At 35.9% G+C, this 72,089-nt stretch overlaps 1 protein-coding gene across 1 annotated transcript; it reads left to right on the forward strand.

Moving 5' to 3' along the window:
* The first annotated feature begins 26,800 nt into the window (after positions 1–26,800).
* Positions 26,801–50,486, forward strand: TMX3 (thioredoxin related transmembrane protein 3). Its single transcript, XM_026671978.2, has 16 exons — positions 26,801–26,894; positions 28,905–28,962; positions 32,668–32,707; positions 33,297–33,420; positions 33,716–33,761; positions 34,085–34,165; positions 35,147–35,246; positions 36,015–36,092; positions 39,063–39,129; positions 39,993–40,091; positions 41,602–41,659; positions 43,564–43,617; positions 45,237–45,293; positions 45,979–46,108; positions 46,685–46,753; positions 47,979–50,486. Exons 1-16 carry the CDS (start codon positions 26,849–26,851, stop codon positions 48,240–48,242), a joined length of 1,371 nt encoding a protein of 456 aa, XP_026527763.1. The 5' UTR covers positions 26,801–26,848; the 3' UTR covers positions 48,243–50,486.
* The last annotated feature ends 21,603 nt before the right edge of the window (positions 50,487–72,089 follow it).

Raw genomic sequence — 72,089 nt, forward strand, 5'->3', positions numbered from 1 at the left:
ACTGAAAGATCTGAATGAGATTTCAGCTCTTAATTTTTGTCAATGATGTTCTTATTTTATTGGGAGCTTCCTTCCCCCTCCAATTTATTCATTCCCATATATACTTCAAAGGGGGAATCAGCAGATGCTTGATTTACATTTCAAAGGATTATGCTATCCTTTTGTCTAATGAAAGACCTTAAATATATTTGAAAATGGATAGTATAACTAAAGTTTATTGCTCCCTCTTTCTAAATAATGTGAAAATTAAACCATGTATTAGATTTAACTAAGATTTTTCAACAGTCTTCTTCCAGCAATATGGTCGGTTGACAGCCTTTATAGAGATTGATCTGCTATTGCAATTGCTTTCTTTTATTAAACAACTGATGAGTGTACTGTTTTCCTTTCTCTTTGGACAGCATAGTGCCACAGGCAAAAAAAAAAAAAAAAAGTAACAGGTTGAATCAGCAGAAATCTGATTTGTAGCCAAGCAAAGCTTTTAAACCAAGAACTAAAAAATAGGCAAAATAATGAAAGTAGCAGAAGAGTCTACAAAATAGACAATAGTTATGGGAAAGAGGAAGGCTACATAGTGTTCATTCATTGGACATAAAACGATAGTGCTCTTAAGTCTGACACCACCCTTCTAAAAGGGTCAGGACTAGAGAATAGCCAAAACCAAAGTAATTAATTAAATATTACAGATGGATAGGTAGATATAGATAATCTGATCTCTAAAATTAATGGGTATGTTATCTGAAAACCAGTTGATGGTTGTTTTTTTTCATTAGCAGGAAACACTTAAAGAAATTGGAAGCAAGGCCAGGTGAATCCATCAAACACTTGCCTTAAATTGCATTAAAAAACAAAACAAAACTGTAATTTGCCAGCCTTAATACTGAGATAAATCAAGGCCTACTGATGGGAGCACAATATTTTATGCTATTCTATTTTTCTGCTAAAAAGTGTTGAATTTTACTTTAATATATCTACCTGTCTGGGCCCTAAGTACCTTATTTTGTTCAAATATAACTATCAACTTGAAAAGGCTTATTTGTAAGTCTTTTCCATGTTACACAAGGGGGGAAAAGAACAGTCAAATGATTCAGAAAAAGCACATCCTATTGACACTCAGTTTATTTTTTTAAATCAAGGAGCTAAGCCAGATCAATTTGTGCTGAAAATTAAACAGATAGGAGAAATTAATGCCTGATTTAATCTTTTCAATGGCTTTCTTTCTACAAATGCATTAGTGTAGGATTATCAAATCTGGGTTGAAAAAAAATTCAGGCCAGAAAAATAGAACACTCTTAACTTTTTGCTGCCATCTAATGTTCATCTGGATTTTTTCTGGCTCATACAGTATCTGATAGTCCTAAAATAGCTATCTCTTTCAAAGCTCAAATAATTCTATATTCTTTTTGCTTTGATTGGAAATGTAAATAAAATCATTTCAGGGTCCACTTCCAATGAACAAATCTAAATGTTCTTTATTCTATATAATCAAGCAGGTGTAGATATATGTTTACATTTATAGCAGGTGTGAACACTTATCTGAACACTGTACACAGAATTTCAATGCATGATTGTAGGGTTATGTGTTTACCTTCTATTTGTGATGTGAAGCAGAAAATTACTTTTAAGTGTTCAGCCTACCAAGGATTTGAGTCTTCAAACAGTGAGCCTTTTGCACCCCCTACTGATTCTTTTTCATGTCATGTTTTCTTAAAACCAATGAACTTTACAATACCTGCAGTTGTGCTTGATTTAACATCCTATAGAAAATTATCTGATCTAGTCATATTAGTTGAGGCTTCTACTAAGGCAGGGCATAAAACTATATTAATTTTAGAGAAATAATGATACAAGTTTTGTAGATAGTGAAATATGTGGTATTAGCAAGAGAAAGAAACAAGGAAGTGTGAAAAGCCAAACCACAAGGATCATCTATTGGTCACAAAGTCATATTGGCCAAGATACCTTGTCTCGCTTGTAACAAAACCACAAGCTAGGGAGTTTAGTAAGATGGGTTTGGGACATCCAGCCATCCTAGCCTAGCAACAGGGGAGTGGGAAAGCTGTGTTTCAAGTAACCAATGAATGACTGACAAGTTATATTTCTGTGATTTGCCCCTTCTGAAGAAGTATATAGGCATGTACTGTTCTATAAGAAATTTGTTCAGAAGTGACTCTTACTAAAATACTCTGAACCTGTTTGCGCAAATAAAACCAACTTATTTTTCGATTCCCAGGTCTGAGACTTGTAATTTCCTGCAATGCTACAGTTCAGAGACTAACTTAATATTTAATTAAAAAGCAACATTTAAATATAGTGTTAAATGGTAGCATTCAAATTGCTTTATGAAAATACCCAAATATATACAGGGAGACATTGTACTTTTCTCTCCTAAGAAAAACTCCATTTGCTGTTTACCATTGACATAGCAGGTCTAGAGATAGTGATGACATCAGGAACTGTAGCAATAATTCAAAATATTAAGACCATAGCACATAATTAGATACCTTACTCCAGACATCTTTAGAACCCTCCCATTGTTTAGAAACTGTCCAAATTGGGCTAATGTATTCAAATTTTCAGTTATTAATCTAATGTGAGCATGAACAGTTTGCATATTTCTAGTGAAATTCTAAGCAGCTTCTAGTGTGCTTGGTTAATGAACACTCTATGTTATCTGTATCATTGTTTGGGCGCGTATAATAATCAGTTTCAGATAGGAATTAAATAGTAAACAAAATGCCACAGACGATAAATAAATATCTCACTTATTTTTAAGTACCATTTTGGCCAACACTGAAGAATGTTTGAACACATCTTGTTTTCTATTCTCTTGCCATAGATGAAGCTTCATTCATTAATAATACAGTCCATTTTGTATTGTATATCTGCATATGAGACATAATTGATGATGCTGTGATGGGTACATGAAATATGCTTTTGTCTACATTGAATTGCTATAATCTGAGCCTTAATAATTAGCATGGTTTTATCATAGTGCATGATAATGTCATATCCAGCTCACAGAAGGTTGACATTAATTTCCCTCAGGTAAATCAGGTATATCCTTCCTTAGCAGCATTTACACACTGTCCCTTTGAACAGCAGAGGTAATTTCAACTGTAGGAAAACTGTAAATCGCGTTAACAATAGAACATGGTATAGCTACCAGTTCCATTAATTATCTGTAGAAAGTAGAATGTGAAATTAAGTGGCTATTGTGATATGTTCTATTTGAATTGAGGCCTCCTGTTGTAATATTTTTGTCTACGAAGAAGCAGAATTTTAATGGAGGATAAAGGAAAGTTGATCAGACATCTGAATGATCACAATTGGGCATACCCCCACCCCCCCCCAACCCCCCCCAAACCCCCCCCCCCCAACCCCCAAAAAGCAAGCCAAAAAAAAACCAACCCCCCCCAAAAACCCCAAAAAAAACCAAAACAGCAAAACACCACACACAAACCCCCCCCCAAAAACACCCCCCAACAAACAAAAAAAACGTAAGTTCACATTCATGGCTGACATCATGGAACACTGACGTCATCAACAAGCAGTTTCATAAAGAAAAGCCAAAAACTTCTTAGCATTTTATATATCCAAGTAAGGATGCGATCTTTGAGGCAACCAAAATTTGATACAGGAAATCTGGCATACCATTCGCTGTTAAAGACACAATAGACAGGGTCAACAGTACAGAATGTAACAAAATGCCAGTGTTTATTTAATGGAAGCTGAAGTCCTAGAACCTAAACTTATATACCTTTAAGTTGCTATATTCTATAAAAAATCCTTACATCTAAAAAATATCCAAGTTACCCAGGAGCTTGCTCTTCCTGAGACCATCATCTGTGAACTATCCTTAAATATCACAATTCGATTCTTACTATGTTACAGAGCACCTGATTATGACATCGAACATGTAAACAAGCTAAATACATTACTAACATGGGCTGCATCCTGCCCATACCCTTTTATCTTTCTTGGTGATTTCAATCTACCTCATATTGATTGGACCCTAAATGATTGTACAACTGAAATCATACACACAACCTTCTACAATGCTATTACAAATCTGGGACTGGAACAACTAGTAACCAACAACACTAAACAACTGCCTCGATCTCATCTTCTGCAATAGTTTGAATTTAATTTACGGAATACAAACTAAAGAACCCTTTTCCAGTAGTGACCACAATATGATTGACTTTTGTCTCAACATACGTCCACACAAAAATCACCACAATGATGTAATCCCCAATTGTAACTTCAAAAAAGGCAACTATGATCTTATAGACAACGATCTCTCATCCCTGGATTGGCAATCTCTATTCACTGGATGCAATACTGTTGAAGACCATTACAACATATTTTTACTTGAAGTCAAAAGAGTCATCAAACTATATGTACCAACAACAACTCCCAAAACAAAACAAAAAAGCAGATTACCCATATCAATAAGGAAACTTCAATCCAAAAAGAGATCACTCTGGAGGAAAAACAAAACTGGTCACGTTGCCAATTTCAAAAACCGATACAAAAATTTATGCCACCAGATAAAGACCGAATGCATCAATTATCACATTAAACAAGAGGAAAACCTTCTAAGCACCAATTCCACCCGTGCTTTTTACAATTTTGTAAACAACAAACTAAAAGACTCAAGGTCCATCCCTCCCTTGTTGGGACCTGATGGTAAAGACTGCAACGACGACACCATTAAAGCCAACATCTTTAACACATTCTTCGGCTCAGTATTTGTAAACAGCAATGGATCATGCCCAGTATTTCCTAGCCGTACCACAGATAACAATAATGATCTAATACATATTGATTTCACAGAAGACAATGTTGAAAAATCACTACGCAATCTAAAACCATTTCTATCTATTGGACCGGATGGAATATGTGCCTACTTCTTAAGAAAGCTATCCACTGCAATAGCCAAACCTCTAAGCATAATCTTTGAAAAATCTTTCAGGACCAGCTCCTTGCCTAACCTATGGTCACAAGCCACAGTCATCCCCATCTTCAAAAAGGGAGACCCAAGCCTAGTTGAAAATTACAGGATGATCTCCTTATGCTGCGTCACCTGTAAAGTAATGGAATCAATTATTAACCAATCCATCATCCTCCACTTAGAGACAAATAACCTACTCTCCAATAAACAATTTGGTTTCAGAAAAAAACTATCCTGTAATCTACAACTCTTACACTGCAAAAACATATGGACAACACAACTCGACCAGGGCAAAGCAATAGACGCAATCTACATAGACTTTTGTAAAGCCTTTGATTCAGTGGTACACGATAAACTACTCCTAAAAATAAAATCCTATGGTATCTCTGGACAACTGAATAACTGGATAGAAGCATTCCTGTCAAACAGACAACAAATGGTCAAAATCGGGATCGTCCTATCAAATCCAGTATCTGTCAATAGTGGTGTCCCCCAAGGCAGTGTTCTAGGACCAACTCTCTTCATACTCTACATAAACGACCTCTGTGATCATATTAAGAGCAATTGCGTTCTCTTCGCTGATGACGTAAAGCTGTTCAATACCACAGACAATACTGCTACCCTACAAAAAGATCTTGACTATGTATCAGAATGGTCAAACAAATGGCAACTTCAAATCTCAACAAATAAATGCTCTGTCTTACATATTGGCAAAAAAAATCAGAAAATAAAATACAAGCTGAATAATCAAGAACTTGTTGATGACCCAAGCTCTGTAAAGGACCTTGGAATACTCACCTCTAATGATCTAAGTGCTAGAGCCCACTGCAACTACATAGCCAAAAAGGCATTAAGAGTTGTTAACCTAATCCTATGTAGCTTTTTCTCTGGTAATATCACACTACTAACCAGAGCATACAAAACATTTGCTAGACCAATACTCGAATACAGTTCATCAGTCTGGAATCCACATTACGTATCTGATATTAGCACAATTGAGAAAGTCCAGAAATATTTCACAAGAAGAGTTCTCCACTCCTCTACTCATTGTAGAATACCTTATGCCACCAGACTTGAAATTCTAGAACTAGAAAACCTTGAATTACGCCGTCTTCGGTCTGACTTAAGCATGGTATATAAAATCATACATTGCAATGTCCTACCTGTCAGTGAATACTTCAGCTTCAACCATAACAACACAAGAGCACACAATAGATACAAACTCAAAGTAAACCGCACCAAACTTGATTGCAGGAAATACGACTTCAGCAATAGAGTGGTCAATGTCTGGAATACTCTACCTGACTCTGTAGTTTCTTCCCCAAACCCCAAAAACTTTAACCTTAGACTGTCTACTATTGACCTCACCCCTTTCCTAAGAGGTCTGTAGGGGGCGTGCATAAGCGCACCAACGTGCCTACCGTCCCTGTCCTATTGTTTCTCTTATTCTTTTATTTTTCATATATGTACCCATTTCATGTATTCACAACTATGTATACTCTTATACTTATTATCTTGTAAACAATTGGCAAATCAAATAAATAAATAAATATACTTGATGTGGAAACCCGAGATTAGGACTTGAAGCTGAAAAATGGCAAAGACCAAAACTGTTTGCAGCAGTTTGAAACTGCTGGGATTTTGCAGAAGAATTCCTGGGGATTAGGGAATTGAAGAATTAGCACAGATAATGTCACTCTTTGGCACTGTTGAAGCATACATGCATTATTTCTGTACAATGTCTATCATGCAATTCTTTGCATACATGTAAGCAGTGATATGCAGACTAGAGAAATACTTCTAGAAATAACAAGGCAGATAAATTAAAGGCATGAGATTAAAAAAAAAAAGAACACAGCTTGTACAACATTTAAATACTGCTTCATACATGGCTTTTTGTTTTTTGTTTTTATTTTCATCTTTCTCTTTTTCAGTCTCATCAGCTCCACCCAACCACAACTTCCTTGATCATCTCTAGTTTTACGATACAGATTTTTTAGTAGTCCATTTCCTCTGCCATCAACTTACTTTTATGTTTTTTCCGATATATCCAAATCTCATATTTATATAAAGATTTTATTTTACTTCTTTTGAAAAACATTTATTCTTCACCACAAACCATTCACAGCCCATAACATTTCCGTATTTTGAATCTTTTCCACCCTTGTTTACTTCTTAGTATAATATTCAACCAAGGCACACAAATTCATCTACTTAATCTGTTTTCTTTTTTGATTATATATAACTCTGCTTCATTTTCTCCATCCATCACAACTACTTGGGTTTTGATATACCAATTTTTAGATCCATACTCCTCATTACAAGTGAACATTCAATGCAAATCCTTCAGGTTCTCACTTCTCAGCCAACAATAGAACAACATCGGAATATAAAAGTGCATGTACATTCATGTCTCAAACAACACACTTTAACATCAACAGCATTTTATATTTATTTAGCAAACTGAGATGAGATCATATGCTATGCATACTCTGCTCCATGCTTTATGTTAAAATATTCACCAAGCATTCCATGTTCTTATTCATGTGTAGTTTTTATTCTGTTCCTATTGCATTACAAATGCAATATTCATCTCCATATGCAGAAACATCCATACACATTTTCTAAATCTGTAAACATCCTGTAATATAAATTTCTTTTTTTTTAAAAAAAAACAAGTTTTATTAAAAGTTTCAACAACAAACAAATCATTACATATTAAATCTTTCCCTGTCTTTCTACAATAATTTCCCCAATATTCTCATAAAACACAAACAAACACAAACAAACATAAAAAAATCTTTTAGTAAAGTACCTTGGCCCAAGTTACCTCTCTTTGCATGGGCTAAAATAATAGCGCATATCACTCTTCACAATTCTATCTTATTTAATCCATCTTAATAAATCATTAAATTTGTATCTTTTGCCCATTCATTATCCCTCTATCTCTTCTTATAATAAAAAGAATTTCTCCTGAAATCACTAATCAGAGTATGATGCCTTTCTATCCTCCCCTAAGTTAGTAAAATTAACATTCAACATAACAAATACCCAATTTGGTTCTGCTTGGTACATTCTATCCACCAAAAATGTTTAAATACATTATATCCTCCTTTCCTTCGATATTTTATTACATTTTAAAAATCAATCATTATTAAAAACTTCAACATTTTAATTTCTTATTAAATCTTAAACCATTCTAATTTACTATTTCAAATATAAATGTTACAATACCATCTTCTGTACCTTAGCAGAATCTTTCTTACAGAAATTTATATTTCATCCTTTGTCTCTAAAAAAATCCCTCTTCTCCCATCCAATTTTAAAGCTTTGAGGCTTTTCTCCGCCTTTCCCCTTTCTTTCTTCCCCACCAAATCTTCCTACCCCCTTCTTCTTCTAACCTCTGCCTTGCTGGGATCCCTTCTCTGTTGTGTTCCCTTTTTCTCTTGTTTGCTATCATTATATTTACTTTGCATCATATTTTTCTCTTTCTCAAATGTTTTTTAGATCTTAAGTCCTTCATTTTCCTTGCTCTCTTCCTTCCTTCTTCCTTAGATAAGTTTTGGGATTCAATGAAGATGGCGTCTTCGTCTCTTCCTTGTTGTTCTTCTTCCGTTTCCATCTGTTCCATTGTCTGTTGGTAATTGACCAGCGCCATTTCTAGAAATAGAAAAGCTTTTTCCATGCCATCTTTGCAGGCTGCTTTTATTTGCTCATATTCATCCCTCAGGTCTTCAAAAGGAAAGCCATTATAAATAAATCTTTTCTTTTCTTTATTCCTCTTTCTTCTTACACCAACCAAATATTCCGAGAAAGGCAAAACAATCCCAAGATCCACAATCCTCAATAAATCCAAGCAAGCCAAAATTCCCCCTTCCTCTTCCAGGGGTGGTATCAAACAAATAAAAAAAAAGTCCAAATCTATATTTTAAAGCCTTATTAAAATTATATTTCTGTCCTCAGATCTTCAAGGCATCTCCTCCAACAAGATCCAAATTTATATATTTTCTTTATCCTCTCCCTTCCGGCTTAATTCCGTCGGGAGGGAGAGTAAACTTTCCTTTCAGCACCTCAAAATAGCTGCTTTTTTTTTCTCTTGTGGAAAAAATCATCAAAAAACCATCTTTTCCAGGAATTAAATTAGATAAATCTCAAAGCCCTGGGTCGACCAAGAAGAACTTTCACTTTCAATAACTTTCTCTTCTTCCTCCTGCGCATACTTGCCCGGCTGTCGACTTCTTTGTGGCGGCCATTGCGGACCGCCGCTGCACGTCCTGGTAAAGGGGTTCTGCCGGCCAGGGAGGGGTCTGCAACACCCCCAGACCCTTCCTCCGGATCCCCCTTACCTTCAGCTACCCCTGCAAGGCAGCCTTGCTCCGCACCCGTCCGGGTCGGAGCCCCAAAACGGCTAGCGCGGCAGGGATCGCGCAGCTTCAGCGAATCCCTACCGCTCGCGAAGCCGACAAACCGGAAACTCCCTGTAATATAAATTTCTTGTAATACAAATTTCTTATTAATTTCTTGTTAAGGGAATGATCTTGGTACATAGGTGGAAAACTATGTAGAAAGAATACGAGCATGGCAATTGATACCCCCTACCTCAGTAACCAGGTGAATAATAAAAAATCATCTATCTACCTGACATAAAGATACACTATACTTCCCAACTTTGGTTTGTTGTGATTTTGGCAAAAATAATAAGAATAAAATAAAATAAATCTTCATGATTTGAAACACAATTTGCTTCTGATAATTTACTAGTTCTTTCATCCAGATTTTAGAAAGCCAGAAACAGGCAAAAGCTGCTGGAAACTAGCAAAAAATATCATAAATGATGTCACAATGACCACAGGACAACACAGCCACTCTTAAATGTGAACCAGTTGCCAAGTTGTTTCATTAGTGAGATAGAAACAAATAAACAAACCAACCTGAAATACAATCATGTCATTGTGGGCAGTGAGCAGAGGTGGTATTCAGCAGGTTCTGACTAGTTCTGGAGAACCGGTAGCAGAAATTTTGAGTAGTTCTGAGAACCGGCAAATACCACCTCTGACTGGAGATTTTAACCAAGCCACACCCACAGAACTGGTAGTAAAAAAATAAAATTGAATCCCACCACTGGCAGTGAGACATATTACAATAGTCAGAAGTGCTTTACAGATCTTAAAGCAATCTTTCTGAAACTGTTGAAACTCCAGACAGTCATTAAACTTAGGTGCAAACTGATAGATTTTCTGATTTCTCTCTTTTGTTGTTTCTTTTTCCAGGGACAAGTAAACCCTGCAGTGTTTTCAAAATTTAAAACAGATTTTAAACAGATAATAATATCTTGGGAGCAACAAACAATTTTGGTGAACAGGAAAGGAATGGCATTTTCAAAAGCAGTTGGGAGACGAATGCCAAATTTCCTGATGAGCCATTCAATGTCTTCTTCCAGACTGTTTCTGAAGTTGAAACAGACTGGAATACAATGTATTTATTAAATAAACTTCAATAGCAATATACTATTGAAAAGATTTACAGAGCATGGAAGTTCCATCTATATAGTCTAAAGTAGAATGATGGAAGCGGGTATACACCTATGCCTGAACAATTGGAATTATTCTGTTGTTTTTTAATGAACAAGATAATTAGATTTTTTCATGCAAGTTAGAAAAAGTTAACATTTCTGTTTGGAAATTTTGTGTGTGTGTGCGTGGGTGGGCGCACACATGTATATGGGTACATATACATAATAATCACATAATTATTTTGTTCTGAAGTTAAATAATTTTTAAATCTAAGTTTATTCAATTTAATCAATGAAACCTTTAAAGTTCTGATCAAATGCTGTGCTTAAGTACATTTTTAAAATTACATACCAAAAGCAGAAGCATTACTGCAATTACATTTATCCACTTGGTATCAATATTTAATAAAATACTAATATGAGTAGTAAGATGCTATCAATAACATGATTTTAAATATTGCCGACAGCAGTGTAAAAAGAATTTCTGGAGGCAGTTTAAAAAGATGTGCCTTAGTACTTCCAGATGATTGCCAATCCTCTGCTTGCAGACTTAATATGGACTTTTAAGAGGACAAGAAAAATATACCTCAGGAAATTGGAAACAGAGTCTGCTTTCCATCCTGTGCAATATACGATGTACTTTGATTCCAAAATGAACTACTGAGAGCCACCTCAAAGTATTTCTTCAGAAAGTATTGATTGAATAAATTCTTGAATTTTGCATCTTCTTTTGTTACTTTCACAATATTTTTTGTGCATTTTATTAAGATGGAAATGAAATATTAATATATGTATTGCTTTTATCTTGCTGAGAATGGATTGAATTACTTTTGAATGAGTTTTGATTTTCCATGAAATTTGAAGCATATGGAATCCTTATTTGAATTCAGAATTGAGAATTTCCAAGTCAGTTCCTATGCCTTGTTTATTTTCTAAACAATTTTCAGAAGCATAAACTTTCTAAAACAAAAATGCAGTTATACAGCATTTGCAGGAAGCCATTCACATAGATACAATTGGTAGTGTGGGATGAAAAATTCAAACAATTACTTAAATATATGGAAGTCACATAATTTAGTGATAAGAAAATAAACTTTAGATTAAAACATATAACGTATAATTATAAAACATAATTCAATATTTTTCCATACTATAAAATGTGGAATAAAGAATCCAATTATCCAGAGCAAGAATAATCAGTGGATTTAGCTTTTTCAAAATGATATATATAATTAAAATCTTAAAATATGATTAATTTAGTAAAATCTGTTTTGTTTGTTTGTTTCTTGCATTCCTCAGCAAGTTTTAAAGACAATTGGTTATTTATCTTTCTAGGTTGGAAAGTCAATAAATTTGAAGATGTGTTAAGAAATAAGATTTGGTCATTCTCTCTGGCTTTCCATACTGATTAAAAACATTTAATATAGTTAATAAGCGATGTAGTCAGCAATCTAGTAAGGCAGTTGAGGTTTAGAGATGTTAATATGATATTAAACTATATTCCTAAAATTTGGAATTTATTTCTTTTAAAAAACCCTTTAGATCTACCAGGTTGGGATTGTTCCAGAAAATAATATGTTTCTGAAAGATATTTGTATATCTGAAACAAAAAATGAAGACTTTATGAAATGTATATACTCAATTTTCAATAGACTTTGTATCTTTTGATACAGTGTAAAGACCAGACAAATTATTCCATGAGACTCAGTTTTAACTTGTTTTATTATTTTTAATCCTATGTGATTGTTGCATTCTATCTATTATTTTTAATCCTATGTGATTGTTGCATTTTCCTTTTAGTCTCTGTAACATAGATTACAGAATACAGAGTAAATAAATGTTACACCATAAATTTGACAATGGTTCCTGATCAGCATTGATAATGATGCTGATTTGAAAACACACAGAGAGTTAATGGGAAGAGAAAGGTGAATAATGATAATGAAACAGGTATAATATTATCACACAAATGCTTTGGTGTATTTATTTGAGTCAGACATTAGGATGCTACTACATAAATCTGGTGTGGGCTAACATCACTGCACACATTGCAGACTTTGCTGCACACACTGCCATGTAGCCATGAATTATGAACAGGAATAAGCAGAGAAGTCAGTACCAGAATGCTTCTTTCTATAGTGGATAATGCCATTTTTTTGCTGAGAGCTTTAAGAAATGGGTTGGAGGTCTAATCGATTTACAATGTACTGCACCTTTAGGGAAACTGTGCCTTCTATTGTGAGAGAAAAAGGAAGGCCTGGGAAATTCACTTAATGAGGTCAGCAGTGAAATTTTTCTTTCACCTGTCCTGTAGGCAGTTTCCTAATGATGAAAGAAAGCTGTAAAAAGTTAAAAAATATGACGGGACTTTTTTGTTGTTGAATCCCTCAGAAGAGAGGAAAATCTACCCTTAGAGCTCCCTTACTGGCGGGAGAGTTGACTGCAAGTTTGTTTAAACCAGTGCTGAAAAGGATCCTGCTTGTAAAAACCCTGAAGAATCATCTTTTGAATTTAGGACCAGCACTGTGTTTTAGCGGAGGCTATATACTTAAGAACAACCTGCAGAGAACTTCTGAAAAATGTTGCAGTAAGTCAATTGACTGGTATAGACAGATTGCCTAATAGCCTATATCCAGCCCAGAAAAAGAAAATAACACTATTGGCAAGACACATAAAAAGCAAACTTGACTACAGAGAGAGACAAATCTGGAGACAATTTATTTAATATAAATCATACTTGGCTTCAAAAGCAGTTATTTACATTCTTAAATCTGCTCAGAGGGTAAGCTAATACAATTCCATCTACCAGCACATACGTAGTTTCTTGCATATTGTTCTTATTCTTACTATGGATTACTTATATATGTCGGATCCAGTCTACTTTTATATGGATTGCCAAATATAAAAAATGGGATTTGGCAAATTCTGTAACATAGAAATGCCCATAAATCACCACTTGCTTATTCCTATCAACCTATTATTTACATTATTTTACAGGTAGAAATTTGGGGAAAGAATTTACTACCAGATAAAAGGATGTTTTTATGAAAGAACTTTACACTGAGAGACTCACTTCTTCATGTTCATAAAGGCATTCCTTCAATGTTGGGAATAGGTAGATATTGCACGGTGCCAAATCTGGACCAAATGAGGGTTGTAATCAAACAATGGATTCCAACTTCATTATTATGTCTTGGGCGTTCATAAGTTAAGCTGCAGTTCACAATAAAAGGCACCTAATGGGGAGAAAACTTCATCAACTACTTGGCTTCTCCCCTCTCCGTCTATGAACTCATTCGCTATATATAAATGACAAAGAAACAAAAACAATAAAGAATAACACCACAGCAAATATTACACCAAAATTAGAAGTATTAAATACTTAAGAACTCGAAAATGGTTTCCTAAATAGCTCTAAAACAAAATGGTCTCAATTGAAGATGGCAAGACATAAATAGATATCACTATAAAAAGGGCTCATTGGGCAAAAAAAGGCATTTCTAATGAATTTTGTTTCCATCAGCTCTAAAATAGACTGTTTTACATAGGCATCTACAGCAGGTGGTGGCATCACTATGCAACTCTTATGGATATACATCCCAATCACTGAGGCAATTCTATAAGTCATGGGTTTGCATTGTGACATGACTCATACTTCATCACTTCTTCATACCTTGTGAATACCTCTTTAGTGGAGTCTGAGACATGAAAAGCTATACAAAACCGATTAAAAAGATTCATCGCGTTTATGCTTTATGTGTGGATGACTAACTAGAAAGCCTATAGCTAAACTATTTCAAAGTAGTACATAACATTCCATAGTTCTAGTAAGTATTCTTTGCAATGGGTTTGCTTAGAAAACATTTTAAAAGTAAGAAAAAATATGCTTAGATCTGAAATACCTTCTTAGATTCAAAATATTTAGATTTTTTAAGCTTGCACTTTGAACATGTACTTATTTCAGTTGCCATATTAATTTACTCTGCAAATTATTTATATTTAAGCCTTGCAATACAATACTAAAACCTATTGGAAACAAATCACCTAAAATAATAGGCTAATGGTGTCAGCTGCAATAACAGAAGGCCATGTGTGCCATAAAAATTATGGATAGGATTATCTTTGCTTTTGCAAATTCATTTTTTAAGCATCAACTCTCTGTTATCATTTTATGGCAATATTGTGTCCTGCCAAATGTTAGGGATTATTTAACATTTGGCAGGACATAGTATTGCATCAAATTATCAGATGCATTACAATGATGTAATAAACTGAGATTTTCTTTTAGGAAATTTGAAAGAAAAAAAATGATAGGGTTGTGTGGCAATCCTGGCAGAATAGTTTATTGCCTTATGGAAAGAGGTTTCTCACATGGATCTCATCAGTGTGCTCATCATAATTGATGGAATCAAGAGTTGTTGGCACAAAACAGAGGTTTGTTTTTTTTCTTAGCTTAGACATTTTTATTTATTTGGAGTTAACAAATCAGCTTTGCTCCCCAGGTTTCAACTTTACACTGAGCCACCCGCTTACTCCCTAAATCTAGGATTGACGTTTTTAGAAAGATATCAAGATATTACAACTGCACAGAGACAAGATGTGATGGCACTGTTCAAGAATGATGTTACAAATGTTTATCTACCTTATATTGTAATAACCTACTTAGCTTAGTCAGAGTTTCTTTAATACAATGTTATGCTTAAGCATCTTCCAGAAATGTGTAGTCCAAATTTTGGATACTGTATTTGGTGAATGATATTTGGTTGACTTAAATATTAGCCAACAGTGTGTGGCAGCAGCCAAAAAAAGGCAATGTAATTCTAGGCTGCATTAATAGAGGATAGAATGAAGTTCACAAGAAGTATTAGTACCACTTTACAAACCCTTAGTACGAGAGGTGGTATTCAGCAGGTTCTGATCAGTTCTGGAGAACTGGTAGCAGAAATTTTGAATAGTTCGGAGAACTGGAAAATACCACCTCTGACTGGAGATTTTACAGTATCCTTCCCCTGCACGTCCACCAAGCCATGCCCATAGAACCGGTAGTAAAAAAATTTGAATCCCACCACTGCTTAGTACGACCACACTTGGAATACTACATCTAGTTTTAGATGTACCACACTATAAAAAAGATGATGAGACTCTGGAAAGAGTGCACAGACGATCAACAAAAAAGCTAGCCTAACATCCCTGAAGAATGTTTACAAGAATTGGATATGTCTGGTCTAATGAAAAAAAGGACTAGGGGAGACATGATAGCAATGTTCCAATATCCCAGGGGCTGCCACAAAGATGAGGGAGTCAAGCTATTCTCCAAAGCACCCAAGGGCAGGACAAGAAACCATGGATGGAAGAAGGAGAGAAGCAACCTAGAATTAAGAAGAAACTTCCTAACAGTGGGAACAATTAATCAGTGGAACAGATTGCCTTCTGAAGTTGTGGGTCAACAATGGAGGCTTTCAAAAGAGACTGTGTCGACAACCACTTGTCTGAAATGATCTCCAGCTTGAGGAGAAGGTTAGACTAGATGACCTCCAAGATCCCTTCCAACTCTGTTAGTCTATGTTCTATGGTTGTTATTCAACATTACATTTTTGCTTATGAAAATATTCTTTTAATGGTCACATTGACTAATTAGTCAAAATTTCTTGCTGTCCTGACTGATCAGAATCACTCATAATGAACAATTAGTTTTCTTTACACAACATGCTATCATGTGGTTTATAAAACACAATGATTTAATTTACATAAGAAAAATACCAAAAGCAAATATACTGCATTATGGCTTAGTGTGATATGAAAACCCAAATATTTGTTTACGTGCATTTGATTTTCAAAAACCAGTTTAGAGAATTAAATAATAGACTGAGCTGGAAGTGGATTCCTCTATAGCAATAGTGTAGTTGGATTAAATTACTTTCTTGGCCTTTTTGATTTGAAGATTGTGAATTGTACAGTTATACTGTCTGCTCAGAGAAGAGATTCACTGACAATAATGCAGTCATGTAATATTCTTTCAAACATTGCTTATAAATTGGTCTTGCATTTAAAGTCCCAATACTGACAGATAACCTTCAGAAATAAAAACAATTCCCAACGAATATAGAACGTGGATAAATTAAATAAGATTTTAGCAACATAATATATGATTATTTTCTAAATGGTTCCAGATGATTTCAATTCAAATCTTCAGGGAAATAACTAGCTTAAGAAGAATTCAAAATTGGAATTTATTCAGCAGATTGAACTATGACTATCACTAAACGTAAATCCTTTTACGAGAACAGTTGATCACATTCTCTAGCAAAGTACATGCCTTGAGAGAGAGAATATTTTATTTGCATTATAAAGCAGAATGCAGACTGCAGCTGTTCGGATTATTTTGCTATATAATTGCTATGTCCTTCAGTCAGTATTTGCAGTATAGCTGAATGTTCCATTCTTCTGCTGAACTAAGAATAAGACATTAGTAAACCTTTTTGACCTGATTGCCCTGAAAGCTGCATGGATATATCAGTATGGTTACTAGAAGCTGAATTTGAAGGCATTCTTTATCTTACCAAACTTATGCTTCTGAATAATATTATGCAAATGTGAAAAAGATGCATATTTTGATATGAGACATGTAATTATATCCTTCATTGAATTTGTGATGTTTAATCAATGCTTACATTTTCATTGAATTGTTTCTCTTCATGACACAGCCCTTTACTTTTTTATCAGTTCCCATGTGCTTGGTGAGAGAGTGAGAGGAAATATTAGTATACAAGAATTCATCTTCACTGAAGTATCAGCTGCCAGGAAAGCATTTTCTCCTCTGTTCTGAGAAATCATTGTTGATGGTATTGTAAAAAGTTAGCACCCACCCCTGTCCTAGAAGAATGAAATATTCTAGGAAATATTAAAAAGGCAGAATATTTCCCCTAAAAGAGAAATAAATACCTTAATGGAAACAGAAACAAAAGACCCCATCTCCCTGCCCCCCAGCAGATATTTTGGTGTCAGACAAAAGACTGGGCCAGTCTATCTACAAAACAAAAGACCTTTGCTCCCCGATGATGGGATTATCCTTCAGGACAAAGCCATTCAGCCACAATAGGAAATTGCCCTTCATTGCATCACCCAGCAAGATGCAACCAAGCCTGGGGCACAGACAACTTCAGCTATGACTGCATAGCCCCACTGGAGTCTAACTGCAACCAATAGGATTGGTTCCAATTGGATCCCTTGCCACAAGGACAGGAAGCTCAAATTCAAAGCCCAAGAAAATCTCTCTCTCATTCCACGTGGTCATCTACCCAGAATCACATGTGTTTGGTGGTTCTGCTTTATCATTAAACCATCCTCCAAGCAGCCTCCATGTTTCTTCCCACTTGGAACTGAACCGAGATGGACATTTCTTCCAACAGTATAGAATTCTTTAAATGAAGAAAGCATTTAAATGAAATGCCTACACTGTAACTCAGTGTTGCTGCTGATTCAAATATTCAATGAACTATTCCATTTTAAAGGTGGGTACAAATGCTTGGAGAACAGCTTGGACATTGCTCCTAGGTTTCTTCTAATATTAATGCCAAGTGCTCTACACCTTCCTTAAGACAATTCAACTAAATTTAAATGAGAATAGTGACAAAAGCCTGTTATTCCCCTTGCCTCAAATTTGTTTTATTGTTTTAATCTTATTTTTTGTGGATTGCAACTTGTTGTGTGATTCCCTTAGATGGCAAGAAAGCTATAAATCTTTAAGCAAATCACAAATCTACACTAGGGCTGTGCAGAGTTGGCCTCCAAAAGATTCTTTGGTGTACAGAGGAACACAAATATAGCAACTGTCTAGACTTCTAAAGCATCTTCTGGAGATCAGCTCTGAAAGATGGCATAACATCCTGGCTCACCTTCCAATTCAGGAACTGACAGAAAATATAGAACCTTTTAAAATATTATTTTCATTGTTTGGCAACTGCTTCCACTGTTCACAATATTTCAATTTGAAAACCACTGAGACTGCAAAGGAAGCCATCTCTTTAAGAAGGCAGTGGGGGTGGGGGTGGGGAATCTGCACTATATGCAATTTAAAGCAAAGCAATTTCTAAAGGCAGAATTACATGGAAGCAATAAGTTATCTTCCAAATACCATTGGGACTCATTCTGCTATTTTTTAAATTCACTATAATTCCCAAAAAGGTAGCTTTCCTTAAAGATGAAAGTGTTTATTGCAGCAATGTAGTGTCTTAAAAGTCAACCAATATGGCACAACAGCTGTGCAAATTGGAGGGACATCAATTTGCTATAGACACAACTGCAGCATATATGTTATCCAAATTCAGCTTTCATATTAGGTGCAGTCAAAACCTGGCAAAGTTTTTGAGGTGCTTTTGAAATTTATTGTAAAGTAGTAGGATAATCAATTGTCTGTGTAAATATTAGTAGTTCTTAAACTTCTATTTGGTGTTTTTCAAAATGTTTTGAATGCTGGTTCTGCTTTAGCATTAAAGTGTGTGTGTGTATGTATATATGTATATGTTTTATTATGATTTCGTGGGTATTTATATGTATGGTATTCAGCTTTGTTCAGGTATTTTCCCACATCTTTATAGTTGAGCTTTTAAAATTGTAGTGACGTTTTGGTAGAATCTCATCTGCCATCATCAGGCTTGTGTATTGGGTTCGTCTGTGTGTCAGGCTTTCACTGCCATTTCTGTTTTAAATTTGGTGCTAGCCTTGTGCTTTGTTAGAATGGTTTTTTCTTCATCCTGATTGGTTGGGAGTCTTGGTTTATGTTTATTGTTCTGCTTGGTGTTTCTAATATATTCTTTCTGTTTTGTAGCATTTTTTGTCTTGATTAGCTGGCAACATTGTGTTTCGTGTATTGGGGGTTTGGCTTCAGGTGAATGGACGGCTATCATTTATTAGGAAGCTAGGTTTCATTCATGGGTGGCTGGCTGGGGGTGTGTTTGGGCTGGAGGTATGACAAATGGTGGGCAATGACCAATCTGGAAGTGATGGGTTGTGGGAGAATATTGGAATCATATTAATTTATGTTATTTATGCAAAAGATTTGTAAGTCATATTCAGTGCAATTCTACAGAACATTTATTTATCAAATTTATAAGACTATCCAACTCCATAGTTGCTCTGGGAAATGTACAACACTACACATAATATGAAAATAATATAATAAATAGAAAAAAATATATCCTGACAGAGCAATAAGACACACAATCTAACTTATTCTAAAGTAAATTTATCAATTGCATCTTAACTGTTTGGCTTTTGAAGAGTTTTTTTTAAAAGTTGTATTCATTTTTCCCCCAAAGCAATTTTTCTGCTGCGATACAAAGTCATTAAAATACTGAAGATAGAATGTTAATCCAGTCATCAGCTTTGTTACTGTATTCCTTCCAGGAACATTCTGTACAACACATATTGAAATTCAGAGAACTTCATGAATAAAATCATTCCACAATGCTCATTTGCAATATTATTAAAGTTCAACTATCATGCAAGTCTAAGTTTCCTAAATGTGTGAAGAACAACAGACAGAAAATGCTGATATTAACATTGAAAATATAGACATATTTTTTCCCCCAGAAGTAATCATTTTGGAAATCCAATATTTCCTACCTTTGCAAATTTAAATCAAGGGGGCAATATTTTTTTTGATGCATCTCAAAAATTAGATCTGTTGATTTTGTGCCTAATAAAAGCTTCAAAATGAATTTTGAAGATTGGAATTCATCAGCTGCAATAGTTGAAAAAAAGTATGTAGGATCATATAGAATAATAAAGGCTATTCTTTTATCAAACCTAAATGTATGTTTTTTAGAACCTGCCTGAGAACATCCAGCACTTTAGACATTTTTTATGTCCAAAACTATTTATTTTGAAAAGCACTTCCTTATTCTGCAGAACACACCAGGTATACATACTCTATAAAGGTCAGGCTTTAGACTTAGAATATTAAGAATGTTTTGCTATTATTTTATGGCATATTTCTTTATATGGAACAAAACCTTTAAGCAATTTGGGGGAACATAAAAATAAGTGTTATTACCTCCTATGTTGACACGCATGAAACCAGACTTTCCCAACCAGCCTTTTAATCTTATCTAAACAACTAGTTTTGTTTTAATGCACCATGCTGCTGTGGCCAACACCTTAACCCGACTGAGGAAGGAACGTCAACAGTCTTCAGGAAGTGGAGTAGTTGCTAAAAGTTATTCCTTAGGGGGGAAGAAAAGCAGGAAATATTGTATGTTGCTTCATATGTTAAGTAATTTGATCCAGTATGCTCGTTTTTTTTTCCTTTGGGATAATCAAATTATCAATCTACTGTTAGCTGGTCATCTTTCATCCTACCAGACTATCATACGGTTAGCTGTATTTGGATATCCCACTGAATTGCAAACTAACCCACTATTTTTATGCTACCATTTTGTACAAATTCAGTGTAGCTGGTTACCTTATGATTCTGTGTCTTGTACAACCACAGAAAATTAGGCTGATTGAGTACAGTAATTTAGCTATGCATAGATAAGTATGTCATGCAAATATAACAACTGTATTGTCTGGACCTTTAAAATATTTTTCCTAAATGTGCCTATCTGAAGGAAAAGTTTACTAAACCAAAATAATTTATTTTTAAATTAATGGAAGGGTAACCACATTTTGGCTGAGCATGCCAGTCTGACATGCCAGTTTTGTCTATCAGCATTTTCCAGTCATTGTGCCAATATAGGTTCCTCAATTTGAGTACCCACCTCATGTTCAGATCAACACAACAATGGCTAAAAAGCTGCCCAGACTGAAATTTTAATTTAAGAATCTAGTTTCTTCTCTCTCTCTTTTTCCAAAGAAAATAATCTTAAAATTGTAACCTTGTATCCTACATGCTCTACTATTAATATGTGCTTTATATGGATTTTTTGTGTGTCTTATCTGAAAAAAATAATCCAGAGAAGTAAAAAAGGCCATATAAGAAATGTGTTGAAAACATTACAATTTGAGATACTTTGGTTACTACTTTTAAAGCAAAATATTTTAGCCCTTGGACTTCTCCATGACTTTATTGTAATTTTATTTGGTTTTAATTGGGTTCATGATGTTAATAAAAATCCGCACATTTTCTTTTTTTGTTGCTATAAAAGGGCTAATACAATTTAAAAAAATCCTCACATTTTAGAAAAAATAGAATGCTAAGAGAAGGCCTTGAAATGTATTATTTATTTCTACTTTTACTATTCCTGGCAGAGGCAGTAAAGTGTTTTATCATAAAATGTTTTTCCATGTGATTAATATCTGTTTTGTTAACAGCAGGATATTTCTACAAATACTTTGGATAATGTCAACATGACTGCACTAAACATATTTTAGTTTAAAGGTGCAAGACAGTGACAGCCTTGTTCCTGAGCCAAGAAAACATTATTTTGTTTTATAGCTAAAAGCTGGAAGAAATAGTGCTGAATTTTATAAAGCCAGAGGAGTTTTTGAAGATAAAAATCTAAGTTGCCTTATAGCTTCAGACTGACTCCCTGAGTTTCTGGAGAAAATAATCACAAATCACGTTCAGATCTCATATTGATGCTGTTTTTTCCACAGAGTGCATAAAAACTGGGCAAATTTCCATTCAAACAAAATTCTCTATTATGGGCAACAGTGACTTATAGCATGGTTAACACTAACTGATTTTGAAATGTGATTATCAACAATTTGGGAACTCAAACATTACCTATTCATTATTGAGTGCTAAAGAATTTCTTAACAGAGGAACATTAATAAATATAAACAACTTATATTGCTATATAATATCCCCACAAATTTATATGTTAAATGTACAGCAGTACAGATTATTGTTACAGATTTGTTCTGGAATGATGACATACAGATCTATTTCTTTGCATGCTATTCCAGTGTTTGTAGTACTGTAACCACAACCTAGACCCAAAGATATTTGCTTCAATCATGCCTCCATCTGAACTCAGGATTTATTTTCATGTCCTCCTAGTTGTGAAGAAATTTGAGCACTATTTTTAGATTCCACATACTCATGCTATTGTCTTTGCCTCATTTCCAGCCTACTGTCGACATTTGTCTTTAGCTATTTCCAGTTTGAAAGTACTATTTTTTCCCAACACAAATCTGGCCATATAAACATTCTACAATGTCTCTCCCATTGTGGGCATTGTTAATGGTGCAGTCAGAAGCTGGGATGTGCTTGGTTCCCATCTCATATGCTCAATGAGCTTTATAACCAGTTTAACTTTAGCAATGGAAGAGTTAAATCATGTGACTTTTACAGAGGCATATTCCCACATAATGTAGTGACATTTAGGCTGACAGGTGTTTCACTGCTTCTGCTAACATTTTTATATGGATATGCTTTCTATAGTTTTTATTACATAGAGGCACCATTTTACACACTCAAATGTCATTTTGCATACTAAGTACTTCCAGAAGCTGCTGTGTGTGGATATTAAATGCACAATGTATCTTTGGGAATTGCAGTGAAATTGACATTTCTTTCTAGTCCTTTGACACCAGTTCAAAAGTAGCCCTGTGGGTAAGCCAGTGGGATAGAGGTTGGGCACAAGTTGGACATGACCTGATGTGCTAATTGAGGTTCCCCATGACTGATATTGTTTCCCTTCTCTACAAACTAGCATGTCAGCTGGCCTATTTTTGGATACTGGTCATAGACTGGTATACCTGTGCTAAGAAATCACCTGAGACACTGGTTAATAACATGGAGAAACATTGCACACAGAACCAGTCACTCTGATAACTTGAAAAGTGAATATATCTTCTACCTCTAGCACCCAACCATACGTGTCCAAGCCTGCTCTTCTGCATTTTAAGATGGTTTTCCTATTAGCTATTGATGTTAGACAGAAGGAAAAACAAAACCAGGAGAATCTACTAATAGTTACCCTTAAATTATCCTGCAGTAAAAATTTAGGGACAGGACTGCTTGCAAGTGTCTTTACTGAGACACATTGGACAAGTACAAGTTAAGGAAACATAGCCTTCTGCCCAATTCAAGGATTCGAGGAACACATTAACATGATCATGAAGAAGAGCTCTCAGAAGGGAAATTAATTCCTTCCTTGGATTTCACACATAGAATGAATGCAGGAATTATTGCAAACCAGAGATTCATTTTTGCTGCAAATCTCTGCTATACCCATCATGATTACATTCCTTGAGAATACATGGAAGAGTACTATTATAAACTGAGCCAAACAATAGATTACCCTCTCTGCCAATAATTGTTTCAGGCCATTGTGTTTCTGCTTCTTTGTTTTTAAATGCAGATATGCATGCATATAGTGTGAGTGCTTTCCATCACCACAGGGATCTTTGCAGTTACTGCCTGAAGAGAGAACATGAAGGCCACTGCTTGCTGAGCCATAGATAAATCAAATATCCATAATTAACCTGAACTCTAGTTAAATTGTCTCTATGTATCTGTTTTGTCTTAGTTCAAACAATTTAAAACTGGTTGAAATCAACATACATATTTTCAAATAAGCCTATTTCGTTAGAATTAAATCCTAAGCTGGTTCTTATGCTTAAAAGCAGCCAGACCTGTATGAGCTTATTGCATTTGGTGTACATTCGTTTTCCTAACATAACTTCTTCCCTTTTAGGACCATTAAATGCAGACTCCTACGTTACCTAATGGTGGCACGATTCACATCACTTCTAATCACTTTGCATAAAACTTCTTTAGGCTTACTGATGTATGCTACTATGGGTTATGACAACTCTGCTATGTACAGAAATATATAAAAATGAAGATGTGTGCAAAAATGTTAGCCATTTCAATGAATAACTGCATAATGAATAAATAAAACATTAGTTTAATGTTGCTTTAAGAGGAAAACTGTCTGCCAAACTTCTTGCCATAATAATCTTACTGAAAACTACAACATAATGAACTAGTATATACTTTGAAGTATATCCCTGAAAATACATTAAAAAACACCATCACCATTGTCAAGACACAGTATTTGTGTTCTTTAGAATACATCTCTTGCAGATTAAGTTTGATAGCACAGTGTGTTGATAGCTATTCCATTAAACAGAGATCAGAAATTAGCAAATCCATTTAGCTAAAGTGCCACAATTGCTATTGGTACACAGATCATTTTAATTCATCATTAAACACATTTGCAACATATTTTCCCTTAAACCATAATGGTGTAATCAGTAGGCAAAAGTATGACATAGTGGGGGCAGAAGGGAAGGAGAAGAAGGGATTTAACAAACATTAAAATATAATTAATTGTATGCAAATTATAGGTAGCTCACAATTTATGACTAGTTGCTTAGTGACTATTTGAAGTTATAATACAGGCAGAAAAGGTACTTACGTCCCAGAGTCAAAGTTCTAATAGCTGCCACCCCTGTGATCAACTGAGCACACTTTGAGCACTTAGCAAGCACCCTGCCTTTATGGCCATCTGCAGCATCCTGTGGTCACATGACCACCATTAACTCAGGTTGACTCAGTCTTCCATCCTTCCGAGATTAGTAAAATGAGGACCGAGATTGTTGGGGGCAATATGCTGACTCGGTAAACTGCTTAGAGAGAACTCTAAAGTGCAATGAAGCAGTTTATAAGTCTAAGTGCCATTGCTATTTACAATGCTCTTTGCCAGAAATCTGTGTTTATTCCTGATTTTTGGCAAAAATACCCATTGCAGACAATTGTTTTGCTTAATGACTATGGATTCACTTAAGGACCATGGTGATTCACTTAATGATTGCTACAAAAACTGTTGAAAATTGGGTCAGTCACATGATGATCCACTTAATGACTGGCATGGCTTACGGTGGTAATTCCTGGTTCAATTATGGTTATAACTTGAAGACCACTGTGGTGCCTATTTGTCTGATTTCCACAAACTCTTTCTGATTCCCACAAACTGTATAGTTTGTTGAGACGCAGCGCAAAACAAGAAGCATAGTCTGTGACTGGCTGGTGCTCACCTTTGTACACATATGGGTAGTTCTTTCCCTTCTCTGTATCATGCCTCTTGGATATTCCACTTATATCCTAGATTTCTTCTGACTAGTTTCTCTGGTCCTGTCTTGTACACTAGTAGTAATTTATTGGTTGCATTTTAAGCATCCAAAATACTTCATTTGAGTCAAAGTCTGAAAAGGATATGGGTTGCTTAGCAATCTACCATAATATAAAGGACAAATATTTAAAAATCTTCACATTGGTTCTTACAGTATTATTCTGAGACCCAAACATTTGAAAGATTTTTACTCTTATTTGTCAATAGGACTAATCTTGAAGAGCATCTCAACCAGTGAAAGGATAATGACAATATATCTCATTAGCATGAACATACAGATTCATAGAAAAGGCAGACTTGGTAACATATCATAGTCTCTTCAGTCAGTAATAACTAACTGTTGAAGAGCTATCTAAGAACAAAATCATAAGATAAATTATCAGTGACAAAATATGAAATAATTACAGTAGAATATATAACCACAATGCAATTATTACCACAAGATGTCACCCTAACATAAAGAATAGAGAAATAAAAAATCTTGGTGCTAGAACAAGAGGAATAAAATACAACTTTTAAAATACATTTTAAAAGTTATTTGTTTTAGAATATTTCAAAAAGTAGGTAAGTATACCAGAAATAGTGGCAAATAGATAAAGTATAAAAGTCGAGACTCAAAACTGTTTCAGCTAGTTGTTATTCTATTTATAAAACAAAACTGACATTCTTTCTTCTACACCACTGATATTCCTAATATTATGGGGAACCAAATAAAATACTGTTAATCATCAGCTTAATAAGAATATATTGGCTAAATCGTTCACCCTCAAATGGGACTTTCGTCCCTTACTTTTTCCAACATGATTTTTTTTTTCAAGGAAGGGATAGGATAGGATAGGATTTTTTTTTTCCAGAAACAACTAGCTTTAATCCCAGCATTTCCACTCGGCCAGAAAATTTGACATTCGGAGGCGTTTGTCACTGGCTCTCTCCGTCAGCACTTGCAATGAGGGTAGAAAAGAGGGAGCTCGAACTTTTCTCATTGAACCTTTCGAGAAAACCATAATGGACGACAAGACCCTTTCTTTTCTGTGGTGCTTCTTAATATTTCCCCTAACATATAGCAGAAATCGGCGTTACCCGAAAATACCCCACCCCGCAGAAGGCAAAACTCTGAGCTACCGGGCGGGGCATCGCCTAGCAACCCGCCCCGCCCACTTTCAAACAACGAAACAATCGCGGAGGCCGCTTTGCCGCCGTCGCCGTCTACGCGCATGCTCGGAAAGGCAAGACATCCCGTTTCCCCTTCCGGCTGATGGTTCCTTTCGGGTCTGTCTACCGGCTCCTGTCAGCATGGGGGCGGCGAGGAAAAAGCGGTTGGGCTTGTGGTGGGCAACAGGTACAATTGCCGCGGATGAACGTATTAAGGCGAGGGGGGACGGTATCCCAGGCGGTGAGGAGTTGGCCGGAGCGAAGGAAGGGAGGAGGGCTGGGGGAGGGAGGAATGGGGATGGGGCGCCAGGAGACGCGCGAGCCGGGGGAGGTTTCGGAGAGGAATGGGGGTGGGAAGAAAGAAAGCGGCCGCTCCCGCCGCTGCTTCCCGTTCACCTCCCTTGGAAAGGAGGAGAGGGGCGAGGAAATAGCCCCGAGCATCGATTGATGCTGCAGGAAGTGGGTTGAAAGTTGGAGGTTGGGGGAGAGAGAAACGAGTACAACTCTGAATAATACCGATCTGCCGCGGAAGTAGGTAGCCTCAAATGGAAGGCAGAACGGGGCTCGGGGGCGGGGGCGGGCTGTTTGGCCCCGTCCTGGGTATAGGATAACCCTCCCCCAAATTAAAATCATATGTCCGACGGGATCCGGCCGGGCATGGTTGTAAACAACTGACAAACAAGAGCCGGACATCTCGAATTGGATTTATATCATGTTCATTGTATAAAGCAGGGGTTTCCAACCTTGGTAGTTAAACCTGGAGGACTTCAACTCCCAGAATTCCCCAGCCAGACAGCTGGGGAATTCTGGGAGTTGAAGTCCTCCAGGCTTAACGTTACCAAGGTTGGAGACCCCTGGTATAAAGTATCTAAACATTATAAACTTGATAATGCCATCTGATGTAGGGGGGGTATGTGCTTAATTTTGTATTTAGGTATTTATTTTTGCCACGTTGATGTAGTGTATATTGGAGGTGGTGACCCTTTTTGAGGGCTGTGTGCAACGAATTTTAGTTTTAACGTATTGCACGTTCAAAGTGACAGTAAAGTTATTCTAAATCTGAGTCTTGGTAAGGCCACACTTGGAATTCTGCATCCAGTTTTTGGTCGCCAGGGTGTAAAAAAAAAAAAGATGTTGAATTAAGGGATTACAGGGGAGTTTTAATGAAGCCTGGAATGCTTACAACCGATGAGGAAGTTGAGACTCTGGAAAGAGTGCAGAGAAACTAGCAAAGATAATTAGAGGACTGGAGGCTAAAACATATAAAGAACAGTTGCTGGAATTTGGTATGTCTAGTTTGATGAAAAGAAGGACTAGGGGTGACATTATAGCAGTGTTCCAATGTCTCAGGGGTTTCCCCAAAGAAGAGGGAGTCAAGCTATTCTCCAAAGCACCTGAGGGCAGGACAAGAAGCAATGGATGGAAACTAATCAAGGAGAGAAGCAACCTAGAACTAAGAAGAAATTTCCTGACAGAACAATTAAACAGTGGATCAACTTCTCTCCAGAAGTTGTAAATGCTCCAACCCTGGAAGTTTTTAAGAAGAGATTGGATAACCATTTGTCTGAAATGGTATAAGGGGGTTGGATTAGAAGACCTCCAGGGTCCCTTCCAACTCTATTATTTATTCTGTTCTATTCTATTGTGAACCAATTCTCTCCCCCTATTCTAATAAAAGAAAAGATACCCCCCCTCAAAAAAAAAACTTTTATCTTCTTTTTTTTTCCCAACAAACTTTCTCCTAAAAACCTAAATTAAAAGAAGGCTGTTTTGAAATGTAGAGGTAGTCCTTGACTTGTGACCATAACTGAGCCCAACATTTCTATTGTTAAGTGACTTTTGCCCTGTTTCATGATCACATGACCTTGGGGCACAGCAACAGTCATAAGTATGAAGCATTTGTCAAGCATCTGAATTTTGATCATATGATTAGGAGGCTACAAAGGTCGCAAGTGTGAAAAATGATCATAGTGACTTTTATCAGTGCCATTGCAACTTTGAATGGTCACTAAATGAACTGTTATAAGTTGAAGACTGCCTTATTAGAAGTAAGGGAATTGGAGGGAAAAAAAGTTCCTGTAACATTTTGGAGTAGAGGTGGTTTGGGTAGAGAATGAAAAGACATATGTAGGCTTTAGTGTATATGAGATAAGATGCATTATATTCTACTTTTTTTTCTGCCAACTTTTTCTTCCAGCATTTGCTACCTTTATACTTGCCATAGATGCATCATTTGTGGAAGACTTAGATGAATCGTAAGTATGTAGCATTTACATAAATTACAAATTTAGAGATTTATGTTTTACTGAACCTTTATGGAATGGCAAATATCCTTTAAGCATCCATTTGCTTGTATATTAGTGCATTGTAGATCACAACTATAGAAGAGAGACTACACCGTTTGCTTAAAAATGCCCCTTTTTGCTTAAGGGTTTGCTTTAAAATGTCTTTTTCCACAGTGCATAAATTAAAATTGATCATATTACCTAACTACTCTTAACTACAAAAATCTTAAAACTCTGAAGAGCCCTTATATATGATGATACCAATAACCTTTGTCATATATAAGTATTCACATTCTTTCCTGTTTCATTACAAGTTGTGACTCTTTTGAAACAAATACAGTGGAATTAGTGCAATTAATTATTTGCTTCAAAAGAAAAAACAACCCTTTCTTTTGGTCTATAAACAAATATCAATAGTTTTAAATCAGAAATTTAAGATTTTGCAGGAATCACAGTTTTAGTAAGAAATCTAAAAATTCCAACACATGAGACTTGACATGTTATTTTTAGTAGCAGTTCCATAAACAACAAGATCTCAAAAATAATGTAATCACTGTATATGTGAAATAAAAATGTAATGTATTCACATGTAGTAAATAATAACACATAATAGCAACATGTGATAGTGAACTGGATTATTTTAGGATGGTGTAGATTCTCTTTTGCTGGAGCTATTGAAATAGAACTGCATTGTCATCTGTTTGGAATGCTTTAGTATTGGATTCATGTATTGGGTAGGGAATTTGAGTAAATAATCTATAAGTTCCCATTGAATCATGACATTCTATATTTCTATTATTGACCCAGGATCTGGCACTGAGTTTGTTTCGTTCTCTTGGTGAATGGCCTATTTCTAAAACTAGATGTGGGAAGTGCTACCATTTTATTTTTAAGATTATCTTTTTCTGTTTTACATTCACAGTAGTGAGGGAGAAACCAAGTTCTATGATATGCTTAACTCTTTAGGAATAATATGATTTGTAAGCAATCTCTCCATGTTATTTTTTTTTTTTTTTAAACAAGTTTTATTAATTTTTAAAACACACAAATTATCATTATTCATTACATGTTTAAACCTTTTTCCATTGTAAATTTAACAAGTCAGATAAATTATGATTCTGTTTTAAACCATTTCCATATAATATACCAAAACCTCTTATTCAATTTCTCTTTACTTCTCTTTACTCTTATTCAATATCATTATTATTATTTCATCTGATTCTTTCTGACTTAGTTACCATTATTCTCATTCTATATTTCTACAAGTTTTTACCAATTCTCCCCCCAAAAAGACATATACACACAACACACAAAACATAAAAAAAAAAATCTTTTGGAAAGTAACTTGGGCCCAGGTATCTCTCTCTTCATGGACTTCAATTATATTCATGCTCATCTTACATATCATTACTTATTTTATTTACCATTCTAAACCTTCTATATTAACTTCTCCACATATTTCACACTTCTTAATTCTACCTTAATTAATCATCTTAGTTTAAATCATTATACTTGTATCTTTTGTCCATTTTTATCATCCCTTTGTCTCATCCCTTATGAAAAAAAAGAAAATCAGTTTCTCCTGAAATCATTAATCAGAGTATGATGCCTTTCTATCTCCCCTAAGTTAATCAAATTAATCTTTAAAATAATATCTAATACCCAATCAGATTTTGCTTGTACATTCTATCTAACTAATACATCCAACACAATTAAGTGCATAATTAGACAATAAATCCAAATATTAAAAAGAAATACTATAATAAAAATTTTATAATAACATCATCAATACCATAATTTTATTAAACTCTTTAATTAAAACAATATTCTAAACCTCTCCTATTATTAAGTTTTAAAGCCAATCATTTTTAAACATTTTAACATTTTAATCTCTTATCAACTCTTAAACCATTGCAATACTACCATCTCATCTTATGTACCTTGCAAAATCTTTTTTTTTTTAAAAAAATTATACTTTATCCATTATCCATAAAAATTTTTTTCCATTTAATTTCAAAACATTGTAGCTTTTCTCCACCTTTTCCCTTTCTTTCTTTTTCCCAACAAACCTTTCTACCCCCTCTTTCTAGCCTCTGCCTTACCGGCTTCCCTTCTCTGTCGTATTTCTTTTCCCCTTTGTTTACAATCATCATATTGGTTTTGCACTTTATTTTTCCCTTTCTTAAATGTTTTTTTGGATCTTAAGTCCTTAAATCCTTTAGTTTTCTTCTTTTCTCTTCTTCTTTGTTTCTCTCTTCCTTTTTTCTGGATCAAATTCTGAGATTCATTAAAGATGGCTCCTTCCTTTCTTTCTTGTTCCTCTGCTGTCTTCATCTGTTGTAATTTTTGTTGATAATTAGTAAGCGCCATTTCTAAGAAAAGGAAAGCTTCTTCCACACCATCTTTACCATTTTTTTTTGCTTGTTCATATTCTTTTCTTAGTTCCTCAACAGAAAGAGCCATTATAAATCTTTTCTTTTTTTTCTTCTTCTTTCTTCTTACAACAACCAGAATATTCAAAAGAAAATAAAAAAGATAAAACAGTCCCAAAGTTATCAATCAGTCCAAACCAAGGCAGAGTTCTCACTTTCTCCTTCTGGGGTAATATCAATCAAAGAGAAAGAAAGTCCAAATCTGTTTAAAATCTTATTACAATATATTCTAGTCTTCAAATCCTTAAGGCATCTGCTCCAACAAATCTTAGCATACAAATATTTTCTTCTTAATCCTCTCTCTTCCCACTCATCGCTTAAAACCAATTTCCACCTAAAAATAGGTTTCTTAATATCCAGTTATTTATTCCGTAGGGAAAAGAGGGAAAGCTATCCTTTCAGCACCTTCAAGCAGCCGCTTTTTTCCTCTTTCTGGCAGGTATTATTCAGAGAATCATACTTTTCAGGAATTTTATTAAATATGTCTTAGAGTCCTAGGAGCCAAGAAAACTTTCTCCTCTCAATCACTTTCTCCACTTCCTCCTGCGCATTCTTACCCGGCTGCCAGCTTCTTTGTGGCGGCCATTACGGACCGCCGCTGCACCGTCCTGGGAAAAGGGAGTTCTGCCGGCCAGGAGGGAGTCTGCAGCACCCCAAACCCTTCTCCGGATCCCCTACTTCAGCTGCCCCTGCAGGGCAGCCTAGCTCCCACCGGCTGGGTCGGAGCCCCAAAACGGCTAGCGCGGCAGGGATCGCGCAGCCGCAAATCCCTGCTGCTCGCGGCCGACAAACCGGAAGTACGTCTCTCTCCATGTTATTTATATTGTTGCATTGTGCCTACTTAATCGTAGTTCTATAATAGGATTATAATCCATATTACACAGTAGGGTTGTGCAAGTCCTTTAAAAGAGATGATTTTCAATGCACAGGAATGGGGAAAAAAAAGCAAATTGAAATGATTGTGAGGCTTGCTGAAAACTTTGAAAACAACCATGCAAGCCTGGAAAAAGACATAGCTGCTTTAATTATTTGAAGAGAGATGCTTTGCCCACCAAGTTTTTCAGAAAATGTCCACGGCTGTAAAGTACACACAAAATGGTACTCTAATCAATACCAAATTCTGTGACATCTTTCTATTTAAAAAGGTGATTTCCCACACATCACTTTGTTATGACTTAATGTAAATATCTAGACAAATAACTAAATCTAGTAAAATTATTTATTGGTTATGCATCTTTTATAGGTTTAAAGAGAAACGTAAAGATGACATTTGGCTTGTTGATGTGAGTAACAGATTTGTTAAATCTTTTAAATACAATTTGCTTTATTTTTTTTTTATAGTTCTTCTGTCTAACTTTTAGCCTAACTTTTTGCAAAAGCAGAACATTCAGTTAACAATAAAAACTCCTTTGAATAAAATTCAATTCTTAGTGGCTGATAGACATGTCCATGTAGTTTTCTTTGACAAATATGGAAGTGATTGGCTGTTGCTTTATTAATCTTGTAAATGCAGTATAATTATTCTTATTAAGAGTTGATTTTATAAATCAAAATAATCTGATATAAATTAGTACTGTTGTGTTATGTGTGAAACATTGGTTTGGAACTCATTGTTGGAAGATCTGACCTGCTAATGTTAATTATTTGTTATATACTTTCCATACTGAGATGATCTAAGTATTGACTATATTTACAATTTTACTTTGTGTATGTATTATTTTGCATATTAAGACCAAATATCTCACTACTGTGTTTCCCCCCCAAAAGTATTATAAGTATCCTTCTAACAAAAAGCATTTTTAAAGGAACAAATAGGAAACTGCCATTCTTTATTTGTAGGTTAAATTCTGAATGGTTATGGTTTGTTCATAGTTCTATGCACCTTGGTGCGGCCATTGCAAGAAATTGGAGCCAGTGTGGAATGAAGTTGGTAAAGAGATGGGAAGTATCGGGTCTCCAGTAAAGGTTGGCAAGATGGATGCAACTTCTTATTCTAGTAAGTTTACTGCCAAAGTACTCCATATTATATAATTTATAAATTTGGAAACTAACAAAAGTTCAATTAGCTATTGCTCCAAAATATTGGTAATTAAAACTCAGTGCAGTATATTAATTGTCCAAATCAGTTCCTCAATAAAAGAATACTTTTAAAGTTTATAATTCTTTTTCTGTATTATAGCTGCTGCTTATACTAGTACACTAGTTTGGAGTAGATGAATTTGTCAAAGAGAAAAATCACATGCTTGAAATTTTCATTCCCCCACCCCTGTTTTATTTTGCTTCTTTGGTAGGTATTGCTTCTGAATTTGGAGTTCGAGGCTATCCAACAATTAAACTGTAAGTTTAATGTTGTGTTTCCTGTATTAAAATATGAGTGCTTTATAATGTCTCACTTTGTTTCTAAGTAAAAGCTTTGCAAATTTGTATAAAACTTAAGCCAATCTTTTCTTTTAGTTTTGTTTGTATTAGCTAAAAGGCAACTGAAACTTTATGAAGCGTCATTTCTCTTTACTGTTCCCAAAGTATGTTTTTAAATATTATTGCTACACTAGGGTTATCTCTTATAATTGAATTTCATATGCAATGCTTTTGTTGGTTATTATTAAGCCTAAAAAATCTAGCATTCAACGTATTCACTGGTTTCATGTCTATTGATTTAGGTTGAAGGGTGACTTGGCATACAATTATAGAGGACCAAGAACCAAAGATGATATTGTTGAGTTTGCAAATAGAGTTGCAGGGTAAGTATTTGTGGGCTCAGACCTGTCTAGCAGGTAAAATAAAGAGCTCCAATGACTTTTGCTGTTTTAAGTGAAAATGGAAGGTTATTGTTGCCATTTAAAATAGTTTAATTAACTTCTTTGGGATATGAAAGATTTAAAAAATAAGATTTAAAGAAATAAGAAATAATCCATTGAGTATGACAAACAGAATATCAGTTTAAAGCCTTAAAATACACCATATTAAATATTAATGTATCTTTGTTTCCATTGTCATTATCTCTGTAACAATGATGTATTTACTATTGCCCCTACATAGAACTTTTTAAATGATTGTAGCAATTACTGTTTTAACATGGTCAGTTGAAAACAAACTTTAGAAACTTTCTTATTTTCTTTAAAAATTATTCTAGTGGGCAATAATAATGTCTGATGAAATTGCATTACTAACTCTTCAAATGTTTTTATGTTACCTTTAGTAATGATGCAATTGTAAAAGATAGTTACTGTGGTAAAATAAGATAGGATGATGAAATATTTGCTAGTAACATCTAGATCCTTGACTGCAATGAATTCTGGTAAGATTTTATTTTCAAAGCAAGTATTTTGGTTATGTAATCAGAATTATCCTGATAGTTTTCACATGTACTATAAGTGCTGATGACTGCTAAACCTTGTCCCTTGATAATGAAAATGTTTTGGCTTTAAATGTAAATACAAACAGCAAATTTAAGCATATGAAGTTAGCACTGTGAGTCTCTGCCCCTCCTTCATATATGTATGCATTTTAATTGTCATGGAAGTCTGCATCCAGCTTTAAATAATGCATTTCAAAAATTTAAAACCTTATCTGTTTTAGAATAAGTATGTTCTTCCAAGTGGGATTGTTGAGAATCCTTATCCTCTGAAATATATAAACACTCTAGCAATAGCATTTAAGAAATAGTTCATTGCCTTACTTATTCTGATCTTTTTGTTGTTTTCCCTATCTTTAATCTGCAGGCCTATTATTCGAAATCTCCCTAGCCAACATATGTTTGAGCATGTTCAAAAAAGACATCGCATATTTTTTCTGTACATTGGTGGGGAATCTCCATTAAAGGTCTGAAACTTTGCTAACCACAAATATTTGTTTTGCTCATTTTAGATGTAGTTTATGAGTTTCAATGCCTATCTCCTAATAAAGTTCTGTTATTGAAGGATTTTGTAAACTGGTAGAAGTTTACTTAAAACAGCAACATCAAAGGGATGATGTTCCATTTAACTGGATAGAAATCATGAAACTGGGGTAATACTTGAACAGCCACATTCAGAATTCCACTTTTTTTTTCTTTTCACTTCTAAAAAAAAGGCCACTATAGGGTTAATGACTTGGAAAAATTAAAATGGGCTGGCAGATTGTGATATGCAATTCATACTGTGAAAATGCAGGGGGGAGGAAATGCTGTGGTTTCCTGAAATATTTATGATAATATTGAAATGGGGAAGTAGAAGTATTGCTGTACTGAGATACAATAAATATCAACAATACAAGAAGAAAGAATTAGCATAAGATTGTTTTTGCTTAACATACCAGAAAGTTGGACAGAAAAAGGATGTGTCATTTGATTTAGCAAAAGAATGGGGAGATATTTAAAAGCTATATTTATCTGTGATAGCCTGCAAATAATTCTGAAGTGTAATTTAAAACAAAAACAATACAGTGACATTTTCTAGAATCATTGGAGAGGCAAAAGACTTGCATTAGTTGCTTACCCATTAAGCAAATTTCATATGTGAAATTGAACTAAAATGGTATCTTGTTCTGTTACCAGAAGAAGCTTATGAAGATCAAGAAACGCATTAAAACTACCCATTTGTATTTCCACAGGAAAGATACATAGAAGTTGCTTCCGAACTAATTGTTTATACATACTTTTTTTCTGCCTCAGAAGAGATACTTCCTGAGGTAAAAAATAACAGTTATTATGATGTACCTGATTGAACACTTACGTGTTGAAAAATACCTCTTTATCTATTGACAATATACCGCTTACTGTTGACAGTAGTTTTAATGAATGCCAGTTACACCTCTGAGCAGTTACACCTCTGACTGTTAATTCAAAGAACTATTTATTGTCTAACTGTGTTTCATGATAGATCTTAAACTTTCTTCATTGGCTGTTGAGCTCACATGTTACATTAAATTCTAATTTATTTTTACATTGGTTTGTCCTAAAAGCTGTAGTGATGTTGGTTATGAAACACTCAGCCACAGTGATTGGTTTATATATTGCTCTTAGTCAAACCTTGTTCAAGTTTAGTGTAATCTGTGAATCCAAGTTAGGTAAATGAAAATATTACAATTAGAGAGTTTAATTACACATTTAAAACTTAGGCCTCTCTTTTTCTTAGAATAGTAAAGAATGAGTGCAAATCAGCTTTTGCTTTTGCACGTAGGTTTATTATGAAAGTATTGGGAATGATATCCTTGTGGATAACTGGCAACCCAATATTAATTTATGTTCATATCTGAATGTAAGTGAATAGTCCAACCAACATTGCCTGCAAGATCAATTTAGTTTTAAAACAGTAGCATTTTATTGAATACATGGACATTTCACAGAACAATAAAATACAAAAAAACAGAACTGAGGGGAAAAAAACATCACTACTCAAAATTTAAAATGCCAGATTAAACAAAGGTGCCAATTTCTTTTTTAGAAAGTTGAAAAAGTGGTGGACTAATGTTAATCCTTGAAGGAAAGCTTTCCTAGGTTTGGAAGCAATGTAGGCAAATGACCTTTCGTCTGAATTAGAGAAATATCTCTCTGTGAAAAATGAATATCCTCAAAGGGCCTTCCTGCAGATCTTACTAACTATAAAAGCTCACAAGACAAGTCATTTCTGAGCCAGGCTTTCAGCAGTTCATTATTTTAAAGGTGAAGACCAACTTAATTTGAGCCAGGAAAACAATTCATCTTTATTACCACCTCCCCAAAGAAATATTTTATTGTGTAACCTAAGTATCTCTTAATGCTTTCTGCTTTTTATGTTTTTTTCCCCCCTGCATTCAGAAAACTAGGGAAAAAAAACTATGTTTTAAGTTACTGTATTAATTTATGTGAAAGCAAGCACTTTACTTTTAAATCATGAACTTAGTAAGGCCAGTACACTTTCATTAGTGCAAGTTTAAATTAAATTAACCAAAGCCCTTTCACGTATACTTGATATTACAGATTATATAAAGACATGGCACATCTTCATTAAATGCATTTTCTCTGTTTATATTTTGATGTAGCAAATTAAAAAGGACAACCTGTCACACAGATGATTAATATAAGCAGCAAAGAACACTTAACTGTTTTGTTTATAAGCACAACTGAATTGTTTCTGTTAAAAGTATTTATAGTGACTTTAGTATCCTCTGGGGCTTTATTATATGAGGAGAAGTTATGAAACCGGATTCAGACACAGGGGATCATCTCAGCTCTTCTTTGCTCGAGAGATCATTCTGCCTTGGGTCCTGATAGTTTTTGTTATCTTCAGCTCTTGAAAATGAAAAAAATGGAGGAAGAAAAATAATTAAGATGCAAATTTCCAAATTCTATAAAAGATCCAAATGTACCTTTCTTTGAAAGTTCTTTCCATTAAGAGTAACATTAAACATGTATACACTAATTGACATATAAACATTTTCAAATAGTTATGTAATGCATAAACTAGTTCCTTTGGTTAACTTAGTACTGGGAAAATGTAAGCAAAATATGAATCGAATTGTCATTTTAAAAGGCACATTTGGGTTTTGCTTCATGGTACATCTGTTAATAATTTTTTTTTAATTTCGTTCTTCCCCCTGTTATAAAATCAGCTAGTTTTTTCATGTTCCAAAAGAGGAAGAAGGACAAGAAGGGACACAGATGATAACATAATTTTTATGTTGTTTGCTTTTTTAAAAAAAAAATAATGACTTTATGTGTATAATACCCATAATTTAACTAAGAATACTTTAAAAAGATAAATAGTAAGGGAACAAATAAAAGCAGTTCACAAAAAAAACAAAAAACCAGACTCATGTTTAATATATGTTTTGAAATCTGTTAAAACTATGAATTAAAATAAAGTGTTTTGTCAGGCATCAGGGAAACGATTGGGTGCTCTGGCAGTTGGTTCTTTTGGAGACAATAAGTGCATCACTAAATAAAGGGATTTTTAAGATTGATTATTTGCTCAAGCAAACAGAGTTAAAGGTATAATATGAAAGCACGCATACCAAGCAAGACAGTACCCAAATATCTTAAAATCTGCCAGGAGCTCCTTAATAATGACAGCAGAGGTGCCCCAATGGGTAACTAATTTGTCAACAGTACCCAGCATTAGGTTCCTTTGCAGAAGCTCTTCCATAACAATAGCCCCATGGTTTTTATCAAAACTGGCACCATGATTTCATGGCCCTGCTATGGTCAGGAGATTGCCAGATCTGACCTTGACTGGCTGCACATGACTCTGGAATGGGAATCGAAAGTCTGAGACTCTCACAGAGGGCAAAGCTATGAAACTATGTGAAGAATCCTCCTTTCTCTTTCAACAAGTGAGAGAAAAGCAAGCAGGCTAGCTCAGAATGAATTCTACACTTCTAGACTTTCTGTACTACGATGAAGAAATCAAAATATGTAACTAACTCCTTGAAATAACAATGGCTCTTCCCCACTGCCATTACATAAAGTCAACTCAGGTTTTTTTTAAAAAAACAAACAAACTTTAGCTGGCAAGATGTCTTCAGAGAGACTATTATTGGCAGTTTTCTTTATTCCAGTATTAATAACTGAAAAATGAAAATAAAAACCAATACATATCGTCTATAGAAAAATGTAGACTCTGAATGAGTAAAGTCAATTTGTCAGTAAACTGTTCTGCTTTTTTTCCTCATTTTTTTCAGCATATAACACTCCCTGAGATGCCCGCCGTTCTAGTCTTAAAAGATGGAACTTATTTTGTGTATGATGGTAAGTTCAGTCATCGGTTCTTATCATGGATAGGCTATACATTTATAGACCTTAATTTTTCTTTTTTGAAAACAGGATCATGTTTATTTTGCAGTACACTGTCTTTTCATATTTACAAAGATTCAGAAGCAGTGCAGTGTCAGATTAATTGCAGATTGCTGGAATTGCTAATATATGTATCTGTAGGTTGTAGCAGGTTGCTGAGCTAAGCAAGTCAGCTGAGATTAGTGCTGAATAGACACCAGGAAATGTATGCTATACAGAGAAATAAAACAAAATCTTGAATTGCTGCAGTAGAACAATGAATCTGCTTTGGTGCATATTGACCAGTTTGGTTCCTTTAAAAAAATCCACTTAATGACCATGGCGTTTGCTTAATGATTGTCAGGTTCTTTAATGATCACACCAAAAAAATGGTGTCTGTCCTCCAGATTCTTAGATTCAGCCATTGATTAGAGTCTTTGGGGGAAGAGGAAGAACTAGGATATTTTATTCTGTATGTGACCAAGTGTGTTTCTTCTTTATGGGAATGTGTAGTCTGACATGAGGGGGGCTACTCTTCCTCATAAGGACCTACAGTTTGGAATGAGCGACTGGCATGCAGGCTACATTTACAATATTTCTTTACATTCTTGACTCCTAAATGATTAGTGGCAAATTTGAAATCTTGCAAATTTTGACAACACCGGCAATTTCCAATAAGTGAGTCCATATCCTCTAGGAAGCATCGGTGGGGCACAAAGCTTTGAATTGTCATTTATGATCTTTATGTGCTTCTAATGTATTGTTGAACTTAGGGGGAAAACTCTTGATTATGTACATCTTTTCACTTTTTCTCACTTCTCCCCTTTTTCTCCATAAAGAGTATGTAGATGGTGATTTGTCAGCCTGGATAAATAGGGAAAGATTTCAAGGGTACCTTAATATAGATGGATTTACACTCTATGAGCTTGGAGACACAGGTAAGATAACTATTCTTCCGTCTTTATCTTTTAGAACTTTAAAATGTCAGCTTCAATTTAAAATAACTATTTATTTCTGCATGCTGTGCCAGAAAGAACTATGTAAATAAATGTGTTTTAAGTATGCATTTTATTTAGGATTGTGATGCTAAATACCTACATTTTTTCTTAGTATCCAGAATAACTTTAATTGTCTCCTAATTCCTTTCCCATAGGGCATGAACCGCTTTGAGTTTGAAGCAGGGATTTCAACTGTTCTGGCCATGGGAAAAAAGCACTGGTGTTTGAATGTATTATCCTGAGTATGGAAGAATGCTGTTTTGAATATTCTATAATATTCAAAATTGCATGTTAGGCAATGTGACTTAGCGTTGTCTTGCTTACACTATTTCCTGTGTGGACCATCAAAAGCATTTGGGTTTAGTCGGAGTAGAGTGATCAGAAGAGTGTGGATTTTGAAGTAGTAGGCATTTAAATAGTGGCTGGCACATTGTGGGAGCGATTCTAAATTGGACAGTTGATGTGGTGAAGAGAAAAGACCAGTGTTGTTATGAAGATCTGTGATTGGATTGTGATTCATTGCTGCTAGAAGATCTGGTTGTCTACCTCCTCAGGGCATACTTGGGGGAGGGCACTTTTAAAGTGATATAAAAGTGTGGGTGATTAGAGAAAAAAGAAAAGAATGGAAAAGTGGTTCCCCATTGATTCTGTTTATGTAATTAAATCACGTGGCATTCTTTATTGGGAACTAATTAAATAATCTAAGAAATATTTTTCTATGTGGGCTTACAGATTGTCCTTACTTACCAATGGTAATTGGGACCAGAACCATGCAACTAAGCAATGCAGTCATGAGGCACAATATTTTGTAACTGCTAATTTTTAACAGCAGTTCTAGTAGTCCCAATTGCCATCATTACACTAATCTGACATAGTTGCAGCATCCCATAGTTATGTGATCGCCATTTGCAACCTCCTGCCAGCTCCCCATTGACTTTGCTTGTTGGAAGCTGGTGGTGAAGGTTGCAAATGGCCATCATGTGACCACAGGACACTAACTTCATAATTTTAAAGTGTTGAGCATCCAATTCACAATCACGTGACTGCAGGGACAGAGTGACCACCACAACTATGAGGACCCATCAGTACCCCTCATTCAGCACCATCATAACTTCCAGTGACTAGTAAATGGTAAACAGCACTATCTGTATTTAATATTTTCTGATAAGAAATAAAAGAGAAACTTATTTGAAGGCCTTTTTCTGTACTGTTCCCAAGTATGGAATGTAGTCATTCAGGAGTTGTATTTGTCCCCTGTCCCCAGTTTTCTTAAGTATTTAGAAAATCTATGATAAGTTTGGATTTATTTTATTGCTAATTTTAATCTGTAATTTTAAATTTTTACATATTGCTTTTGTTTTTAAATTTTATTGACTGCCTTGAATGCTGATATAGAACATAATGATAGAACATAAAACAAATATGCATTATGCATCTTACTTTATTTTAGGAAAACTTGTAGCTATTGCGGTTATTGATGATAAAAATGCTTCTTCAGATCATGCAAGGTAGGTCCAGGGGGTTTGTCTTAAAATATGAATTATTATTTTAAAACTGATGTTGGACTTTAAAGAAAAATAGTTGACTTTATGTAACAATAGCAACAGCACTTTGGACTTATATGATGTTCCATAGTGTTTTATAACATCTCTGAGCAATTTAAAAATAGCAGCGTATTGCCCCCAGCAATCTGGGTCTGCATGTTACTGACCTTGGAAAGCTGAGTCAACCTTGAACCCCATCAGGATCGAACTCCAGGCGGTGGACAGAGTTAGTCTATTATGCTGCATTCTAACTACTGTGCCACCAGGGTTCCTGGTATATAATAGTCACAATTTAACTAGAATAATAATACTTTAAAATATAAATAACAACATAGCTAGTTCTCGAATTAAAACCATTTGGAATTACGGCAATGTTAAACAAAGGGACTTATGACCTGTTCCTGAAGTTATGGCTGTTACTGCAGCCCTGTTTTTATATGATCAAAATTTGAGAACTTTCCAACTTGCCCAAGCTTAATATCACAAGGGTGCTGCAATTCCTTCCACCCACCTATCCACCTATTCCGAGGGGGAAGGCGAGCAGCTGACAGGGAGTAGGAGTGTGGCTCCAGTGGCTGTGGGAGAAACTGGAGAAGGGCACAGTCTGGCTGGGCATTCAGAGGAAGACCCAGGCCCACCCCCTCTTCATCCTAGGGTACGCAGGGAGGAACGGAGAAGGGAGCAACATGAGTTATGTGGATTACGGGGGAGAAAAGGGCCCTGATTCCTTCATTAGCTGCAGCTGGGAAAACAGGATTTAAAAAGGGTGTTTGTGCACAGCACCTTGTTGAAAGCAAAGCGTGCATTATCTTTGTCAAGGCTTATCTGGGTTCTGGCATCCTCCCAACTGTGTGTATTTTGTTGTCTTTTGAAGTCTGCAATTCCTTATCCTGCCGTGTCCCGTTAATTGCTGCAGCGTGGTTTGTGTTGATTTTTATTTATAATTTATATGTACTTTGGGTTCAGACTGAATTTCTTCCCTTTAAAGACTGTTCTTGGGAGAGTTTTTTCTCCAGCCGAAGATAACTGGACATTAGGGGCCAAGTTGGAGGTATTAAAGGGACTTTACCTACTTTTGTGACTTCATTGCTTTTGTGCCACGTCCCGGGTCATCACAGTTCTAGTACAATATAGCTACAAGAAAGCAGAACTCATGCCCCTTTGTTTTTTACACCAAAGTTCCAGAAGTATATTTAGTAGTAGTCTGTGCTGAAGAACAAACCAATAGAAAATTTGGCCAAAGGGATTATTTTTTTCTTCAAGTTGAAAAATTTCATAAGGAATAATTTATTACACAGACTACCATGCAGCTACTAAACAAATTCAAGCAAAAGTTATTATAGAAATCAATCTCATTAGCAACTGTTCTTGAATATTGCCATACCAGTGTATAATGTTGGCTGCAGAATCAAATGCCGCTATTTAACTCTTACAGAAATCACATATTTCTTATAAAATAATTATTAGCTGTAATATTACCACTTATAATATTCCCAGCCTCTCAAAACCTCTATGAACATGCATCTTGAAACATTGGGGACGTGATGTTTATAAAGAATTGGATTCGAAATCTATTTCTGTAATCTTTTTTTGAATAGACAATTCAAATTAAAAAATGATACACCAAGTTTCTCTTTGGTACAGATTTCCTAATATTTCATAACAATTGACTTTTTTTTCTTTCTAATTTGAAATTAAAGTAGAAAAATGGATTTGATTAAAAAAAAAATATTTGCAGAGAAATTCAGATGCCATGCTCAGATATAGTTCATTTCTCATTAAATGGCTTCATGCTTGTATTCTTTATTTCCTTTGTATACTTTGACCAGCTAAAGAGATACGGAAATCCATTTTTTTTTATCTTACAGATTGAAGTCTATTGTTCAAGATGTGGCTAAAAATTACAGGGAACAGTTTCATAGGTAATTAAGTTAATTTTTTTATGTTTATAATCTAGTTCTGCATCTTTTGTTACATGAATACATTTCCAATTCTAATAGACTTTACTACATTTCTCAGAAATCTGTGGTCTTTTAATAGGTAATATAGTTTTGTTTGGGAATCGTAATGTTAAAAAGTGTCCAGTGAATATAGTGGTTTAATTTACATAAATAGGGACAGGGTTGCAGTTTAAATCATTTGCAGTTTTCTGCATTTTAAAATTTGTACATATTACAAAATGTATTCTGTTTTTTATATGTTTACAATGTAGCCCAGCTAATAATATACACATGAAAAATGCAATGGTCTGTAAAATAAGCAGGCTAAAAAAACAAAGAGCATAAAACAGCAGCAGCATATAATTACAAATAAGCTCAACAATCCAAGCCCTTTGTTATACAATACTTTATCATCTATCATTGGGCTTTGTGGATGTTCAGCCATTAGGTGGCTTAGGAAAAGAAAGGCATGGGATGGGAAAGCATGGGAAAATCCATGTTACACTGTTAGATCAATGTCCCACTTTGCTTCATGAATCTCAGTTGTTTTCTGAGTGCAATTCAAGGTGTTGATTGTCAGCTCCGAAGACCTTCATAACCTGGGACCAGTACTATCTCTCTCTAATCATCTTTACCTATCCCATCAGATCTAGAAAAAGGCGTTTACCCAGTTCCCTTCAATTAAAGAGTTCCTGTCATCTGTCAGGAATCAGGACCCCTTAGATTATTCTAACCCTGTTGGCCTCTTGTGAAGCTTGTAATATCTGTTTTCTCTTAGATGGAGGAGAAATGAAGGGAATGTAGCTGTTATTAATTGGTTCATCCTTCATGGCCATTTCTCTTTTATGTGTTCTAGTTCCTGCATCTTTTATAATATTGATGCTTCTATTGTGTTAGACACCCAGAGTTGTTTATCTAATATGGATGGCCATATAAATCATTGCCATCATCTTAAGATCATGAGTAATAAGCTCCTTTTACTTGTTTCAGTTTCCAGATCTGTCTTTCAGATCCTTATGCAATACTAAAAGTTTGCACTGCTCTTTCAAGGATAGTTTGGTAGTTTTTAGAGAGATGTACATGCAAAGTATAACGGTGGTCTATGTTGCTATTAGCTGTAAATTGTCCTGTAATATTGCCCCATTCTCGTTTCATAATTAATTACAACACGAATGAATAAGAGCTTAGAGGTACTCCATAATTTTACTTGGCCGAATTGATTTCTGAAGCTCAGGAACAAATCCTGTCTGCTTTTAAGTCTCTTCCAGGTATACGTAAAGCAAATTTTACAACAAAAATTTCATATAAGTTGAAAGGATAAAATACTACCTTTGCAGCTATTTCTGTTCCAAATCTTTAGTTGCTTTTTTCCTTAGGCAAGTTCTTTTGTTATCAACGATTGCAATAGGTTGTTTTGAGTAGGCAATGTTTGATAATCAGTTTTCTTTATCTGTTTCTGTTATCCTAAAAATTGAATCACCTTCATTTTCCTCTTTGAATTTTCCCTTCATTAAATTTATTGGTTGATGTCATGTTTTTTGTTTGTTTATCAACATTATTTATTTCAAATCAGAATAATATTTTGAATTGCTTTTTAATAGAAACTTCCAGTTTGGCTATATGGATGGAAATGAATACATTAATAGTTTACTAATGGAGTGAGTAAAACCATTTTTGTATTGTTTTGAGATGGAGAAAAAGTTGTTTGTTTCTTTCAATTGAACTCTTTAAACAAAGATAACGGAAATATTAAAAAAATATTTAAATGTATTTCCACTAGATGGCAGCATTAAATAACTAATTTTCAGGATCTGAGAAGATTTAGCATGTGTGTGTGTGTGTGTGTGTGTGTATATATAAAGGGAAAATTCTCTTATCAGTGCTTACTGCTGCTTTTGCCTTTTGTGTTCTATACTGTTTCCACTACTACATCAATGTTCTCTGAATTCAGTTATAATACCTTTAATTTCTCATCAGTGGAATTTATTGGGTAAATATTAAAACAGCAGTACTATCAGTTTGTAGCATAATTAATGTCTGATTCATTGGCCCGGCAGGCTAATGCAGACCTTGAGTAGAATGAAACACTTGACAGAACTGTGAATACTTCAGAACCTTTGAAAAGGATGATTATTTAGCCATAACTATTACATTTATATAAGAAATAAGTTAAACCAATCTATCAGTACCCAATATTATTCCATAAGGATTCAGTAGTAAGTAATATGATTGAAAACCCCTTATCTTCCTAGTTATTTTGGTAAGAATGTGATCATTCTTCAAGGCTTTATTAATGAACTAGTTATATTTCAGTTTCTGAATTGTTTGGTTTTACTGTTTCAGTGATTTGATAATCCCCACTATTGTTGTCCTGAATACATCTAATCAACAATATTTCCTACCTCATAAACCAATAGAGAGCATTGAAGATCTGGTCCAGTTCATTAATAATATTTTGGAAGGCATAGCCGAAGTAAGTATTGCACATTTATTCAAAATCACAGCAGTTTTTTAAATTACCAAAATATGAGAACAGTTCATTAATTATCTTACTTCATTTGAATTGTCTTGCTTGAAGCATCTTTAAATATATTTACTTAAAAAGCAAAGCAAAATCTTTGGAGTGTCACTAAACCTCATTTTTTGAAATTTGTCTGTGGTGTAGTTGATTGTAAGATTCATGGGAAAGATTTTGGATTTTGGAAACGAATAAGATTGACATGGGAGAGCTAGAAACAAAGAGCAGAAACATCCAAGAAAGACACATGGAAACCCACTTGGATATAGAATTGGAATGACTTTATTATTACTTTAGACTTTCTAAAATAATAGCATGGGGAGGGTTAAAATAATAGCACAGGGAGGGCTATGCACTTTATTGCTCTGCAGGAATAAGGTAGAATCCCGAACTATGCATGAGGTAATTTCTCTTCAGTGAAATAATATTTCTGAAATTGGTATGATGACATTGTAAAATAAAGTAATTGAAAACTGAAAATATAAATAAATAATGCTGATCTTCTTTAATCTTTATCTTTTCAAATTTCAGGCATATGGTGGAGATGGAATTCTTCAACGAATCAAGAGAATAATTTATGATGCCAAGTCTACAGTGGGAGTATGTAAAGTTTTAGAAACTATTTATATCCATCAAGTTAAGTAAATGCACCACTTGCTAAGCACAGAAATGAATCTGGAAAGGTTTCATTCAATCATAGTACTAAGTTTGTTGGATTTGTCTTGGTTACAATACATCTTGTTTTTGAAACAAACCTTTGACATATAAAATGTGTCATTGGTAGTAATTGGACAGCATCTGAATCTGTCATAGTACATATGAATAGTTGACAGATAGAGCATGGACATTTCCCCCCCCCCCCCAAATCAGTCTTCTCTTGTATGTTCCTTCCCACAGAGAACATAACATTTAACTATTACAATTTTGTTTTCCTTCTCTGGCTGGTGTACATTTCTATTACTTTCAAAATATGTTCAGTTGGATGTTGTGCTGCTAGAAATTGTGCTTCTAGATATACTGGATAAGGAAGGATTTTATTTTCTTTCAGATTGTACAGTTTTCTTTCCATTTCTTTCTTATCTTGTACATATGCATGCATTTTGAGTTTATTTTTTATGGCCATGCCAAATTGGCCATGCCAAATTGTTTCTGATTCAGTTGAGCGCATATAAAAATGTTGCTGTCCATGAACACCAGTTGACATAGGTAGTTGCTGTCCATGAACACCAGTTGACATAGGACCAATGTTGTGTAGACCTCAACACAGTATTTCCTCTGTATGTTGTGTTCTTCTATAGGGTTTAAACTGTTACATAATCTAAATTTAGGCCATCCTCCACCTATGGAATAGGTTCTGACAGAATTTTAAGTGCAAAAGAGTAACATTTGCATGCATGTGCTTGAAAAGCCGCCTTGCAAATTCCTGTAACAAAAATTAAACAGATCTATTTGAAATATAATACTTTTTACAAAGGTAGATGAGGGAAAGTATAAAGAAGGAAAAAATGGGGACTAACACCCAGGCTTTCTCTGAAACCATTTTTTAGAACATCTGTGTACATATTCCTTGAGCTACTGGAGGTTATTTTTGGCAGTATTGCTGGTTCTAAGGGTGAATTATGAGAAAAAGGCAAAGAAGTAACAGTCTTCCCACTTCTTTCATTAAAGTTTAGGTGTGACACTCAGTAACATTCTCCATGCCTTGATTCTTCTTAAAATATGTAAATATTTTACATATGGAGAAGTGGTGGGAATCATCTTTTCCCATCTTCTCTTATTCAAAATGTTATGAAAATATAATTGATGGCCAATTATTTCTCTACAGTCTGTTTTCAAGAGTTCGCCACTTCTTGGTTGCTTTCTCTTTGGTCTACCACTGGGTGTCATCAGCATCATGTGTTACGGGATTTGCACTGCTGACTCGGGAGGATCAGATGAAGCTGAGACATCTAAGAAGGAATCCACAAGCAGGGAGCTAACTGATGAAGGCACTGAAGAGGAAGCAGAGGAGGAAAGCAGTGAAAGTCCTGTAGAATTTCCAGAGAGAGAGCAAGAACAGAAAACTATATTGGAAAAAAAGAGAGACTAAACTGTTAATTTTTTTTTCTGTAGAATTTCCAAATAGAGACTTATTTATTGAATTCAATTATACCTGTGATCTTCAGAGATAAGAACTTTTTCATTCATTTGTGTAATGTGCATGCATTCAAGTTGCTTGACTGTGAAGAAGAATGGGGTTGGAGTTGGGGTTTTGAGGTCTCTTATTGTCTCTTCTACATAAAAAGAAAATTCAAGAGAGTTGGTGGGTTATTTTATATAATGAATTCTGAGTTGAGTTTTAAAAACCCTCATTTCTTTTTTTGGATACTGATATGTACATTTAAAAACATTTTTTTTCCATTATGGCCAAAACCAACCTACCTACCTACCTACCTTCCTTCTCCCTGTGATTAAACCTATAAATACAGAGCTGTAGAAATCTTTTACGGGAAATATGCTTTGAGATATTACATATTTAGTGGCTATACTTTCAAAACAGTATTTTTTATTTTTTAAAGAAATAATTTAGAATTTCTCTTTAGACAATGGGATAGCTAAAGAGAAGTATTACAAATTCCCTGGCTTTAAAAAAAACATAATTAGTAAATATAGAAATAGCATTTATTTGCTTTCGGTTTGATCTGCGTCCAGTTCATTACTTTTATATTATATTGGTCCAATGTGTTGCATTAAAGGTGTTAAATCTTTTTCCTTCACAGGAAATTTCCCTATATTTTAACCATATGACAGTCTCAGGATTTTGTTTGTTAATTGCTGCACTAGCATAATAGTTTGGTGAATGTGGCTTCTGCATAGTTAATTGCACTTTTTAAAAACTTTAAACATTTAAGCTATTTAATAAAGCCTTTGCTACATCTTTGGTTTCTGCAGCTGAAAAGAAATCTTAATATTTTATTGACTTACTTACATTGAAAATTCACTTGATATCTTTATATGGCCCACATTTCTTTTAAAAAGAATACTTTTTGCCATATGTTTAATTATATATATCATCCCTCGTACTGTCCCATGATATAAATAGGGTCCATGTCTCTAAGGTTGAGATCCCAAAGGATAAGCCATAGGGTTATATTCAGAATCTTGAAACCATGGTGATTGCCATAGCAATCAAGCTTATGCTGCTGATTTTTAAGACTATGGCTATATAACATTCAGTTTAACGACTGAAAATAAAAATTGTAACCTTATGTCTCATAGTGACTTGGCTTTAATCAGCACAGCTTCTTATATACCTTGCCAAATAAATATTAAGTATAATGTTTTTTTTAAAAAATAAGACATTTGGGCTAAGGAATCTTTTGCTTCCTACTTCAATTAATTCCATTCTCTATAACAAATTATCATAACTCTAAATTCAAAGTTGTCAAGCCTAATTCTATTAATTGGAAGGAAATTATACAATTTTTATTGCAGTTGTTTTGAAAAATAATACACACTTTTTACAAGAAGAACCCCTTTCCTTGATAAAAATTAATATTGGTCTTTAAAAACACTTTATATTTCTTGTGTTTTCATACCAAGTACTTTTACTAGGAGTCACTATCTTTCCAAAGAATAAATGGTTTTATTCTAGAAATAGCGAATGGAAATGTTTTAACTATTACTGCTGGGTTATATATAAAATGGTTTATTTTTATTGATGCTTATTGAAAATCAACTAATCTATGAATGTAGAAATATTTTATAAATATTTTCTCCCTCAGGTGTTTCTGACATCTGTTCAAATCTAGCTTTGACCCCTGTAGCAGAGATCACTTCTAGTTCAATTTAGTTGCTCAAAATTCCAAAGGATATTTTGTAGATCTGCATGTGATGCCTATTGCCCAGTGCAGTTTAAAGGGAATTATAGGTCTTTTTTGTTAGTACCATTTCTGTGCCCATTAGATACTCTTAATCAGCTGCTGAGTGTCTCAAACAATAACATTTAGACTAAGTATATTTTATCATTTTTCTTTTGAATGACTAAACTTCCAGATATTTACTAAACTGAATTATATTCCAATTTCACTCCCAACGTTTTAATGCTATAGTTAGAATGAAAAGCCTCTGGTATAAAACAAAGTGAGTGATCACATGAAGTGCTTCACTCAGTAGCTATTATGATTTGAATCAGAAGTGGTCTAATAACTTAAATCCAAAATAAACATTATCAAGTGTAAATTGGTTGTGTGTGTTGGGGGGGATTGTATACTGTATAATAACAAAGGTTGGTACTACATTTATGTGTATTTTGGCACTAATTTTTCTAATAAAGGATATAAGATTCCTTTTGGATCAGACTAAAGGGTCATATAAACATCTAATCCTTTCCAGAGAAACCAGGGGATGCTTAATGCAAAGCCCATAAGTAGTACAGGTCCTCGAGTTACAACAGTTCATTTAGTGACCGTTTGATGTTACAACGGCACTGAAAAAAGTGACTTCTGACTCTTTTTTACACTTATGACTGTTGCAGTGTTCTGGGGTCATGCAATCACCTTTTGTAACCTGACAAGCAAATCAATGGGAAAGCCAGATTCACTTAACATCCATGTTACTAACTTAACAACTACAGTGATTTACTGAACAACGGTGGCAGGAAAGGTAAAATGGTGCAAAACTCACTTAACAACTATCTTGCTTAACAACAGAAATTTTGGAAGAAAAAAAGTCTTTTCCGCAAGAAGTTGTGGTTATAAATGAAGGAATACCTGAATATAAGACAGACATCTAGCAACTAATATTTAGTTACCCTTTTATCTCCATATGTACCCAACTCTTTTCCCATTGGTCTATTTACTGATACCCTGGCAGTAGCCATGGTAATACCCATAGAGACCTCCATCAGTTTAATTTATTACAGTGTGAAACCAGGTCTCTTGGTGCTGCTGACAGGTGTTTTCATATTTCTTCACCCCTTTTGCCTGGACAGTGCAAAGGTTGTTTACTCCATCCTGAGAGCCCGTTGCCATGCAATCAAATTGTTTGCTGCCTCTTTAACAATGTATCTTTAACATACAGTTCAGTTTATCTAAACGTTCACTTAAAGATGAAAATCTTATAAGATTGTCATTTTTTTGTCTGTTTCTGTGCTAAAAATAGTCTTGCATGAGCAGATCTTCTATTTCTCAATAATTGGTCCTTGTGGAAACAATGCTTTGTTCCCACTGTCAAAAAGGAGGTAGGAGGGAGATCACCTGTAAGAATGTAGCTCCGATTACATTCAATTTGTTGCCCTTGCAAATGTTTGCAGGGCCTTCAGATACATCTTCTATTTAAACGGCATCTTGTTAAAAAGTGAGACTAATACATTGTTTCTAATATTAGAGTCAAATGCGGAGGGTAAGATAATTGTGAAATAATTGCACTTGGAGGATGGACAGGAAGACTGCAATTTGATTTTTCTCCGTAGCCTCCAAATATGCGATGATTGCCCAGAAATCTCAGAATCAAATTGATGTGTATAAAGAGGTAGCCTTCATTTAACCTTCCAACACTACAGTGTCAGTTCCATGGATGCAGAAGCAGGAATAAACTGTTTGCTTAGACTACTCCATCATTTTGAGTTCAGCATCATACAGTATAGAATAGATAAGAAAATACTACGAAGCAAAAAAGGCTTGCTAGTACTAGGTATAATCATGTCATTTTCAAACTCACACAGAACCAATATCTCTAAATCCTGTGCATATGGTCAAAAGTAATCATTTATAATCTGGGTTGTAGTGAAGCTGTTTGGAAATGCACTAGCTGCAGGAAAATATATATAAATAAATATATATAAATGATCAGATAGGGTGAATTTACTAAAACGACAGTAATGTAATAAGGATACATGCCCTACATGTGTAATGGCATGTGGACTGATTAACTCTTCACTTTATTAATCTTGGTAATGTATTCTGGGAGATGAAACACTTCAACAGTGAAACATATTTAATAGGACGTGGGCCAGTGTATATTTCTTACAGCGGTGCACATTTTGTTAAGGAACACCAAGAGAAAAGCTGTCAGTGCTGCTAACTAGAAACATGATCTGTATTTTTTCCCTCAAGTGCAAAGCAGAACTATGTTATTCCCTTTGAATAGGTCATAATCATCTGTCACGCTTAGTAGAAACAAGCAAGCCTACTGGCAAAACAATTGTCCATTGCTTGTTGTATGGTTACATTTAAGTGCAAGACCTTTGGTCTGTATACAGGCCATTTCTATGTACTATGCCTTTATTTTATAGAGATCCTCAAACACCAGGCAGGGGTTTGACCCACCTTGTACAACTGGTGACTTTTTGAAAATACTGTATATCTTTGCCTCTGATACACCCATCTCTATCCCTGTATAACTAATATTAATCTCTCAAATAGGTGCTAGATTAAACCAAGTTGCAGTTAGTGGCTAAGGCTATTTTGCTTTTCAAAACAACTAGAACTTTATTATTATTTTTTTCTGAGATGTCTTCTCACTCTAGACCAGTGGTCCCCAACCTTTCCAGCTTGGCTCAGCCCAGCAGTGGGTGAGGGGAGGGGTGAGTGGCAGATGCACATGCGTGCACACAGCTCCATGTATGCGAGCTGTGGGTGCATGCACCTTCCACATGTGCAAATGGAGCTTTGTGCGTCAGCAGAGGGTGCTTGCACTTGTGCAAAGTACCACTTGCATGAGCTGAGGGCACTTGTGCTTGCGCACGAAGTTCCATTCACACAAATGGAGTTTGCACATGAGCACAAGCGCCCTCCACTCACGCAAGTGGAGCATCATGTGTGTGTGCTTGCCCATGTCTCCCATGGCCCGGTTTCAAAAAGGTTGCGGCCTGATAATAGGCTGCGGCCTGATAATAGGCCGTGGCCTGGGGGTTGGGAACTCCTGTTCTAGACAGAGAGGAGAGTTTTAATCTTTTGCCTAGTAGGAATTTTGTTAGAAATAGTTAAGCAACCCAACTTCCTTTTCTCACCCGCAACTTTAAACTCAATGAAGAAGTAGCCTGACTGACTAACCTGGCAATCATAGTTCACCTTGCTATAAACAGACCAAAAGTAAATTTGTCCCAAATTGTTATTTTAAAATCATCTCATACTCTTAAATTCTAATATGAATATGTAGTTTGATCGAACTCTAACCTTTAATTCTAACCCCATCCTTCAGCTTTCTGGTATATGTTTATTTTACTCACTAAACATAAATAAATAAGAACCTCGGGATAATAGAAATATGAATATGTAGTTTGATCGAACTCTAACCTTTAATTCTAACCCCATCCTTCAGCTTTCTGGTATATGTTTATTTTACTCACTAAACATAAATAAATAAGAACCTCCGGATAATAGAAAACTTAGGGCAGTTTTGATAATGCAAATGCACCTTTGCATTGCATCCTTCTCTTCAGTAATGCAAAGTGATCTAGATATGGTCATAGGAGGTGAATCTTTCCCCTCATTCTTTTACCATGATGGATAATGCCCTGTTTCTCCAATAATATGGCCTCCCCCAATAGGAAGTCCCAGCATGTTTTATAGGCATGAAATGAAATTAAGCCCCTCCCCCCAAATTAAGGCCTATATTAAAACATGCAAAATGGGGGGAATGGAGGGGGCTTGCTGTTAGGAAGTACTTTTGTTGCATACCCGGATATGGTGCTGCCTGCGTTGACCCCGATATGAAGTGCCCCACCAATGCCGAGGTCAACATCCAAGCCATCGCTGCCCACCTGCCCAAAGATGCAAGGGGGGGGGAATTAAGTCACCCCTGAAAAGACGGCCTAGCCATTTTTTCGGGGCTCAAAAAAAAAAAAAAAAAAAGACCCGGCCTTATTTTGTGAGAAACACGGTATGTAGTGGCTTAACTTCAAATCCTGTACCAATTATGATTTCCAGTTCTTGAAACAGTCACCATCATGTGACGTGGGTTTTGTTTTTGAAGAGGATCAGTTCTGGTAGAGCTACACTTGCAATTTACCAACTGGGGCATTTGCACAGATGTGTGAGAGAGGATCCTCTTTGGAACAAAGAATGTCCTTTTCTTCCCTTTGTTACAAAAGAAATGGTACTATATGAAAATTTTAAAAAACAATTTGAATCAATTAAAATATATGCTTACTTCTAACCCTAAGTATACCTTGATTGATTGATTATGTAGTATAATCCATTTATTTATTATTATTATTATTATTATTATTATTATTATTATTATTATTATTATTATTATTATTATTATTATTATTAATTTTTATATGGTGTTTTTATATTCGTGTAAGCCCCCTTGTGTCACCATGGATGAGTAGGTGGCCATATACATTTTATAAAATAAGTAAATACTGTAAATAAGTCATTTTTGAGTCCTATTGACTATATACATTGGTTTTCTCCTACTGGTCTATCCTTAACTGAGTGTTTCCATTCTCCCAATGGAGTACTCATTGCCCCTGTAACTGAGTCCTTTCTTCTTGCTGTTGTTTGTCCTTTCTTGACTCTTGTCTTCCATTATTATACCTACATCTATTGACCTATTTCTACATGGGCTACATGTCTGATTTTAAGGATTCTTATGTATGGTTATTGTCAGCCTTCATAAATTCCCTTCCCCACTTTCCCTTTCTTTCTTTATAGGCAGACTTGAATTGCCTAGATCTGTATAAAATAACTTACTTAGGTATTAATTAGTCACCCGAGACACCTCTTCTCCAGCTCCCTGCCATATGCTGCAGTCTCACTTCTCAACATATTTACCCATATCCAAGTGCTGAAAATATCCTCTTCCCATATAGGTGTGGTCTGCTGCTTTAAACTGAGGCAGCAGAGGAAAAAAAGGGAAAGGAAAGGCTTATGAGCCATGGTGGTACAGTGGTTAGAGTGCAGTACTGGCAGGCTACAACCGTTGACTGACAGCTGCCTGCAATTTGGCAGTTCGAATCTCATCAGGCTCAAGGTTGATTCAGCCTTCCATCCTTCCAAGGTGGGTAAAATGACCCAGATGGTTGGGGGCAATATGCTGACTCTGTAAGCCACTTAGAGAGGGCTGTAAATCACTGTAAAGTGGTATGTAAGTCTGCTATTGCTCTTATGTTGATCCCACATAGTACCCTTTCTACCCTTTCTAGTATCGTTCTCTTAATTTTTAGTGCTCTTCTCTGCATTCTTTCCAATTCCTTGATGTATTGATTTGTATTGGTAACCAAGCCTAGACCCGGTATTCCAGCTCAGTCTGATCAGGATAGATAGAGTAGAACAATCAGCAAGTTTGAGGGTGACAGATGACTATACCAGAATAACATTTAGGACTGCCATGTTTCTGGTGTCTACACTGCAATTTTAAACAAAGGGGTTTGGGATATGGCAGTTCAGAATTACGAAATTTATCTTCTGCACCTTGCGTTGCAGACACATGGTGCAGCCAAATTTCAGCCCTTGTATGCCCTATTGATTTCAATCAGAGGATTAAATATGAAGTAGGAAAATGTAACCTTTAAGTGTTGAAAATGATAGCATGTCTTATTATTTGCCTAATGAGCAAGACCATGATTACTACTGCTATTCTTTTGAAGGCCCCTTCCCAACAATTTATGACTTGTTATTGAGTCCAAGGAATGCTTTCTAAGATTCAGTAAACACTTAACCTGTCCTTCAGTCTTTACACTGGGGTTTAATTTCTTTTCCTGTCCAATTTCTTCCAGAAGCAAATCATTTTACTGACAATTGTTGGGATGTGCCTGGGAGATGATCTAGACTCTGTTCACCATGATGAAGCCAGCAAATTGTTTCTTCAACATTGTTTTCACCAATTCAATTTTCAAATTCCATATTTCAAACAGGTTTCAGGTAGCTTGTTTTATGAGTAAGATATACAAGCATAGGATATTGATTGCGTATTTTTTTAAAACTGGAAAAGAATCAAAATTTAGATCTTGCAAAGTAAAAACATTTCCTTGAATTTCTTGGTATTATATGAATTAGAGTTCATGTTCACCAACTGGTATAGAAAGAATTCCTTTAAAAGTTGATATGTCAGTCCATGTGTAACTGTAAGAATTTGTCTAACAGCTATACTTTTTTTAGAAATGTGAGAGTGACTGGTATGTGGTTGCTGTTGAGCAAAATATTGTTTATTCTGAGTGACAAATGAAAAAAATTCAAAGAAAGAAAATTGACTAAAATTCAAACTTAATTTCAACTTAACATCCTACTTTTTCAGTATATACCTATTGATTTTACAAGAGCTTGAGTAGTTCGCAAATATGAATTTCCATGTTTTATTATAACAAATGTTCAGTTATGACAAGCACTCAAGCTACATAAAATATATTTGGCTTTAAGAATTCTAGTTTCAGTTTAAAAATATTTCACAAATATCTCTATTTGTTGTATATCAGGGCAGATAAACAATGAGTGAATAGTTTCATCTTGATCTTCAGTGTTAAACATATTCAGGCAAATTACTATTTTGTCACTAGTCAAATGTTAATTTCTCTGCTTAAAATACTGCACACACTCAGTTATTATTTTTGCAAGTACTGATCATGCATGCAAGTAATTACCAAATCTCTAATAAGGACACTAGGCATATGTTTTTCAGAATGAAAAAATATATTTTCCACTGCATCTTTGTGTCTATTCTGATGGTGAGGTTTGCTTCTAATAATGGAACTAACTAAATTGTATTAACTATTCAGAATCTGGAAATAACTCTAGCACTCCTTTTGTAAAACTAGAGAAAAGGATCCAGCTTCTGCATACATGCATACATATCAGTATGAATCATTCTTATCTAGGTTACAACTATCTAGAGCAGTGATGGCTAACCTTTTCAGCTTGGTGTGTCGAAAATTGGGAAAAAGTGTAGCCTTCCTCGGATCATGTGTCACTTCAAGAAATATCAATAATTTGGTTTATGACGGACTGGGCTGGGGTGATCACACAGGGCTGTGAAACTCGTCTCCCTGGTCTCAGGGCTGCAGGTGTAGGATGTGGGGATCGGAAGGCCACCTTACAGGGCTGTGAACCTCATGGATCTCCTTTCCTCATGTAGCGTTCCTGAGGTAATGAAACTGACAAACCTCAGTTTATGGTGGTTAAAACTGGTTCTCTGCTGCAAAGATCTTGCGGCAGCGGTGACACCACGCCTCCACGCAACAAGCAGGGAGCAGGGATTGGAGCAGAGCACAGGCAGCCTCTAAATGTGCAGGTTTTCCCCACACCAACAGGCATGTCAGTCAAAGTGCCTCAGCGTGTCACGGGTGACACGCGTGTCATAGGTTAGCCATCACTGATCTAGAGCATCACTAGGTAGAAGGGAAAAGTTATAGAATATCCCTCCTTTTGAGTGACTTAGCAGTTATTTTAATTTTTGCAGCCCAAATTAGTAGCTCTCTTTTTAAAGGTAACTTAACAACCTTTAAATGAGAAATGTGAAGTATCATAGAAATGAATCAGTGCGGCCTACTTCATCACAATTAACTTAAGCAGTTGATTGCAGAGTGCATCTACCATCTAGGATAGGGTTGTCAAACTGGTGGCCCATGGGCTGGATGCATCACGTGCAGGCCATGGCCACCCCAGCGCCGTGAAGGGAAAAACGTTGTGAAACGTCACATGACAGCAACGTGATGCCATGACTTTTGACACCCGTGATCTAGGAGAAGACTGCCAGGCAGGCAGCTTTAAATTTTGGCAATTAATACCAAACAACTGTTTTGTTTAGAAACCTCGATTTGAGTTCTGAAAGTTGTTGATGTTCTGCCTATAAAATTGATAATTAGGCCTATATTTTATAGCCTTAAATGATGATGATCTATATTTCAAATTTGATACCCTTGGCTTTCATCAAAGGATGTGTGGTGAATTTTAATGACAGTACAATAAATATAGAACTCTTATTGCGGTTGAAAAGCTTGATTAGCCATTAGGGCTAAAAAGTTAGCCAGTGGTTTTCTGTTTGTTAAGAAAGGGCATTTCTGTTTCTATACGCCCTGCATAAAACATAAGCTATGTCATTAAAATGCATTGCTAACTACGCTTTTCCAATATGGCCATCTATTCATGAATGCAAAAAAACTGAAAAGCTATTAATATTAATCACAAAAACATAGCATCTTTATATTTTTATAAATGGATTAAACAGGCTTTTTTTTTTTCAAAAAAGCAAGAAGGTTTTCATCTTTTCCTCCTCAAAATTACATAGTTAATATAAGAGATCTGGATCTTTCTAAATTGAAGGGGGGGGGGGGAATCATTTGTTGATGGCAGATGACTTATTCTACTGAACAAAAGCTGCAGTTATATTAAAATAACTGCTGCACAAAGCTAACTTTCTATAATGCATTCTATTTCAAGCGCTGTTGAAGATAATAGTCTAAAAACAATAATAAAACATCCAGGGTGTCAAGATCTATCACTAAATACCACATTATAAGAAAGATGGAAAACTGCAACATCATGATGTTCCTGAACCCTAACTATCAACCATATTTAGAGATACCATATCTGGCTGCAAAAATCTGAATAATCAATAGACAGCAGCAGTTTTCTCTCTGCTGTCATCTAGTGGTTGTTTGTATTTTTGGAAGTCTGGATCAGGTACTCTAGTCTTTTTGAGCATATGATATGAAAATCATTTGCTGTGGAAAGCTGTGTGTTTATTCAGAAATAAGTTCTTTGAGGTAAATTTAAAAAGCAAATGGTATAATGTGTTACATGTAAAACAAAATTAAGATCCACTAAGTACCAAATTGTAGGAAGCAATTATACATAATGTTGAATTTATTTTTTTAGCCAGGCCAATGATATCAGATTTTTAACCAGTAAAACCTTTTCTGGTATAATGATCACACTGCAATGTAGTGATGATACTCATATTACCAAAACTTGGCATGAAAGAATATGAATTTCATTGCCTCATATCTCTTAGAGTTCCTTTGGGGAAGGATGGTGAAGTATCCAAAAAAAAATACTACTACAGATGTGAATTTGGTAACTCTAATCAACTGTGCTTAGTACATTACAAAAAGGGGTAAAAAGTAAAACAGAAGCAAAAAGGCTGGAGAAATGCTTATATTTAAAATATGGTATTATAGAGCAGGGGTCCCCAACCTTGGCAATGTTAAGCCTGGCGGACTTCAACTCCCAGAATTCCCCAGCCAAGGTTGGGGACCCCCTATTATAAAGGATTGTAGCTAAATTGGCAGATTGAAATGTGCAGAATAATCCAAAGCAGGTTTAACAATAAAGACACTTTTGAGTCAAGTGCAGGTAGTCCTTGTTTAGTGACTGGATTGTCTCTAAACCATGTATAACCAGTAATCACATTTATGACCATTGCAGGTCTGCAGAGCAAGGAAAACTAAAGTAAAATACTCCCCCAATGACCAAGTCACCAATCCAAACCATTGCTAAACAAGGATCCACCTTTACAATGTCATGGACACAGCCAGAGAACCTCTCAGTAACGGTGCTGAAGGGGTTCAGACATTCTTCCGGACTGATTTTTATATTTCTTAGTGTAAGTTATACACCTGGAATTCCCTGGTAAGTGTCTCATCTCAGTATTAAGAAGACAGGCCTGGGCAATGAATTTTTCCAAGGCACCACGTGAGAAAATGGGACCGTTGTGGACGGCTGCCATTCTTGCCCTGCCCCCTCTGATGTTGCATTGCCCCTATCAATGCCACTGCATCACTGCCCCCTCTGCTGACAATGCCCCCCTTCTGCCTATGCTGCATCAGTGCCACACCCCCTGCTGCCAATGTTCTCCTACCAGCATCTTGCCCATGCCCCATTGCCCAACACTGTTGAGGGCCTGACTGGGACGCCTGGACCGATGCCCATGGACCAAGATCTAACCCAGCTATGTTGCTACAGAATTATAAACCCAAAGACTAGCAGCATTACCTCTTCTAGGTCGTCTTTCTATAAACAGACTTATATACCACTTCATAGTACTTCTACAGATCTTTCTAAGTCGTTTACAGAGTCAGCATATCTCCCTAACAATCTGGCTCCTCATTTTACTGACTTCGGAAGGACAGAAGGCCGAGTCAACCTTGAGCTCGTCAGGATTGAACTGGCAGTGAGCAGAGTTAGCCTGCAGTACTGCATTCTAACGACTGCGACACCATGATCTCTGTTTAATATTTCTATTAAAGTACTATTTATTAAATTATTATATTCTTTTCATAAAATAAATATTTTGGAGCTCGATGGACAATCTGAAACTTAGTGGAGGAATTGGTGAGCTGAAGAGTTTGGGGACCTTTTTTCTACATGTTCTTATATATGATTAAAGGTCATCCATCCAAAATGTTGGAAGAGGAAAAGGATAGTTTTTACCCACTTTTCTAGGTTAGCAGGTGAGGACTAATTTGGCTTTGGGGGAAACATACAGTTATGTAAGAAAGGAGATTACTACAGGACATCCTCTGGGCCACTTTAGTCAGCTCAGTGAAAAAAGATAAGAAGAGTGTATGCTTAGGAAATGTAGTGTCTTTCCATACACCAAATAACAAAATTTAAAGCTGAAGAGACTGTAGAATAAATAACAAGTGAGTCAACTTTGTTTCATAAAGGTTGATGGACTGGCTATGTTAAATAGTCACAAGGAGATGGTTTTGGAATTCTTGCAGGAAATGATTAATGTTTCATATGTTTCCAAGATGATCCATAAAGCATCTGTAGCAGATTTTCTATTTGAAGAAATGAAAGTCTTATGAAATCTTAAATGATTGAAGTCATCACCAAAGAGAGAGGAATGAAACACCTGCATTTCTTAGCTTTTCAGCATGTCAGCAGTTTTTTTTAGATATGAGACATATTAGCGATGATTGTGACTTTGTCAAGAGAAAAATGTGTTTCCATTAAAGCCTACCTATAACGAAAGATGATGAGTTTGGGAATCATGGCATTAAACGGCAGAAGAAATGGAGGTTGGGTGCAAGAGATGAGAAGGAGGGGTCTTTTAATGACCCCATAATCCCTTGCATCGAGGTGGAGTCAGGGCAGCTGAATGGAGCTGAGTGTTTACTGGCTGGATGCCCTTCCTGTCGCCAATGCAGAGTTCGCAGCAGATATTTACTGATTGTGCCCAGAGAGAGAAATATCTGCCGCTATCTAGGATCGAACTCACAGCCTTCTGATTGTGAGGCAAGAGCTCAACCTCAAGGCCACTGCACCACTACCAACTTCACTTTCAGGGTACCTATAATCCCTTCATTTTCAGGGTACCTATAATCCCTCCAGACTTGATAGAAGAAAAATATTGGTCCTTTATTGCATTTATACTAGAGTTGAGGCTGGGATTTAAGAAATTAAATGGGTGCTTTAGGCTTAAGCACCTTTTGCACCTCTTAAAACCTCCTCCAAAAATACCACTTGTTTCCAGCAAATTGTAAAGTGAAGATCTTCAAACTTGGAAGTTTCAAATCTGGTTTTAGATCATTAAACACTTTTTTTTCCTCACCATTTTGTTATATCTTATTCCATCCCAGTCTTGCTATTCTTTATGAGGTCAACCTCTTCCTTGCTAAATTCCCATCACAGATAGGAAGCAGTATTCCAACATTTTTTACTTAGACTTCATGCAGTGTTTTTTTCAAAATGTGTTAGTTTTTTGTAGAATGTTACTGTAAAGCATTTTGGGGGACCAATCGTCTCTCCCTACATGTTCACAGATCTCTGAATGCTTTGGGGAATTTTCTCCAACATCATGTCACTTGACCTAAATACCATGTAATATTGTTTTAGCTGTGGGTTGCAAGAGAAGGTTGAGCAATCTTATTCCCTTCAATTTAGAATTATCTCCAGAGAAATTGTATGGTTTCTTACCTGGTTTCTGCAACACTCTCTGATTTCTAACTGCAGCTTACAGTAATATTGGGAATGGAAGTTGAGAAAGCATGTCTATAAATTGGGAAACTGTAGAAAAAAACCACCCTGAAACTAGGCCTTCCATATAATATGATACAAATGTTGCACAAGGCATAATAAACAGGAAAATTAGAATGCAGCAAAACATCTGGCAACTAAAAATATATTTCAGCCCAAGTAAACAAGCTTATAAGATGTATGAAACCAAAATATGGCCAAATGGGAAGAAAATAGGAAATTATTTTGACATGCATGATAGTGAGGATTTATTTTTATTTTAATTTGCGCATTCCAAGCATTTTCGATTTGTTTCATTTCATTTTTATAACTTCATTTGCCTAGACCCCTGAAACATCTGTGTCATTCTCAAACAGTTTTTTCTTTTCTATTAAATAAAATTACACAGAGAGAGAGACACACACACACACAGAGAGAGAGAGAGAGAGAGAGAGAGAGAGGGAGGGAGGGAGGGAGGGAGGGAGAGAAAGAAATAGTGAAATATATTACATTACAGTAAATTGTTTGCAGGTAGTCCTTGACTTATGACCACAAAGGAACCTAAAATTTCTGTTCTAAATAAGGTATTTGTTAAGTGAGTTTTGCCCCATTTTTGACAATTCTTGGTCTAGTTATTAAGTGAAGCACTACAGTTGTTAAGTTAATGACACAGTTGTTAATGAATCAGTTGTTAAGTTAATTAACTGACTTTCCTTGTCAGGTTAAAAAGGGCGATCACATGATCTTGGACACCACCACCCTGAATACTGCAATTATCAGAAATGAGTCAATTGCCATGTACCCGTGTTTTGATCACATGACCATGGGGCTGTTGCAATAGTTGTAAGTATGAAAAATGGTCATAAACCACTTTTTTTTCAGTGCCGTTGTAACTTTGAATAGCCCACTAAATGAATGATTGTAAATTCAGGACTACGTATTTCTTTTTTTTCCTACCGTCCTTTAGAAACAGGGTTGGAGTGTACTGGACTAATGAGAGCCTTTTGTGTGTGTGTGTGTGTGTGTGTGTGTGGCATATCCTGCCATACTTCACAAATCTCAGTAGTGTGAGACACCACAAGCCATAATTTCTATCACCAGGAATTTCTAGTCAAGGAAAAAAAGTGAGATAGAGATTGATTTTTCCCTAAATTAAGAAAGGACAAGCTGAAGTGTGGTGATTCATATTTGACCGCTGGTATAGTACAATTATTAAGGTGTGCTAGCCGCAAGGGCTCCAGGTGTTAATCTCAGCCATTACTGGGCAACTTTGGGCTACTCAACTTCACTAACTCTTTCAGCCCAACCTACCTCCCTTGATTGATCAGAGTCACTTTAATTGATAGCAGGTATGTACTGACTATGATTTTTTAAAAAACTCAGTCTGAAAGTGATTGGTTAATTCTGACACAGCCATATCCCCAGGTGTGGGATTCTACCAGTTCGCATCTATTTGCTAGAACCAGTTGTTAACATTCTAAGCAGTTCAGAGAACCGGTTGTTAGAAGAAATTACTGGCCTAATCCTGTAAGGAAGGCAGGAAGGAAACATTCTGGTATTGCTTACAGAAACTGCCTCTCCGTTAATCCTTATTACATTCTTGGCAGGACTAGACTTCCTGTCTCTGGAACTTCTCTGGAGGTTTTTTTCCCTCCTTTGCTGGTACTTTGCTTGTGTGCAGTGACCATTTAAAGTTACAATGGCACTGAAAAAAGTGACTTATGACCATTTTTCACACTTACGACTGTTGCAGCATCCCCACAGTCATGAGAGGCCAGGCGAGGAGATGTGTGCCTCGATGTGAGTGATATTGAGTTGGCCACGCCCAGCCAATAACATGACCACCAAGCCACGGCCACCCAGTCACATGACCACCAAGCCACGCCCACCAATTAAGCCACGCCCACAGAACTGGTTGTTAAAAAAATTGAATCCCATCCCTGCTGTCAGCCTTCAAGATTTTCTCCCTTTGCTTTGCATCTTTCGGCTGTCATAAGTAACGGGGGGGAGGAGGGGGATGTGGTTATGGGAAGTGAGGTGGAGGTGTTACAAAATGGAACTGTATAAGCTGGCGGGGTAGATTCTTGCTTAGGCTTCTATCCTTTGCTATGCGCAGCTGCAACTCTTTATCAAAATACATTAAGGTCAACGGACAGAGGCCTCATCACCACCTGGAGATGCCCACATGATGATATACACAACTTTTAATTGGATGAGCCAATTGAACTATTGGGAGTGGGAATGTTGCCATTACTTTGTATATGTGATTTACGTGCCCATTTTCTCAGATTCAGAATTCTTTTGTTGCTACCACTTGATTTCCAGTAAAAGATATCTTTTTTCTTATATAATGGAGTCTAAGTATTTCTTTCTTGGATTTTGAATGGAGCACCAGCTGACACCTGCATATCCCTACTTATAAGAGGGCATGAAATCTTTGGAGCCACATGATTCTAGTTTTTTATTGTTATTCCCCCCCCCCCAAAAAAAGATTTCAGTTTGTTTTTCAATTGAATTGTACTGGTTATATGTTATATTAAGAGGGAAAAGAATTTTGAAGTGATTTATCTAGATCTGATTTATTAATATATATTTCAAACACCTGACATTTTAATACTTTCTATATCCACTGTATGTGGGTGTTACTTTAATTCTCCGTTGTAAATTAGGGCCTACATAGAAAAATAGCATTTTTTTTGTCTCTCTCCATCAAGGTACCAGCCCCCTTTTCTTTGATAATGATGAGTACAACTTTTAATCTTAGTTTCTTCTGTAGAGAGCAAAAAAGTTTATTCTCGATATGAGATACGTTGGAATTGTTACTTAGGCAAAAGGGCTGAAGCATTTTTAAATCCCAGAACAGAGAAATAACATTTAAAAGTGTCTCAAGCTGACACTTCAATTTACTGAACTTATAAAGAAGGAGAGGCGATACAGCACAATCAAATTTACAGGATTCTATTATTATATCTCAATAAAACCATTTTTTGCCTTCAGAAGAGTTGATCTGGTCTGGTCTGCTTAGTGGGGGCTGATATCTTTTGATACCCCACCAGCCCTCTTCATTGATTAGTAACCGTGGATTCACACTTTCCTTCTCTGCTGGCCTTCATCATGCTTTTTCAGATTATGCACAACAGCTTTGTCTACTTTCTTCAGCATGCAAACACTGCCCAATGTTTTCCAGCTCACATACATAGTTCTTTTTATAAAAGCAATATTAAAACAGTCTACTATCTACTTCATTTTTGTTGCCAAACCTCCACTCCAATTTTCTTGCTCCTTTTCCTGCTCCCCCCCCCATGCTAACTGTTGCTAGCTCAACAGCTGTAGTTCTTCCTTATGTCTTGTATAAATTGGCTTTCTTATGAGAATCTAAACTAAGCCTGAACAAATGTGTATGTTGTTAATACATATATCAGAATAATATCCAAGGAAAATAGTGCTATTCTTGAAAAGAAGGCATCAACTGAAACACAAAAGCAACCACGCAGCTTTTGTGCAGAAAACATTCACTAGATAAAGTGCCATGTGTAAGCAAATACTTATTTCTTGCATTTGGGAAAATAAGATACATACTGTATGTTATAACACAGAGTCTGAACACATAGTTGGGGAAAAAGGACGGCCCCCATTCTCTAGTCTTAAGTAGAAAAGTCCCAGGTTCTTCTGGCAGGTAGTACTGAGTGAAAGTATATATTTATGAAACTTTAAGAGCAATGGATAAATAAAGGGCACTATAGATTTAGATGGGGCCATAATCTGACTGAAGATAAGAATTACATTTGATTTTCCAATCATTTTCATAGAGCAACTTTGTTGCTCACTGTAACTTCTGAAAACACTTTAAAAAAACAAGAGGATCATATGTGAAGAAGTGCTCAAGACATTTAGACTAACAGCCTGGAATTACTTGAAATGAGAAAATTGCATTTTTTTTTTAACTAGGGGGATCTTAGACAAATGTTATGCCCATTTTATCTATAGTATGTTATCAAGTATTTTGATTATTTTCTTATTAATCTGGTTTTGCTGATCATGGGATACATATTCCATTTACTCCTTGGCATCTGTGTGATCAGTGACGACATCTACAGTATATGACCAACCATGCAATTCTAGAATAATATACATAATATAGAGAGTTCAATAATATTCAGAGAAAGAATCCATAAAAATACCACCAGATTTAAATTATTTAATATTTTGCTGATATTACTTCTGTAATGAATGGATAACCTTTTTACCCTTTCCATTTTTCAATTTATTCAATTAAGTTGAATACCGATTCCTATTAGAATTGGAATTGATTTTTGTATTCTCCATTTTTTTTTGCTGCAAGAACGAGATTGTTCACTGGTAATGTTTTACATGGGTGATAGACTAATTTACTCCTTGAATCTCAAAAGATGCTTAAAAGATTAAATAAATTTGAATTCCCTTTGAATCCCCCCAAGGTGTATCGAAGCCTCTCTCCATACCTTACATATGCAGTCCAGCTTAAGTAGGTCAAATGCTGTGTTGACCATCTAAAAGACACCAGTGTCCATCTCTTAATTAAAGCCACTTTTCTTCCATGGATTTCAAAATGTTGTATCTATCACTAACCCTTAAAGCAGAACTGTGCTATGGAAACATCTATCTCTCCCCATTCAGCCTGATTTATCTATTACCTTTCTTTACATGCAGGCTGACTTCTCAGCTCCTTTTCTTTCGTTTTCATATCCTCTCTCTTTCCACTTTTCTTTCTTTCTCCTGTTCTTCAGGAATCACTATCTCTCTTAAGACAAAGAAGAGGGTTTGTTTAGAACTAGTATTGACTTCCTGTCTTCCTTAAACACTGTATTGTATTTGCTGGTCTATCACTATCCCTTAGTGATCTGATGGCTCATTGTTATTCTCTCAGTACTGTTTAAGTGTTATTTCCCCATTGAATCCTATTTCTCACATGATTGCTGCTTTCTCCTTCCTTGCCATTTCCCACTGATATGCTTTCGTTGTGTTATTCTGCAATAAAATCCAATCTCTTTGTTTGAGGTCTATACTGTCACTATTTTTTAGGTCTGTATTCGCTCTGGGATGTATAGTTTTTAAATACTCTTTAGTTAAAAGAGTTTGCTTTTATACAGTTCCCTACTGTATAGTCCCAACATAATAGTGTGTGTGTCTGTACACACACACACACACATACACACGCACACACACATCCTTGGAGGATTTATTGATAATGTATTTTTAGTTTTTCTATTTGTGGTGCATTTTTCACCACACAGAATGCTTTTATATGAATCTTGCTGTGTTTGCAGTGATAATGGACTGTTCCATTTATTATAGGATTCCCTGAAGGTACTTTACTTTGTCTTCTCTAGCCACTTTTAAGAAATCTCTAAACTGTTCCAGTCACTACTATAATGTCATAAGCTTTTTGAGTTGGAACAAATATAACACCTATAGGGAGAAATATCTTAAATCAGCAGGTCAGAACTGAAGTGTTCCAGCAACACAATTTTAAAGATACATAGCATCTTGCAAACTTCCAGCCTTTTTTAGTTACTTAGCCAGCTTCAGCAAGCTTCTGCCTTGACTTAAACATCATTCATTCATTCATTCATTCATTCATTCATTCATTCATTCATTCATTTTGTATGGCCACCCAATACATGATTCTGGGTGGCTAATAATAAATAAAAGCAAGTTAAAAGCCTCATAACAACATAATAAATTACATATATAGCAGCTAAAAAAAACAATCAACATTTACACAACCATGATAAGGGTTCAGCCACACACTTCAGGTCCCACGCTCAGTAACAAAAGCAGGTTCTGAAGAACTTAGAAGGGTGATGGAATGGTGTTCCAGAGAACAGCACTTTGCTAGGAAAAGTTCTCTTTCTGAGTCCTGCCAGACAATATCTAATACTGTAGATGGGCCCTGGAGCAAGTATTTTTTGCTGGGGTTAATGCAATGGGTAGATACAGCCAGGTAGAAATGATCCCACATTTCTGTAGCTTGGGCCCATGCCATGGGGTATCATTTTAAAAAATATAATGAGCTTCTAGTAGCGAAAGTTTAACCCTTAATTTATTTAATGTCCAGTTTTGTAGTGCTGATGTTATTTGGCCCTATGCTCAACAATCTGTTTGGTCAGATAAAAGATAGAATAAGTTATAAATGCAATGGAAAGGAAACTTCTTCACCAACTGGCAACAGTTCTTCAAAATCAGTCTAGAGCAGGGGTCTTCAAACTTGACAGCTTTAAGACTTGTGGACTTTAACTCCCAGAATTCTTCCTCCAGTCATGTTAGCTCAGGAATTCTGGGAGTTGAAATCCACAAGCCTTAAACTTGCCAAGTTTGAAGACCCTTGGTCTAGAGCAGGGGTGTCCAACCTTTTACCTTCCCTGGGCCACATTAGAAGATGAAAATTTGGTTTGGGCCGCACATATAATAAATTATTATAAAATAATTATATTATAAAATTATATAATAAATTAAATTATTTATTATTTATTATTAATTATTTATTAAAAATTATTAATTTTCCGGCCAAATTTTGCGGGGTGGGGGGGGCGGTGGCGGCGGGGTGGGGGAGCGGCAGCGGGGGCAGAAGCGGCAGCGGGGGCAGAAGCAGCAGCGGCAGCAGCGGCGGGGGCAGAAGCAGCAAAGGCGGCGCCCGCCTTTTCTGTTGCTGCTTGGCATGGCGCTCGCCTCGCCCCGCCTCGCGCCTGCCTCTCCTCCTCCTCCTCGCTGGCTCTTGCCAGAAGGTTGGGGTGGGCACTGGGCCGCATTACGAGGTGACCTGGGCCGCATGCGGCCCGTGGGCCGCGGGTTGGACAAGCCTGGTCTAGAGAAACTGCAGAGATTTGATGAAACTTCCTTTCATTTCTTTGCACAACTGGATGTAATGAAATGTTTAAAGATAGTCTGAGTCTGCCCATATAGATTTCCCATTCTTATTGATCAAATAATTATTTCTAATCCATCCAATCATGAGAACATCCCATGTGAGTGAGAGGAGATACAACAGAAACTGGACAAATTAGCAAACAGGACTATAGTGGCACTGATAGGGATTACTTAATAGCAGGGAGGATCACAGCCAGTCTAATTTCAAGGGCAATCTGTACCAAAGCATCTGCAGCAAACTGCAATGACACTGAAATAATGACAAGTGTTTGATGACATCATACATAAATGCCACAATCATGTCCTTGACGCCTGATGACTAATGCTGGTATGTAAACCATGGCATCTGTGCAATGATGTTGTGATGCATACTTTGCAATAGGAAAATAACTATGGATGAGCCCTGAATGTAAATAATAGTTCAATTATCTCTTAGCCAGGCATGTACATTGCTTATTGTTACATTTTGAACATGAACAGAAGACTGTGATACTGTGCTTCAATAATTCCTTTTCATCATCTCTACCTAGCAGAATGACAAATGCTGCCATAAACAAGCAAGCCTTCCTAATTTACGTCACTTTTTGATACATTGACAAAAGAAATATTTTCATAGGCAACAGAATGGAGAATGCAGGATTTACATGGTGTCGTGTCCGTCGCAAGGAATGAGACTCGGAGCCAGTGACTTGGTTCAGCTCATTTATTGGTTTCCGAGATCGGCTCGGCTTCCAAAAGAAAGCGGCGGCTTTTATTCTTTGGCCGCGGCGGCCGCAGCCAATGGCACCGCTTTGAATCTCCCATGATTAGTTTCCACCAATCGCGGAAGATTCACGGCGGGCCAATCCGGCCGGCTCACTCGGCCAATCAGTTCGCCATGCGTCTTGTCCAATCGCTGTGCGGTTCTACAAGAATGGTAATGACCGTACAGAACACCCCTCTCCTCTTGGTAGGGTCCTACGTAACGTAGTCCCGTAAGTAGGTGGGGCTACGTACTTGTCTACTTGACCTGCGCAGGTTAGTTGGTGCTTGGCTCCTGGCCGGTTCGGTCGGGTTCTGTGTTGCTCCTTGTCCTGTTGATGGAACCGTCTGGAAGGCTGGGCTGGGCCTTTCGTCGCAGCTCCCTCCTGGTCTACCCGGACTGGTTGAGTTGCGGTTGCCGCTCCCGCCTGGTCTTTCTGGGCTGGTTGAGCTGGCCTGGCTGCTTCTTCCTGGTGAGGTGTCGAGTTGGTTGTATGCCGGTGAGTATTCCTGGTTTCTTTCTAGTGGGGTTTGGTCTTTTGGGCTTTTCCTCCCCTCTTGGTTTGTGTTGGGGGGGTTCCCTTCTGTGTTGGTTTCTTTTTGCATGTCGGTTGTGTTTCCCATGGCTGTTCTAGACCTTAACTGGTCGATGTGTCATTTCCATGCTCGTCCGTCGGTTGTCTGTAAACGGTACAAGCGGGAGCCTGTCACTTGGGTTACGGTTGCTGGTACCCAGAGTGGGTCTCCGGTGAGGTTTTTCGCGTATACCGTGTCGCCTGTTTTAAAGGTTCGGTCTTTGCTTGAGGAGTTTGGGGTTTTTTTCAGGGTTGTATGTGGGGTGCAGTCTGTCGAGTGGGGACCTTAATTTTCTCCCCATCAGTAGTTCTGCCGGGCTTTTATTGGTTGTTGTATTCGGGGTTATGTGTTGTATAAAGAGCATTTTGTTTATTTTCTCTTGGATTTCCCCGTTTTCTATTTTTTGGATAGTTTTTTTTATAAATTGAACCATCCGTTCCGCCCTCCCGTTCGCCGCTGGATGTGCCGGCACTGTCAACGTGTGTCGTATCCCCCGCTCCACTAGGAATTTTTCGAATTCCAGCGAGGTAAATCACTCGGCTCACTCGGCCAATCAGTTCGCCGCGCGTCATGTCAATCGCTACGCGGTTCTACAAGAATGGTAATGACCGTACAGAACACATGGCTTTACTGAAAATGCTTCCAGAAAACATTTAAACATTTATGAATGGATTATATTGATGTGTAAATATTCAACTCTGAAAATTACTTAATTCAAACTCAGGTTAATAAAACATTTCTAAAATAGTCAGAATGATCAATTATTACCTTTTAGAGCAGAGATAGTTTGTGTATGCAGGCTATAAATTGTGATAACTGAAATCTTCAAAGATTTAAATCCAAGGCAGTATTGAGACACTTTTCAATAGCTGTCTTATAATGACAGCCAGCAAAAGCATTCTAGTAATTAATTCGGAATATGGAAACAACCTTGCTGAATATTATAAATGATAGATCTACCATATTTGGGCTGTAAAATTCTGGACAACCCCAAATTGGCATCAAAGATTAAGATTTTTACATTCCTTTGCCACTACTACGATAGTTATCCAGCTCTAATATTGTATATAGAACTGTGCCATTCTCAGTTATCAAAAATAGAACATTGAAGAAATAGAACAAAGTTTACAAACTATATTACAGGGACAGATACCATTTCACAGGCCAGAGGTTATATCATTTTTGTATTTTATTATATTTTGGGCTCCAAAGGACATGGTAGGGCTCAGATCAATTAAGAAGATGGCCATTGGTGTCTCATTCCCCTATCTGATTTGGAACCTACTGATCAGCAAAGCTTGTTCTTTCAAGCTGTGAAACTCAATTCTATAGCGCTCAACAGGGCTTATTAGATTTCAGAAGGGTCTAAGTGGGCAAGGCTGCATCTTCCTTTGAGTTGTATTGGCAAGTCCAGTTCAATGGAGGATACCCAAAGTCCTTTTCCTTATTGCACTGGCTGAACTCAGAATAGCTTCGTTACACCTTCTTTTAGGGATGGGTGAAAAAGTTAGTTTTGTTTTTATTTTTATGGTGACTGTCCCATGTGGATTATTCAGAGGAATTCCTAATTGTCCCTCAATCATAGGCATATTCATAATTGTCTTGAAAATGTGACATCCTCTTCCCTGTTCATTAATGAGATTTGCAATCCAGACAGCCTTTCAGCATGATGCCTGGACGCTTGCTTTTAAGAAGCTACATAGAATTAAACCTGAGCAAAAGGCGAGATTAGCAAGGGGAGGGGGGGTGAGAGTAAGGAAGGAGGATTTTTCAAAAGCATTGCCGGTAATATTCTCATGTCTCATTGAAATGCTGCCAAATTATAGAGG

Source organism: Notechis scutatus, chromosome 3 (assembly GCF_049901735.1).
Source record: "Notechis scutatus isolate UNSWTSFEM ecotype Mainland chromosome 3, rNotScu1.2, whole genome shotgun sequence".
In the NCBI taxonomy this organism is placed as follows: Eukaryota; Metazoa; Chordata; class Lepidosauria; order Squamata; family Elapidae; genus Notechis; species Notechis scutatus.

Coding starts and splice junctions, on each gene's coding strand:
- TMX3 (XM_026671978.2), top strand. CDS start 26,849: ATGGGGGCGGCGAGGAAAAAGCGGTTGGGCTTGTGGTGGGCAACAG. Junction 32,708..33,296: donor ATGACATTTGGCTTGTTGAT/GTGAGTAACAGA, acceptor GTTTGTTCATAG/TTCTATGCACCTTGGTGCGG. Junction 41,660..43,563: donor GCTTCTTCAGATCATGCAAG/GTAGGTCCAGGG, acceptor TTTATCTTACAG/ATTGAAGTCTATTGTTCAAG.